Source organism: Diadema antillarum, unplaced genomic scaffold, assembly GCF_040938485.1.
Source record: "Diadema antillarum isolate AM-2024a unplaced genomic scaffold, OU_Dant_1.0 scf00000211, whole genome shotgun sequence".
In the NCBI taxonomy this organism is placed as follows: Eukaryota; Metazoa; Echinodermata; class Echinoidea; order Diadematoida; family Diadematidae; genus Diadema; species Diadema antillarum.
In genome coordinates, this window is record NW_027271100.1 from 2,448,069 (window position 1) to 2,520,157 (window position 72,089).

At 38.0% G+C, this 72,089-nt stretch overlaps 2 protein-coding genes across 2 annotated transcripts in view; both read right to left on the reverse strand.

Moving 5' to 3' along the window:
• Positions 1–9,502: 9,502 nt before the first annotated feature.
• Positions 9,503–44,737, reverse strand: LOC139724369 (potassium channel subfamily K member 18-like). The gene is made up of 3 exons (XM_071635520.1): positions 44,563–44,737; positions 36,857–37,512; positions 9,503–10,332 (listed from the first exon to the last, which is right to left on the reverse strand). The coding sequence occupies exons 1-3, from the start codon at positions 44,568–44,570 to the stop codon at positions 9,503–9,505; spliced, it is 1,494 nt and encodes a 497-aa protein (XP_071491621.1). The 5' UTR covers positions 44,571–44,737.
• A 24,545-nt stretch (positions 44,738–69,282) lies between these two features.
• LOC139724370 (uncharacterized) overlaps positions 69,283–72,089 on the reverse strand; it is a 12,195-nt gene continuing 9,388 nt past the window's right edge. The window contains exons 9-10 of the mRNA XM_071635521.1: positions 71,760–72,089; positions 69,283–70,939 (exon numbers count right to left, since the gene is read on the reverse strand). The exon at positions 71,760–72,089 is cut by the window's right edge and continues 38 nt beyond it. Coding sequence (XP_071491622.1) covers positions 70,795–70,939; positions 71,760–72,089 — 475 coding nt within the window. The 3' untranslated portion in view covers positions 69,283–70,794. The remainder of the gene's footprint in view (positions 70,940–71,759) is intronic.

The following is a 72,089-nucleotide window of genomic DNA, read 5'->3' on the forward strand; positions in this document are numbered from 1 at the left end:
AATTCATCCGAAGTGCTTTCAATACCGCAGACATCGAATGAATATTATTTTCCTTGCAATTGTGGCATTCCCCGTCGTGGAATGAGCAGAAATCTTACATTATGTCATTTCCAAGATTCTAGCTCGAGCACAGCATGTAATTTGTGCTAATATGTAAATTTTCTTTGAATGTCCACTTTAAGATCTCGATCTGTTCCAATGTGACCGTGGCTATAAGAATGCGGTAATCAATCGAGTACAACATATAGGCTATCTAAGTACACATATGCGTGAGGTCACAGGCAATATCTTTTTTACCTTGTCTCCTATGTCTGCAACAAAACCCCACAATTTGAGCGATGGCCGGACATAACACACGCAGTACATACTAAGTTATATGTATAGTATGTACATGATATCTGATTCCGTTACGGCACACTAGAAATCAAGAATTATCAAAAATTCTTTGGCACGTACAAATCATATTAATTTCCATCAGAAAACATATGAATTTACCACACAGACACTGCGATTACTTCCAGAAGCATCAAGTAAAAAAAAAAAAAATCATAAGTTTATTTTGGTGAACTAACCACTAAAGACTATTCACGTATAATGTGAGCGTATAAGTTACATTTATTACGATGGTTGTAATGAGCAAATATCTAAAATTGGGTCTAAGTTGTTGATCGATAACCCTAGCGCATGACGCTGTTCTAAATTTGGTCCAAACAGACAAACAGCAAACTTTGGCTGTCCTCGAGATTCTACTGGAAGCATTTCTCACTAAACGATTGTTGTGCATAGTTTTTGATTCAAGAATTTTTCGTGAGACGCAATTTCTTTAGGTACAAAGTGACTGGGTATCGTAACACAAGGCTCATGGACAACTGGCCAAAAAATGTATTGAAAACCAATGACCAGAAATAAAATGGCATGGTATTGTACTCCTTGTCGACCAACAAACGTCACAAGAGGCCTCGGAAGGTTTAGCGGAGTGACACAGTATTAAGCCACGTGGTATTGCACGATTGAATGACCATTATCTGTTGTTTAATCGTTTCTGCTCTGGAAGGGAGAGAGAGAGAGACAGGGAGAGAGATAGTCCGTCAGACAGTTTGTCGTCGGTCCCAGTTTCATTGGTTCACTAGTCCCAAGCATTTCTAACAATCGACTGCAAACGTAAAACTCTGAAACGTTTCAATTATAAATGTAATGGCTGAGTGTACTTTCTACATTTTTTTGGAATGGAATCTGCATAATGTGAAAACAAGATCGGAAGGCTTTGTGACAGTACCACTCCGGTGATGTCTTCAAAACGTCAGAAAGAAACAAACATTGGTTACAGAGGGATAACAACACCTTCATTTGGTTCTTGTTATTGAATTATGTTGAGGACATACAACCAGGGCTAAACCAGGTGTACATGAGACAGGTGAATATCTGTGACTTGACTTTGGTCATTCAACATAATTTAGTGAGTCAAGTATCTTATAGTTTCATTACAACTGGACATAAATCAGGGAAGTATGTTTTTAACGGACATTCGTCGACTAAGTGCAAGTTAAATAAGAGAGAGAGGGGGGTCATAAACTCACACTTCTTCCTCATTGTGTTGAAATAAATCAAAATAGAGGATTCATATCTTTTACTTACATAGTTCGTAGACGTGCAACTATTTGGCAATTATTATCTTTTAAAAGGGAGGACGGTTAGCGTGGTGTTGATGAACATTTTGATGTTTGTGTATATGCACATGGGACAGTTGTGAGGCCAAGTTATAACTTGAAACTTGCAATTATTGTTCAACTTCTTTGAAACTGTATACAACAGATTTTGGTCAAGTGTCACACTCTGTATCTCGTAAATAAGATCGCCACTGTGATTGCGACCTGCGCAGTACAGTTGCGATTTTGTTCACTAGAAATACATAGGATGACACTTGACAAATCCGTTACTGCACATCTTCTCCCTTCTACAATAACCCTCTTTCTCTCATTCATTGAAACTGACCTATCACTCTTTGTCGACGTTACCCTCTAACAAAAATCATTTTGAAAACAGAGGGGAGTTTCCCCTTACTTGCTCATTACTTTCAGAAATAATTTCATGTAATCTGCAGAAATCAGAAAGGACTTTACTCCGCGAAGAACCTCAACACAACCCTTAGCATTTTTTTTTGCTATAATGTAATGACATTTAGCAAAAGTATATCCATAATTAATATGGAAAAATAGTGGGGTATCTGCATACTATACAACTGTATTAAAGCTTTGGATATCAGTCTTGTACATACGTCTAGACAGTTAACTATTAACAAAATAACAAAAACAAAATAAAAGAGGTAAACCGTCATCGATTTTCTATACATTCAGAAAGTTTGAACGGTGTGACAGGGTGATAATGGTTTTAAAACATCTTTAGGAGTAGCATTAATTTGCATCTTTAGAATCTTTAGAAATTACTTATTAAGCAAAAATATGGAAGAAAGTCCAAAATCGCGATGTATCGCAGTCACAATTTTTAAACTGTTCCTATGCGGTCCTTGATATGATGTCATTTGTTATTAATCCATTTCTTATACTTAAAAACATTGTCACTACTAGGTCTGACAGAGACCTTTTATCCATACTGTCAGTAAGTCAAATTTGAAAGTAAAAGATCTTCCTCTTCTTTTCAGAAATAGCAACGAGAGAGGGCGCTGTTTACAGATAAACCGCAGTACCGCAGTGCCGTCTCTGCGTAATGTTCTAGTTCTGATCTGGTGAACCATTATGACAAGAACTAAGACGTGCACTCCCCAACTCACTTTCTCACGTTATCTTGATCAAAGTTATCACATAGCAAACATATAAAAACATTAGAAGATGTTACTTTTTTTATAAACCGGCAAGTATGAAAATAGCAACAACAACAACACACAAACACACACACACACACACACACACACACACGTACAAGTGTATGTAATAACAAATTATATTTATATAAATACTAATAATGCCTCTTTTGAGTTATTATAAACCTCTTGATTCTTCGATGACATACTTTGTCTTAAAGACAATCATCAAAACATTTGGATATATTTGTGTATTCGGCTCAAGATATTATGGAAATATGATGGAAAATCTACCTTTATACAAAAACAGTATAAGAGTCGTAGTAGCATATCATCATGCTTCCGTAATATCGTGTAAGTATCTTACATATCTTACAAAGGTGCATTGCGTTGTGCACATTCTAAATCATTGGAAAATATAAGTACATTATTTACACTCAGAGACATAAAGATCTTCTGCTCTAACATTTTTTTTTTTTGGTCTCAGTACAAAGACCGGGAAGTGTTAGTAATCGAAAGTGTCTTTAGATTTTATTGTGTAATGTGGGAAGTACACATTCTTTTATTCAAATTCATGAATCATTCTTCCGTCGAGATGTTTTCATTGCAACTGATTGGCAAACTGTCCTATATCGATGTAAATAAGCACTAAATTGATCAGTGTTCTAGTAGTAGCCATGATAAAAGAAATTATGGGCGTGCACACCCGAGCAGGATTCGAACATACGACGTCCAGGGGGGCGTTTCATCAACGAGTTCGTCGGAGTTTTCACCGACGAATTTGCTATCAGCCAATCAGACCAAGGATTTCATTAGCTTTTAACAGTTGTCAGTGTAAATCCTTGCGTCTGATTGGCTGATAGCAAATTCGTCGGTGAAAACCCCCGACGAACTCGTTGATGAAACGCCCCCCTGATCTCCACTAGACCACCGAGCTTCCGCACGACAGCAAGTGGAAAAATGTAAGCACATAATCATTTACACTTAGAGACACAGTCTTTGATTTAAACATTCATTCACAGATTGCTGTTGATGAATTGATTTTCGGTCTTTTCAACATCACTGGTCGAATAAAGAGTACCACATACATGGCAGTAACAGCAATGAAATAGTACACACATGAAAATCCTACTTACATTGCTAAAGTTGATAGTGACAATGAGATGAGTATGAAAATGATCGTAATACTACTTTGCAGTCAGAATAGTAATGACAAGTAATGATAGCTATGACAGAAATTTAGTTGGCATTAAAATAATATAGTAATGACAAGTAATGATAGCTATGACAGAAATTTAGTTGGCATTAAAATGATAATATTATTGTAAATGAGAAGCATTGAAATACATGATTTAAGTGAAGTCCGTCAAATTCCAAGATTTGTAGATCAATGATTGTTGCTCTCATTATCGTGTTAGAATAATAAGACTTTTATGCACTGCAAATTCTGTGCACTGGAGTATTCAATCCAATTGCTTCCAATTCTGTCATCATCTTTACAAGAATGGAACTCTTATCAGACCAAAGTGAACTTTATTTAAGTCTTTCACTGTAATGCAATTATTGTGTAAGCGGAGAAGTTACACACCATCATTACTAGGGAGCTTTAGATTTTGGCGATAGGGACGGCCAGAGGGGAAAAAACTGTTCTGAGCATGCGCAAAATCGTTTATCAAACTCGATTTATTTGTTGCTAACGTTGTCTGAGTTTTCACTACGCGTCTGTTCTGGGCTATTTTTTATGTCCGCTCAATTCACAACGCAGAGAGCTGCTTGATGCACCGATCATATGGGGGCGCAATTTCAGTTTTTACAGGTTGCGTCTCCGGGTATAGTCCAGTCAAAATATGAAATGACCCACAACTAATTGCAACAGAAACGATTCCACTTGCATTTGACCCGGAAGAGCTATCAAAATAACATATTAAAAGTTCCCTAAAATTCGAGTGGTGGATCAGTGTCTAATTTGCATAAATTCAAAATGGCCGCCATACAACCTATTTATGCCTATATCTGGGGATATATAACCCACAGAAAGTAAATTCCGGTGTCTAATCCTATGTTTTTTAGGTCAAGGAATACAATTATGTTATGTATAGCAACTTTCAAACATCCTTTTATATAGTTTTTGCATATATTTGCATATAATTACATGCAAAATGGCCGCCATATCGCCTGTGCAAGCCCGTATCTTCGTATATCATTAATGTAGTACACTCATCAGGAATAAGTCGCTATATATCTGGACATAAAACCCGCAGAAAATAGATTCTGGTGTCTAAACCTATAGATGTTTTTAGGTCAGGGAATACAATTATGATATAAGCAGTAACTTTCAAACTTCCCTTTATACAGTTTTTGCATATATTTGCATTCAATTAAATGCAAAATGACCGCCGTAGTGCCACTACAGGCTTATATTTCTATCTGTAAAAGGTACCTAGTGATGGTGTCTGTGGTCTTAATTTTACTGCTGAGAATCACTGATGTAGAATACGTTCCACTCAGGAATAGTTACCTATATTTCACTAAAAATTTGCATATATTTATACATAAATCTATTCAAATTACTACCGTGAATATGATTTCAGATATACGAATACAAGCTGCAGAACGTTATTTGTACTGTAATGTCTCATCCAAGATATCAAGGGAAATTTGTTATAATACCATTTAAAACCTTGATGATTATCCTACTCCTAGTGTGTATATTCTTGCATTTATCAAAAGTATTTTATTACATTGTACTCACATTTTCTTGAGATACAGCCTCAAAACAGAAAACAACTGTAAGTAGCATCGAATAGAACATACCTTTATTTAACTGTAAATTTAACTTATCTTCCAAAGTGTGCTCAATAGGTACACAAATATTAAATTCTGAAATTATGTAGTAGGAATCGTTAAAATATTTCATGATTGCATGATATTTAATGTATTATGTTTTGTAATTTGCCCTCATGTTTACTGCTTATTACTTGTGTCTATGTTGCAATTCTTTATTTCTTCTCTCTTTTTTTTTTTGCCAAAGGGGGGAGGGGGGCATATCATCAAGTTCATGATTATCCATAAGCTACTCTACAAAAGTTTCATGAGTTTGGACATATCTCATATAGCTTTCAAAGTGTGCTTACGGTACACAAAAATTGGTCTTAAATCATTCAGCAGGGTTTTTTTTTTCAAACATCTTTTTTCTTACCTGCGATGATTTACATCCATGTTTAGTTGATACTTGTGTCCTTTGTTGCAAAACTTTTGGTAAAGGCATGTTTATCAATGAGCAACATATGACCGTGATAATTTGTATGGAAGTGGATTTTGTCATATTTTTGCACGGTTTCACCCAGTGACTCACTGAAAATGTAAAACGTTGTGATTTACAGCCAGATACAAAGAAAAAGAAAAAAAAAGGAAATGCCTTAACATTTCTATTACTAGTACTCTGGATTCATCAGTCGATCAATACAAACAGCATCCTTCTCATTGGCTTCAAGCTCATACAACACATATAAATTCTTATAAGTCTTACTTTTACAATTTTTCGTGTTGTATCTGCAGCTTTATTAAAAGAAATGTTTCCTATTGCATCGAGGCTTCGCACTAATAACATTTTCACCAACACACAGTTGTTGTTTTTTAGAAATGCGAGCAGCATGAAGGCTGAATTCAATTTTGCTGGCGAAAAAGCAGTCTTAAGTCAGATAAAAAAGAAAATACATAACATCATTTTCTGTTCCTAACCCTTCCAAAAGGTCCCTTCCCTCCACCTCGGTAGCAGCTTTTCTTCAAGTTAAACAGTGGAAGGGAAATGACATACAATCATTGGAATTGGGACGATTTGAGGAAGATGTTTTAATCAAAAAATCAAATATGTTCTGATCACTACAGACAAAGCTGCAGCTATTAAGGAACTCCTGAAGAAAGTCTGATGCAACTGCAAGACAGGATGTTAGCAACTGGCAATGTATAGTTGCAGGGCAAGCAGATTTGACTGCACACAACCCATACCAGTGTCAGATGCGGGCCATTATATATCAGACACTTGCAATGTTGTATTTCTAAAATATGTGAGGAGTGAGATTATGCTGTTCTAATTGGTGACTAGGAATAAGAAACGTGAGACTTACCACGCTTCAGTATGAAATGGAGCCGAGATCCTGTTTGCTTTAAATTAATCAACTGCAATTTCACACCATCCTAGTCCAGAATTTGTGGTAAACACATAAAACACTGTGAGTGTAAGCTATAGTTTTGTATACTCGTTTTTCACTTTTATCATTGATCTCTATTTTGAGAGATCACATTACATACCTTAGTATCTGTATTATCACAAGCTAGAAAATGAAAATAATGTACAGGAAACGAAAGAAAGTTTTCTTGAAATCAAGTGACTTTGATCCATTAGATTTTAAACTCATCTTAGCCAAAGGTTCAAGACAGCAAAAAAGGTTCAAGCTAATATTGCAAATAGCCCTCATTTATATTCTACTGTCCGGTCGTCGGTCATGCATACATTTTCAAAAACCATTTCCAGGTTCTCTTTAAAAAACCCATGTAATGACAGATTTTCAACAAACTAGGCAAGTAGCATCCCAAGGATGATAGACTTTCAAGGTGCTCAAATAGACACCATGTCCAAAAGGTCCCAGAACCCCGAAATTAAGGAATCTATTACAAAAAAACTCCCCTCACACACACACACACACCCTCACACACACACACGCACACACACACACAAAAGTAGAACCAAGTGTAACAGAGCTAGGTATAATGTACAAAGTTGAATATCTTGGAGATTGCATATAGATTTAAGTTTACTTTCGCAGTTTAACTTGTTTTCGAAATATTACACATTGTACATATATATATATATATATATATATATATATATATATATGATACTTGTAATCCATGTGTTGGCACCAGTACAGAAAAGATGACGAATTAGGGTGGTAATGCATTTCAGTCCAACAGTGCTATTTAGTCAGACCAAATTTTCGACGGAAACATTCGTCTTTCTTCACGATTGTCATTGTCGATCCTGAGGAAGACGAATGTATCCGTCGAAAATTTGGTCTGAATAAATAGCACTGTTGAACTGAAATGCATTACCACCATACTTCGTCATCTATTATATATATATATATATATACCCCAACCCTCCACCCCAGGCCACAGGATGCCCAAAGGCACCTTAAATATTACCTATAGGTGCGGACGCCTTGGGGCTGGGACCAAATTATTGGGGGCCACTTTTGATTTTTGATCCTCTTTTTGAAAACATATGGTCAAATTGTCAACAAACTTAGTACTGTAGGTGCATTTATTGCTAGTGTCATGAATATATGAACATCATGCCTCCCTGGACCATGGAGGTCCCTAAAGGCTTGTAGATATGGCCCTAGAGGTTCCCAAAGTCTTCCAATTTCCTCTCTCCCAAGTAATAGTCTGTAAGAACGGATGGAAGGTGAACTTGAGATACTCAGTGAGGGCTGGACCCCTGGGTCTTTTATTCAGAAAGTGAGTGAGTGACATGGTACCCTGATATGACAAGAACATTCTCTAAACAAATGTCCAAACTCATGAAACTTTTGTAGAGTAGCTTATGGATATAAGCTACTCTTAATTTGAATAGATTTATTTATAGATATATGCAAATTTTTAGTGAAATATAGGTGATTATTCCTGATTGGAACGTTTTCTACAACAGTGACTTTCAGCAGTAAAATTAAGACCATAGACACCACCACTGGGTACCTTTTACAGATAGAGATATAAGCCTGTAGAGGAATTATGGCGGCAATTTTGCATCTATTAAATGCAAATATATGCAAAAAATGTATAAAGGGAAGCTTGAAAGTTACTGCTAATATCATAATTGTATTCCCTGACCTAAAAAAAACATAGGTTTAGACACCAGAATATATTTTTTTGTGGGTTTTATGTCCAGATATATAGCGACTTATTCCTGAGTGTACTTCATTAATGGTATACGAAGATACGGGCTTGCACAGGCAATATGGCGGCCATTTTGCATATAATTATATGCAAATATATGCAAAAACTATATAAAGGGATGCTTGAAAGTTGCTACAGATAACATAATTGTATTCCTTGACCTAAAAAACATAGGTTTAGAAACCGGAATTTACTTTCTATTGGTTACGTATCCCGAGATATAGGCATAAACAGGTTGTATGGCGGCCATTTTGAATTTATGCAAATTAGACACTGATCCACTACTCGAATTTTAGGGAACTTTTAATACGTTATTTTAATAGCTCTTCCGGGTCAAATGCAAGTGGAATCGTTTCTGTTGCAATTAGTTGTGGGTTAACCCACTTTTTGTCGTATTTTGACTGGACTAGTAATCTAAAGCTACTTGTCAGCACGACGCAGGGAGAAAGGAAAACGTCCGGTGCACTCGTCGTCTCAAACGTCCGCGCCGCAAATGTAAAAGTTCCCTATTATCTGACAGCCCCTACAGACCTTGGTACATTTCATCTGGTCAAACCTTGGACCATGCAATGCATTTGCTGCCTCTTATCTTTGGATGTCAGTGCGCATGCGTGAAGGTCGCAGTGTCGTCTGCAAAGCTCTGAGTCTGGGGTTATTACAGGATCTCTCCAACCTGTCAGAGATCCATGGTACTGTGATAACACGAAGAGCAAAAGTTATGGCAATCTATGTTCCAATTTTACGCTTGATTTCTCGAAATGTGCGAAGGATTTTCTCTTGCACCAACGCAATGCACATGGACATAATAGCGAGCCCGAATAAGGTGAGGAAGATACAAGGTATGAAGGAATCTCTGGCGTAGTGATTGGTAGGCACCAGGTCACCGAACCCAATGGTGGTCAGTGTGATGAAGGAAAAGTAAAGGCCTTCACCAAAAGTCCAGTCTTCCGACGACGACATCAAAGCTGCATGCGCACACATGTAGACGACGAGGATGACGACTACGATGAAGAGCGGCACTTCTTCGAGGATGTCCGGCTCTGCTTGATTCGGGCACTGACACTCGCACTCACAGGCACATGACTTCGGATGGTCGGCGCCCTCTTGGGTTTCTGGTTTCGTTATGCCCTTTGGATGAAAAGTTGGTCTTTCTGTTGCTATGGATACTGATCGCGTGCATGGTTGGTCGGGTCGAAGCTCGCTGAAATCTCTCGTCGCTGGGACTGACTGCTTCACAACCTCGTCTGTAGGCGAATAATCAGGAGGACTTTCGAAGGTGTTCAGACCTATTTCGACATCGCTACCTACAATTTGTTTCTTCGACGAAGTTTTCTCCACGACCTTTGACCTCCTTCTCGCAGACTTACAGCTGCAAGAATTGAGTCGATGACGAATGACCAAAATCCTGTGTCCTAATCTGCAAAGCTTGAGTACGAGTCTGGCCATGAGATTTCCTATGTTGGCGAGGCATATGAGAGACAGCGGGATGCCAATGATGGAGTACACCACACAAAAAGCACGCCCCCACGTGGTCAAAGGCACGATATCTCCATAACCTGAAAGACAAGAGCATAGTGTTACAGGGTTTAGCACACTATTCAATATAAGCACACATAGATTTCACATTTGAAATACTTACTGAGCAAGTTCACAACATGCCTAAATACAAAACCATGCAATACTACATGAGTGCAGTTTGATAAGTAACAACAGTGCTATTTGGTTAGGCTCGTGTAGTTGTTCCGATATTGTAGTTCACCCAATGTTGAGCCGAACAGCTTTCAGTAAACGTTACTGCATCTACATTTATACCCTGTCAAAAGAAAAGTACAAGGTATTCTTTACAACGAAGGTTACGCCCTATTATATCGTCCATCAATACACATTGTTTACCTATCGCTACTCCACACGAGGACACGTAAAATCTAAAGACATGACGAAGATACTAATAAGAAGAAATTATATGAGTATTTCAATGGAATAATATACGCAAATGAAGGCTGGTCAGGGACTTTTATTGTGACACAGCTACTTAGCTTTACGCGCTTATGCTCCTTGCTTTGAAAGGCTTGTCAAGCGTTTCCATCAGCATTCTGTAATTTATCCAAACCTCATCAAGTTGACAGTGAACAAGGCCATTCACGCACACGCAAAAAAAAAGGAATATGGATGATTAGGTAATTCCTAACAGTTTCCAAACATGTGTACCAGAGTGACCGAAGCACGGTAAGGGTTAACAAAGATTTGAAGTTTGCCATGAGCGTTTAGCTTTATAGGCACATCTTAGCTTGTTCACTATTACGCTCGGAAAGCTTACAGGACAAAATTACTATTAAGAAGAAACCCGTTCAAACTTTAATCAATGATCAGCGCAGTATTGTGTTTTAAGAATTTATGGCATTACGATAGTGGGTAATTGATAATGACGTCAGGATAGATTGTTTGAACAAGTCTGAGCACATGAGGATAATGGAAGACTCATGTGTAAGACTTTACACCCTATCGGTGGGAAGTGCTTTAGGAATCAATAGAGATTTGCGTATAATAATATTATCGGCAACAAATTGCTATGCGCAATAGTTACACACGAAAAAAAAAAAATCTCATACTCTATTTCATCAAAACAGTAATTGTTCGATAAACAAGTCTTTGTTACGGAATTGTTTGTCACACACTACATCAAATACTGATATTGGAATTTAGTTCTACTTTTCAATGATAAGCTTTTCGTAATTAGTCAGTGTTCCGGTGTTTGTTATTGCAATTTACAACTTAAGACAATTTCACTCCTGTTTATTTCTCCATCACTTCACTTGGGTAAAGAGGGAGTTACCCAATTCAGTAGAAATCATACTGTAGGGCGAGCTTAAAAGAAAACTAATTGATTCCTTTAGACAGGTTAGCATGTCAAATTTCGAATTCCTTTACTAATTGAAGACATATTGCTTTTACTGCAAGCATCCTCTCATTTGCTCATGAATGTTGCTTGATATTCTATTGTTTATTGATTGTCCTTTGCTTCTCAAAGAGGAAGTTCTTTCTCAAATTACTTCAAAGTCTTCAGATGTGCACGTTGGATGTAAATATGAAAGAATACAAGGACACATGGATCTAACACTACAATCGAATCATGACATAACGATGGGTCACAGTATCTCCTTCTGATTTCCTCAGGTTTGGAACTAAATTGTGTTAGGAGAGATACACTCCTACTCCTGATTGTTTCCGGAATCCTTGACGCAAATGATCATAAAAGCTAAATAAACTATCTTATCTAAATTCAGGAACAAAGAGAGAGAGAGAGAGAGAGAGAGAGAGAGAGAGAGAGAGAAAGAGAGGGAGAGAGAGAGAGACGGGGGGGGGGGGGGGGAGAAGAAAGATTGACCTATTATTAAGTTAATGTTACCAAGGTGAAAGAGATGACATCTTCGTTGATATTTACATCCATCAGTAAGAGGGGAATTCCCTCAATGGCGATTTTTTTTTCCGCGGTAATACAGCTTTAATTGGCCTTCGCTTAGAAATCTGAGCACAAGGCCTAAACATGCTAAGCCCGATGTCTCTCATCACAAAGCAAGCAATTGAGTCCACAGCGATAGTCATTATGTCAGCCTCATGATTTGATTTTGTCGCAATTATGGGGAGGGTTAGGGGATCTATTCAATCACTACGCTTTTCAAATTAACAAATGAAGCTTCAGAAGTTTTCTGTCCGACATAATCGTCAGAACAAAACGCGTCATTATTGCTTCATCCAAGACATCAGAGCAGAGTAGAGCATCGCTCATCGTGTTTTCACCATTGAAATACTACTTTACTATTCAATGTTCTCATACGACTCATTGATATCATGATTGTTTTACATTTAGTCATGCTAACTAGCTATTTCCTTCCTGAGGCCCTTTGACTCAATCGTTTATTTGAGAATATAACCTCACGTGATACCTAGTGCATTGTTTCACTTTTATCCATCAGCCGTGAATATTTCGGAAATGAAACTGCGTTTTATGAGAAAGTGTATGACCTTGCACAATCTGAGTGTTTGAAGGCGCTATCAATCCACATTGGCATGCATAGATTTATTTATGGATTACAGCCACTTGAAACACACTTAAATACAAATATTAATTGACACATTCAAGAAGTTGCTGTTATGACTATACCCAACTAGAGCATTAACATGAAAAAGCTTGTCTAAGATGCAGTGAAATATGATCCCTTCCAAATATCATTTCGTTAGCTTGTCCCTGCAACGAATTAATTAACTCTTGCGTTAATTTAGAGAATGATGTAAAATGTTGTACGCCACCAGCAATGGCATCTAACACTGACATTTACATCAAGCCTTATATATTTTCTACCAGCATCGCTATACCTAGGTAAAGTCATTCAGTAATTTGTCTTCATCACACAGTGATATGAATAAATAACACGTTAAGCTTCACAGAAGCTGAACGTGGCAGAAACGTCTCTGTTGTGATAATATTTCATTATGTCAGACGGCCTTCTGCAATGTAAATGAATAGAATTAATGAATTGACAAGGGCGGGAATCGATCATTAGATAGGCTTGGAGAACCTACAGACAGATGACTTGTAGCTTACACACTGACAAAGAAACCTGCATCTAAAAACCCACTTCGGGTGGCAAGAAGATCGATTCATATTCAGAATTTCTGTCAGTAATTAATTACAAACCCTCATACTGCACCGCAAATTGATTACCAAACACTGAAGGCGTATTTCAGTAGCATTCAAGGAAAGCCTTGGTGCCGATGCACTTACTGATCGACGTCCCGCTGTATAACCTCACATAATACACACAACATTCAAGCGATGAGATGAATTCCTCCAGTGAACACTATTGTTCATGAATGCCCCTTGCCCTCTGGTTTGGGGGATATGTTTATATGCCCGTTTGAATCTTTATCATGAAGGTCAGAGAGAATTGATATCAATATAAATCCGGGGTACATGGGTAAGAAAGAGAGCTGACGAGAGAGGGTGGAAGGTGGAGGGAAGAGAGAATCGAAATAAACTGCTAAGCAAATTAAAGGCAGGTTGTTAACGGTCCTGTTTACCTTTGGGAGTAGTGATTTAAAAAAAAAAAAGATGTTCAAGATATCACAATCGATGCAAATGTGTAGGTCTGTTGTATCACTAAACACCCTACCATATAAATTTTTCTCAAGAAAGCCTAAAATATAAGGAGATATCAGTATTTTTCTCAATAAACCATAACTGTAGACAGTTTAGTCTGGAAACATTATTATCACTACATTGTATTGTACACATTTTGTGTATTCCAATATATTTAACATCGATTATATGGATCCCAGTTTTTACAGTGATTGTGTCTATCCGTAACTCACATTTTAAAACTGTTTTGAAGCACTAACGCTGAGTTTTTGTTTCACCTGCAAATGGTAAATTATGCCTTTAAGCTCTACATGCAACAGAAGATAAATGATAATTTTATATGAGCAGAAATACTCCAGCATTTGGTGCATGCATAATTGCCAAGATAAAGAGATAGAAGACCTGCCATCCAAAGCCACTGTACATACCATGGACCACACATGATGCTTAGCATTCTGAGTATCCATTTAATGCTATTATCACTGAACCGTTTCATGAAGGCTCTTTCTCATTACATTCTTTTTACTTCGCTCATAAAACATGTGACACGTTCTGTTTGTCCTTGTTGTGTTAAGTTGTTAGGAGATGTCGGCTCTCTAAAATAAACGTGATGTGAAGAGGGGGAAGCAATATATACACACAAACCCAACATATAGCTACACACACACGCACACACACACACACACACAATCATAAACCGCACGCACACATACATCTACTCCGGTTTCCAAAGCGGAGGCTTACTTCGGGGATTAAAATCCTTGAAAAAGAAAGAATCTCACAGGCAGAGAATCGTAATCAAAGATTGACACCATTATTAGGTAAAACGAGAGAGAGAGAGAGAGAGAGAAAGAGGGGGGGGGAGAGTGAGTGCGTGCGTGTGTGTGTGTGTGTGTGTGGTGTGTGTGTGAAAGACGTTGGCAATGAGATGCTATGTTTACTTTCATGTGGTGTTTCTCTACGGGGCCCTAAGGGAACATAATATGGCACGGGCCCCAATATGATAATTCGGAGCCCCAAAGGTATGATAAAGTCGGGGCCCCAAGATATAAAGTCAGGCCCAGAGATATTAAATCGGGGCCCCGAGATAATAAGACAGGGCACTGGGATGATAAGTCTGGGCTCCGAGATGAAAAGAAAAAAAAAACGTGTCATTTTATGCCCCTTAGGGCTTCGTTTATCTCTACTTATGCGCTAGTACTATTTTTGCGGTTATATTCTGAGGATTATAGAGCCATCAGCACTACTGAGAAAGGAGGGGCGAAGGGTGGAGGGTAGAAAAAGCCCCACAAGGAAACAGTTAACTGTCTTGAAGAAGGAATGAAAATGGCAATGATTACCAAGACTCGGATAACAGATCGAGACAGTGGCGAGAGTACTTCACATATGCAAATAGTATGGGCGAAGCATATGTAATAATAATAAAAAAAAAAAAAAACAATCGTGACATGAAAATTCTTCTCGTAGCCTCTTGGCTTCCTCAGTGTGAATACCCACATCTATCAAGATTGACAATGGTAATACGATTTGCTCCGAGTAAAGAGCAGCTGTTAGCCTTCGCCGTTATTTGAGAGCTGAGCGCAGCAAGGATAACAAACAAGACGAACCATATACATCAGCATTAGATATGAAAGAAGGACAAGGCACCACATCGTTCACTGTGCTGTCATATTCAAATGTCCCGTCCCTCGGGCTAGAGTCGCCTTACACTGGGTCTTCTCCAGACGTCTTCCTCACAGACAGCCATTTGATTCTATCTTTGTCTATATGAATGTGTGAATTAGGTCCCGCGGAACATTCGCTGAATTAATGGGGGGGGGGGGTCCGTCTTATACTTCTCTCCTTAAATATGCGTTTCATTCTTATAAGAAAGTCACAAATTACTTGACTGATTGAATTACCATGATTCTGACTTAAGCTTACAATAACAGGAATTGGCAGCATCAACATTGCTTCACATAATATACACGTATATAGGCCGTCCGCCTCAAGTCTAATTTCTTTCACACTATATATAATATATATGTATCTATTTCTCTCAATATATATATGTATATATATATACAATATATATATATATATATATATATATATACAATATATATATATACATATATATATATATATATATATATATATATATGTAAAGAGAGGGAGAGAGAGAGAGAGAGAGAGAGAGAGAGAGAAAGCATAGACGTAAATCATGAGGTGCCGTACATAAAAGGAGATATTTTATGCCCTTCTGATCGCTCTACTTCAGTTTTATCCTTAGCTTGAAAAATGATGAAACTGCTCTAGTTTTTCTTAAATGATTCCTTGTTACATCCGATCATAATTATTTTCATTTCCCTTACAAAGACATTCAAATGTCGGTGTTTGGAAGCTAGGACTTTAAAATTGTCGTGTGTCAGAACGTCAAGCTGCAATGGCTTCATTCCCGTTAAGACTAAGATGTCAGGAACATACTTTGGACAGTCGAACACACATAGGTACAGATAGGTGATAATCATCATTTGATGCAGGCAACCTCAGCGTCAATGGTGCGTTACTCGTGATAAATAATGGATACGCCATATATATATATATATATATATATATATATATATACTAATGGATATATATCGTAACACCAAAAGAAAAATAGTTACAGTTTTTGTTTCTCTCAATTCAAGTAGGTCAATTGGAATAGCTGCTGGTTGGGGTTTATCGCTACGCTTCTTGTGAAGGCTCTGAAAGCTAAAGTGTTAGTTGTGGTTGTTTCCTTTTTTTGTACTTTTTTTCCTACGGTCGCGTCAAATAGAAGGTAATCAATGTGGATCACCCCTCTCTAACCATGCTTGGTATGCGTGCTGGTCCTCGTTCAACCTGAACGTTCCACGTATGAGTGCATGCCCTGTACTATCCTCACTTATAGACGGGCCTTGTCCACAGTTATCTATCGTGCATTGGAACGTCTCCCAGCTAAAGCTCTGCGATGAACATCTGTCATCATGAGAAGGTCAGAGTTTCTTGGAATGAAATCCTTAGAGGTGCTTGTCTAGTGACCACGTCTTGTCTCCTCAGCTCACCGGAGAGGAACCGTGAAGTCCGCCATGAAATGACACCCAGTAGGGGTAGTTACAGAGCAGTCTACCGCAGGAATGAAAACAGTCCAATTACAAGCACCTTCCTACACACACACACACACACACACACACACACGATCTCCCCTCCCTCTCTCTCCCCTGAATGTTCCACGGCTGCCAAATTAACTCATGTGTTACCTCATGACTCATGAATTCAATGCAATCCAAGGTGAACAAGCCTGGCACCAGTTAAACATAATGGTGCCATGCAGGATCTTTTTTTTTTTTTTTTAAATCGAGGTGTACACTCCCCAAGGGCAAATTCAAACAACGTGTAAATCTTCACTGATACAAAGTGTAGTGCAATTATTCTCTGGTAATACGAAGATGAAGAAGAATGTGCACTTAAGAGCATGGATGGTTGTTAACTCGGGTAAATCTAATCCAAATGTATCAGGATAGATGTAGAAGTGATTAGTGATTGATTACTCTGAAGAAATTCATTCTACAATTTACAGCCAGTGTCACTCGTTTCAAATGTTTGATGTTCCCAAAACTATGATGATATTCTTGCTCAGAGCATTGTCATTGCAATTTTGTTCAGCAGTCACACTTCATAAGCAAGGTGGTCTAGCCTTACCCGCCTGCAACAATATTTTCAAAGCTTGCTTTATGTGTTTATGATGAGAAGAAAGAAGATTGAATAGAAAATTATTTGCAAGTTGGGTCTCAAAGTTTCTGACCACTTTAATGTTTTGTCTAAATCAAATACATAAATCATTTACATAATACACACAATAAGGATATATCACATCCGTTTAGATCAATTATGATTTCGTCATAGGTTAACATATATATATTTGTTTCATTCCATTACAGTCAATTAAAATTAAAGTGGCAATTTTTTTTTTTTTAAGTGCAATTAGTTTTCGACTGGAAGCATATAATATGTAAGCTACATTTTGTCATTCCTGATAAGATGAGAAGTAAAACTGCATTGTCATGAAAAAGTCTCACTAACACACAGTCTTGATTCAGCAATGACGACCTACTAATGAAACAATGTCTACATGAAAGTTAAGTTAACAAAAATGTCAGGGAAATCAGCACCGTGCAATCTTGATCATTGCAAGACATAGTCGTTGGCTATCTACAAATCTCGCTAGTTACCGAACGAACAACTCTCTTCAAAGGGAGTTTCGTCAAATGTATGCGTCGCTCCTTCAAATGAAAAATGGACATACGGCATTATCAAAATAACAGCTTCCACACCTGTCAGCCCACCAAATCAACTCGAAATCCCGGCTTTGAAAGGAGGAAATCTAAAAACGCATGCAGTTTGAGCTCAACAAATGCAAAAGGAGTCAATTTAATTAATTCCAGTGCAAACAAAAGTGTTGAACTAGGACAAGCACATCGATGAAAATGTGACACGTAGTTTACTGATGATCTTTCCGATTATTCTCCTTTCCTCTCAGCCGAGATCAGCCTCCTCTTAAAGGGCTTGAAATAATTCCAACTCAACCAAACCTTGAAACTCGAAATCTGCGTGATCTTATGCAATTTGACAGTAGAACTTGCTAAAAAATCCGTTTTGCAACATATGATAGTCTCTCGCAGCTGGAGCATCTGATTTAACCCTTATCAGGCATGCTAAGAGGCAATGCGAACAACACCAGCGCAACACACAAACACGAAACGCTTACTAAAACTGAAAAGCCGCCAGCCAAATGTGCCAGCAGTAGCAGGATTACATTAAACATTCAACAATAAAATAAGTAACCGACTTGAAATGAAAAAGAGCAAAGAAAACATGGACTCATGGACCATGTAACACACACACACACACACATACAGAATCAAACATGGAGTACAACCAATTAATTAGATCTCGCCACTCTTTTCAGAAAAAAAAAATGGTCTGCCAATATACAAACCCATGCAAACACCCAAACGTACCCCTATTCATCATGTGTGCACCAACTCCCAACGCATCGCTCGTATCCATCCAGCATGCGTCATTTTTTAATTCATGTTTAAAAACCTCATTGTTCTCTTTACTTGGTTTTGGTCCCTGCTGACCCTAAACCTCATCCAGACTGATAGTCGTCCCCTAAACGGGCCTCAACTTATTTGACTTGGTTCTGCTTAAACGGAGATTTCTCCTTCTCCCTAATATCTTTCAGGTTTCATGAAGTTTATCATCTTTCTAGTGAGCCCCCACAGGTATTGGACACAGCTTAGGCGAACTGTTGCGATGGCAAAGAAACAGAAAAGTAGATCGACAATATTTCCTTCACAATGCAGATCGAAAACAGGTTAATCTTTGTGTGTGTGCGTGCGTGAGTGTGTGTTTGTCCAACCACAAAAGCTTTTGATTTTTTCCCCGTCTTGTTTCAACATTTTTTTTTTTTTTTTGGGGGGGGGGGATGCAAGTGGGGTATATGCAGCACTTTTATACAAAAATCTGATACGAAAGTTCTAGAAGCCCCTTTCCGCGACCACTCATCTCCCTCCCCATCCTTTGGTGCCACGCAAGTCGAATGCGAATTTGCAATACCCCCTTATCGGTTAATATAAAAGACCAACCCCCCGAATCCATCCTATCGAAAACAAAAACAAAACAAAAAACAAAACTAGGCTTCTTCAAATTTTCTTCGACTAGACGTATCTGGCACAAGTGTGTCGCGGGGATTTATTGGCATAAATACAAGCTCCGTAAGGAATCAATAGTTGCCAAGAACCTGCCACATTAACTTTAAAAATGCAGGGGTACTCTACCTCATAGCCTGCAGAAAATCCATTTGGAATGACAATGTTGAAGAACATACTTCGCCCCCTTCTTGCATATGAGAAACAACGTATTCGTGTCGCATATACTAAGGTGCATAATACTTCGCTTAACTTCGCAGTCGACATTCTGACATATATCGTGGCCTCCTTCGTGTCTCCAATCATACATCTTTTTTCTTTCATCTTCTTTGTTTTTTTAACATTACACTTAGGCATGTTAGGTATCCACAAATAAAAGCCAATAAACGACCCATAGAACGCACGGGACAATTGACAAACTAATCACACTACTACATCACCATAGGAATATGATATGCATACAGGACAGAAAAGGAAAACACTATGTGTATTCACACCTACTCATTATAACATCGCCAATTTGTTATCATTTGTCATGTTATTCCCTGCAATCGTATATCAGTTGCAATCAGAACAACCTTGTATATCAATTCCATATAAACTGAAGCCTGTTAACACTATGTTCGGGTGTACCCATATCACCTCATGTTATACATCAGTTATTGGTTTTTTTTTCTAGTTTCGTGTTACCATGTAAACAAGAAAAAGATAAATGAATAGATAGTTGAATTACTAAAAAAATAGATAAGTAAATAAACAAATGAAAATAACTAATTGGTATATGCCACACTGTCGACTGATTTCAGTACATTCTCAAATTTTAATGATTATATAAAGCCTTTTCTGTGTGCACGGGAATTTCGATCTTATGTTATTATTATTTAACTGTAGAAGTATGTCACGAATGTAATCTGCAGTAAACTTGTGAATATATATATATATATATATATATATATATATATATATATATATATATATACATAATACGTATATCAAAAGCGTTCTAAGGAAGTTTAGAGCCTGATAAGTGATGAGGATTGGGAAGCTTAAGTTAAGCCGTTTAGTGAGGATGGCTTACTTAACACGTCTCCAATAACCGATGGGGAAAGGAGAGAAGCTTACATGAGCCGCTGTCACACAGGCAGAACTTCGAGAACTTAAATTTCACGAAGTTTTACCAGTGTGACAGCGGCTATAGTTGCCTCCGAATTTGATTACTTGACATTTTAAAGGGTATGTACAGTTCTGGTTGAGGTGAGGACTTAGCTTTTAACGTTTTGCGAGATATTCAGAAACCACTCTGAGCTGTCAAAGAGCATGCAATTCAAATGGGTATCAAAAGTTTATTTGATGAAAATCGGTTTTGAAATGGCTGAGATATCCAAAAACAAGGTGACACAAAGAGATCCTAATAAAAGGCGTGGCCTGTCGCCTTTTATTATCATCACTTTTTGGGATATCTCAGCCATTTGAAAACCAATTTTCATCAAATAAACGTTGAATCCTTCTTAGAATTACATGCTCTTTCATATTTCATAAGAGGTTTCTCATCATCTCACTTAGGAATGTTATAAACCTGAATCCCCACCTCAACCAGTACTGTACAGTCCCTTTAACAATGTCCAGTCTGACATATTCGTATGCTCCCGGCCTAAGACGGGCCAATTAATTTGTCAAAGGCAATCGTTAGCCTGAATGTTAGAAAAGTTGACGGTATCTCCTAAAGCACTATGTGACTTGCATAATTCTTCACCTTCAATTATTATGGTACAACAAAGGTCCTTTCTTACCGAAGCTAGTAAGTGCAGTTACCAGACTTCTCACGCAAATTATTATAATGATAATGAAAGTGATAGTGATACAACGTTTGGAAACTAATAGGTGTGGTTAAGGTTAGAATAAGTTTCCGTGGACTCGTACTGTCTCTACCTGGTATTTTGTATAATATTCTGCAATGCCTCTTAGAGATGACATCTTATAGAGCTTTATATCCAGCAAAACAAGGCGCTATAAAAACATCAACTGTTATTATTAGATACCCTTTTCGTTGTATAATTTGCAAGAAAACGAAATAGAACAAAGCCTCAGCTAAAGGCAATTCTCAGGGAGAGTACCATCAATGATCATGTCTGATATTTGTTTTTCTGTCCACTAAAGTTTGTTTTCACATTTCGATAAAAACAGTGAAAGTTACAACCAATCAAATGAGCTCTGGTGGCAGAAGCTCATGCATTTATACATTCATGACATTTCAGGAGAATCTAGTGCTGCCATTGGTCAATGAGATGAAAGTATCCGTTACTGGCGTCAAAAAGATAGGAGTAAGACTTTGTCATGAGGGACTTTTGTAGATTTTCAAATGATATACCAAACTTTAATAAAATTCGTCAAGACACTGACAGTACTGACAGCTATTGTCATGATGCAGATGATGTAGAAGGAAACAGCTGAATGGGGGGGGGGGCACATTATTTTTTAAAAACCAGTACAATTATTCAGTCGTTGTATCGGACGAGTAATGCCTTCTTGCACGAATAATCATGAATCACGAATAATAGTCTTACTCGCGTATTATCGCAAAAGGGCTCGGCTGTCGGCTTCAGCTCCGTTCCCCCACGACTGTCAGGCAAACATCTTAAAGGTCTTCGACTAAGACTAAGGACGCAAGAGTGCTCGTATGGAATATCATATCTGTAGAAAGTGATTGATGTTATTATCGAGAGTATTTTAATGACATGACAATGATATAGAATCATCACTTGTAACTGTCTGTCAAGATATCTCAAGTGTAGCGTAACGGAACGTGATAGACTTTTTGTAAAAGTGGATGTTTTCGCGTGACTGATTTTTCGCGCTCGGCTGGATAAGATAAGGTTCGCTTGTTTTTAATTCCGCGGAATCAAGACATGAACTACATGAAACATATATAGCAAGCGAAACTATTGGCGTGCTTTAATTTTCACTAGTTTCTGGTTGCGCAAAATGTGCGAGAATTTCCACTTTTCATCTTAAACGCCATCAAGAGGATCGGTGTAATATTTAATAAGAAATTCGGCATCTTTCTAAAGAGATTAATAACCATATGGCAGAAAGGCATCAAAAACTGTAACAAGAGACTAAAATAGCAGCATTGCTCGTTGCTGAGACAGAATGTAGTTTATAGTATTTGGAGGATGATACTTCTAATCAAATTTCATATTAGCCTGGATAAGATATGTCATCTTAGAATAAAAATCTATCTCTGATATATCTTTTCCTTTTCTACCGATTAAAATCTATCGAGTTGTAAGCATGCACGAAAGTCCAAGTTTTAGTAGTTTATACGTATGATCATTTAGCGTACGATGTGTTTGAATTATCCCATCAAATCCAATGGTTCGAATTTCTCAACGTCTAGTAAATAATTATCTCACATAATGTGCCCTTTGTAATTTACACGTTTGGCTGGTTCAATTGCAATATTTCCAATTTCTTCCATATTTTCCCCAGAATCACTGAATTCATAACTATGATATTCTAAATTTACTATAGACTGAATAAGAAGATGATAGTTTTGTTTGTGTCTCATTCTTATCTAATCTTTATCGACAATTGAGAAACGAGTTAAACATGTCCATTGTAACTGAAATTCACATTCCAGTGCACCAACGTCTGACGGTCTCCGCCTTGTTTAGCCGACCATCACGTGAAATAAATATGAAACAATAGAACAAATGATTATTGGAAAGAACAACAGCGGCCTGCAATGTGAGCCATCCTTGCTCGATTTGGAAGTCCGGGGGATTTCATTGCCTTTGTCCGCTCCCTCCGTGACGGAATGGTGGGTAGGTCATGCAATCAAAATGCCCTCACAGACCCGTTACACATGACTGGAACTCTCAAGCAAGGACGTGTCCTGCTTCTCGCTATAGGGGCCTACATGGCTGCCATGCATGTCGAATCCCACATCCCACCAGACTCGTCTTCCATCAACATGCCCTATCATCTGGATGGCGGACTCTTCAAACTCTCACGTCTCCGTGCAAAGACAAGGACGTCCACAATCTATGACATGCAGTATGCTGATCACAACGTCACCCCATGTCGGACTGCAGATGACCTATACCGGGTGTCCCAAATAAAGCGGAACGGTGGATTTTCAGTACCTTGCGTTCTAAAAGTTATATATTTTTTGACATCATTAGAAAGAGCATCTTCCGCAAAAGGCCATGATACCAAAATCACTAAATTTAGTTCTGTACTTTTTATTCTACGCCAATTTCTGTAAATGAGTCATTTTCAATTTTGTGCGACTTATTAGATAATAATTTGGGTGCGACACGCGTTCCATACGGTTAATTGTGTAAGCTCGTTGATCCATGTCAGCAAAAGATAACGCTTTCATATTGGCGGCACACACACACACACACACACACACACACACACACACACTGTTTTTTTTTTCCTGGCCCGTGCCCAATGTGAAAGCTGTATCTTTTGTAGACATGGATCACCGAGCATACACAATATTCACCGTATGGATCGCGTGTCGCACTCAAATTATTATCTCACAAGTCGCAAAAATCCGGCGAAATTTGGCAATGACTGCATTTTCAGAAATTGGCGTAGAATAAAAAATACTGAACCAAATTTAATGACTTTTGTATCATTGTTTTTTTTTGCGGAAGATGTTCTTTCCAATGATGTCAACAGATATATAACTTTTAGACAGCAAGGTACTGAAAATCCACCGTTCCGCTTTTTTGGGGACACCCGGTATACAGAGGAGCACTGAACTGTACGACGCGGCTTACGAACGCTTTGGGATGCAGGTGCGTGAACACATTAAAGACGAAAGACCGTGATCCAACCTGCATAAGGCCAGAACGACTGTCCACCCACAAACATCAGCATCAACGACCAAGCCCTAGAAGATGTTGAACATTTCTCATATCTTGGGGGCATCCTTTCAAAAACCGCAACATGTGAAAAGGACGTGAGAACCAGATCGAGGCAGCACACTCTAAAGTCACATTCGACATGAACAGCAGCCGGGAGACAGGATAGAAACAGACGAACCCCAATACGAGCTGGAGCCGGTGACGACTAATCTTACCACATTAGAACTAGAAGACCAATATTGAATAGAACTAGAAGGACCAATACTGAATGAAATGAATGTTCTTCTCTCTTTGGGTTTACGACACCATTATATCATATCTGTCAAATTTAGCTGATTTTTGCAGAACACCCCTCCCCGGTATTGAAAAGCGATCCCTCTTCAAAGCACTTGGGAACTTCAGAGCAAGTATACTTTTTTGTGGTAAAAATGAATATCGCCATCACTAGTGCCTCTCCTAGGAAATAGGGACAAAAACAGGTGAACTTCGTTTCCATTGTTAGACGACAGACATAGAGTACTGTGTATTACGTTAATATGCTGTGGACTTTGACTATCTGACATTATAGGAGACAATTTTAACTGCTTTCATGACTCATGAAAATTTAAACCTTGTATGGTTACAGAGCATACTGGGGCTTTGATGATATCAAACACGAGAGGGGTTCGGGTTTGGTAGAATTTCCGCTCTTAACGGAAATCGCTTCCTATACACAAAGGTATCTGCATCGGATGTTGTATAATGTCTAGATTGTAGCATTTAAGGCCCCACTTTTTGGGTGCATGTAAAGAAATCAGATCTATATCCTTCTACTCGCATGCGTGCAATTTTGCCTTCAAATTTTGAGCAGATTTTGACTTGAGCGATTAACATAGCCTCACGATGACAAATACGTAGATCAAAACATTCGAAATAAGCGGTAACTGTACACCATACACCAGCATGCTGACCAATAATTGTGCCATATTATTGGTTTTTACGATTAGCAGTACACAGTGAAGGCCAACATTAATCAAGACATTCCTTTAACGATACTTCCCTCTGACTTTTCAAAGAGTAATGAACTAGCTTTTTGCACTTTCATTTAAAAACTAAACATCACAAAAAAGCAATGTCAGTCCATTCAGGAAACCGGCCGAAAGTGACTATTAAATGGTTATCCTGAAAAGGTTGATAACTTTTTAGAAATTTTATCAAAAACAAAGGGGGGGGGGGGAGGGCCAGGGTCACTAGGCGAATATTGATATGTTAATTTGGAGATTAGATATAACTTCTTTTTCGTTGTTTTGATTTACAGCCTTCCAGAGTTCCTCAAGTCACATTCTCACCACATGTTTAAGCTTCCGTAGAAACATGAGGCATGTGAGGAGGGACAAAAAATGGCCTTCCTAGTATCAATTGCTCTCAATAGCTACATGTTTGAATTTAGAAGATCAACGTCTTGACTATATGTATGTTCACACATGGTGATTAACTTAGCCGAATCTTCCGAAGGCGCAAAAATAACATATATATCTCTTCCTGAGACATGAGAGTCTAAAAAAATTCAATTTGCCAGGAGGGTACAAAACAGCTTTCCTTGTAAAGGTGAGTGCCCTATGTTCAGGGAAAGAGCTACGAATGTGGCAGTGGTACTTGTTAGGAAGCCGCAGCTGTGTTCGAGATAAATGATGAAGGAGACATTATTCCGGGAACCAGAGGGGCGGGAAGCATGGAAGACAGTTAACACACAGCCTTAGGAAGATTCAAGCAAAGTCTCCACGAATGAAATGCATTTCACTGTTTTCAGCAGCTATCAAACAAATTGATACAGAGTGATTGCCCAATAGTGATGTAGTCGACAGTTTATAGTGCATTGCTTAAAAAAAGGAGGTGAAGAAATATTACATAAATCTCCTGCCTTATTTATGAGTAACGATATATATACATATATTCGTATCTTTATAACCCTTTTTCTATATCATAGCAAGTAGGGCAAAATGACAGGAATGATAATCGTTGGCGCCTTAATAACATTGCTTCAGACAATATGATCATTATTGCATGGTGTATTATTGTTATCATCATAACACTTGGAATCATCTGATGTAGAAATAACAAGAAAAGTTCAAATAACCGTCTAAGGTTGCAAACACATAGTTATTGCAATCATTCTTCACGAAAACTGCAAATATGCTAATACCATTTATCTAATTCAATTCCTTGACCCATACACGTAATTCTTCAGCAAAGTATCATCTAAAGTGAAGCAGCAAACTCAGACAAGGAGAAGCACCATCCCACATGCCTAACCCTCTGTATGCCACATGAATCTCCTGTGCACATGTTTGTGCCTGAAATTTGTGCACGTTTGACTCGTTGGAACGGAAGGGGTTAAGGAAGAACCCAATCGAAGGGAAAGCCATTTTCTCAAACCATGTCAGCATACCGAAAGTATTTTGAGCGGAAACTGGACGGGCAATCCATCACAGAGCTTGGTGGGTGGTGTAAGAGTGAGCACCAACAGTCGAAAAGGATCATTCGGGGCCATCTGGACTGATGCGACAGAGCATTTCAGATACCGACACAGTTGTTTACTTTCCGTCAGTGATCATTTTCGAGAAAGGAAGACGGACAAACGTTTTCAAGAGAGGAATGAGAGTGGGTGTAAATGACTGCCTGGTTTACTAATACGTTATCTCTCCCTGCTTAATACAAAACAAGGACCATTAGCGCAGAATACCGGAGTAGTTACCTTGGTCAAAGTCATCAGTGCAAGGCTCGCAAAGTCCTCACAAGATTCGTCCAACTCCTTCTAACATCATTTTCATTTTGTCAGAAAACAGGCGCTGTGGCATAGTGGATAAGACTCCCGACTCCCAATCGGAGGACTCGAGTTCGAGTCCCGCCTAGTGCTTACGTCCTTGGACAAGATGTTTTTACCCACCATGTCCCTCTCGACCCAGGTGTATAAATGGGTACCTGGCAAAGCTGGGGTAATAATAATGGCAGGGCCCTCTGGTAGAGCAGTGGCAACACTGAAGGGGCTATCCTGGATAAATAAGACCTCATTATCATTATCATCATTATTATATTATTATTACCTTATTTTCCTTTCCCTGTTTTGCTAGGCAAATTAGCGACAAAATTTAATGAAAACAAATTAGATCAAGGTAACGCTGTATCAAATAAAAGTATATGGTCAACAAGTTTATTGATGGCCAATGGGAACCCAAAAGAGCAAGGATCCTGCTGAAAAATGAACTCAGTGAATCACAAGTATATGAAAAGAAATAACAAACAAACAAACAAACAAACAAACAAACAAACAAACGCCCAAGGAAGTAATTTTGCACATTTTGCTATCACATCCGCACACAAAATCATGCAAATAACATGAAATTTAAAATCAAATATGTTTCATTATTTTTGAAGAATCTTTACATCTTTTCCATGGTAACCTGATCATAAATAGGCAATGATGAATGCATTGTGCTCTGATTGTGGTAACGCCACCTTGTCAGTTAGATTATCAATAATGTGCGACAAAAATAAGAAAGTTAACCTTTTTCGTGTGAGTCGGGACACTTTATAGACTCAATCTTAGTCTATACAGGGATCCAATCGTGATCACGCGCGAAATGCAACACATAATAGTTTGATGAGCTACTTCGTGTTGTCGATTTACCTCAGTGAAATGTAACAGATTGTACACTGCGTAGTGCATTTGCAGGTACTGTATATAAAAAAAGAAGATTAAGAAATTGAATCACATGGGTTTCAAGTATACCAGCATACATTGATGCCTGAAGCATGAGAGCACCTTTTAGTCATTAGTTCCCATGTTGCGAGGCTCCCTATGATGCAAGTTTAAAGACTCAGTGCATGTTTAAATGCTCTGCGTTATTGAACTGATAAATATGTTGACAGAATGATATCACTGTCTTAACTTAACTGTATACTCAAAATTGTTTCTCATGCCATCTTGGGAATCTTGGAAGTACATCGTGAAATGTGGTCTTTACAAGAAAAGACAGAAGGGGCAAGAAAAGGATAGGAATGAAGAGGATATTTTTGGCATAAAAGACATTTATCATCTCCAAATCATCAGATCCCAACAAAGTCTTGAAGCGCGTCATAATTTAAAGCCAAGAGACATGACAACATCGTGAAAACAAGAGACGGCTGACGGCCGGGGATGGGAGGACTCGATGTAAACATTGGACTTGATGACATATGACCATTTTGACTGTTCACCATTTGCTCAATCAAAGAGACTCACATAAATAATATGCTGTTGGCAACGTCATGTAGCCTGGGCCCTACGAAGAGCTCTATTTCATCAACAATCGCCTTCAGAGGCAGCTCTACATTTTAATCTTCAATGGTATGCCCCCTCATTCAAGGACTTCATTCTACTAATTCCAAAGTAAGAATGCCTTTACTTTGCCTAGCATTCCTAGATAACAATATTTATGAACCCAGGGTCATCAGATTAATGTTACTGTCATTGTGCTACAATATTAAGATGTATCATGTGTATATATATATATATATATATATATATATATATAAGTATATGTATATAATAAATTTGATAGTCAATGACCAACAAACACATAGTCATCTCATGACAACTATACAATATTCAAACAATATCACACGCTTATCAACGTAAAAATTTTCATATGCTTTCGTTTTCAAACCGTAGATGAGTTTTTTTCTACGTCCATGTTATACCACCATCAAAGTGATATCTTAATTTTCTTTACCCCGGAAGCCAGTCAGATTTACACTCATTTTCCTGTAATGCTATGCAAGCTGCTGAAGAGAATAACGAGTGGCATTGTTGAAAGGCTTGACAAATACGCCGAAATTAACCCATGCAGTTTTTAAAAACTATTCGTGTTTAGAATGAACCGCAGGGTAACGCAGCCTCGTGGTTCAATGACTTTTACATTAGTAGACAAGGATACGGCCTCCCGTCTGCAATGATGCAATGTGATCTATAGCATCATAAATCAAGCATTTGCCCAGTGCGGCTGAAGGTAATACCATTAATGCATCAGAAGCAAATCAACAGTCTGTCAGAATGATTGAGTCAAGCTTATTTTATTAGGTGTGCAACATTCGAATGAAGTAAAACTCGTCATATCCAGTATCCACAGTCAGGGATAAAGACCAAAAATTCGGAAGGGATGTACGTCAGGCAAATTCAATTCAATTAACGAACGAGCTGAAGTGGAATGAACCGCTGGTTTTACAGCATAAATCTGTCCCTATGTCAGAGGTTTAATGATTTTGTTCCTTACAAGACTGATTCTGGTACGGTATGAAAATTTGTCGCATGGAAGGACGCGCAGCCTTAAATGAGAAAATATTTTGTTAATCTATTCTGGATGGAAATCCAAAATCAATATATTTACAAGACTGTGATATATACACTCCACAATTACCAACTTTGCAACTGAAGGATTAAAATAAGTGAAATTTATACTGAGGTGCATTAAATAAATATGTTCGTGTGATAAGCAAAGTATATGATAAGAGTTTGTTCAGACGTTAAACAATCTGGTCTACAGTTTTCTTGTCTATTAATCATTAAAGTGTATATTTATAGAGGTATTTTTAGTTTTTCTTAAAGATTTCGGGATTGACCTGTCTATTTGCAAACAAAAACAAACAAACAAACAAACAAGCAAGCAAACAAACAAACATCCCCTCTCCCTCCCCCCCCCCCAAAAAAAATCAGACAGTAGGAAAAGAATAAAAAATAAAAAATATAAAAGTCCAGCAGTCGTCTACTCTAAGCGGTATTTCTTCGATGAATTTTTAGTTCTATTGAATTCCATTGATTTAACAGCTGTTGATGAAATGCAGCATATTGTTCTTTGGTGACATTGCATGCGTCTACCACAACTGTCGCACAAAATATAGATTTCACGACTCGCAAAATTTCATGTTTTTAACAGGTGGTGGTCGAGGTCATTTTTACCACTATGACACACTCATCCAATACAACAGGCAGTGGATTTCTTCAAAATAATGCTTTGAAGGCGTTAATCAACAGCGCATGTGCAGAAAGTTGTTGTTTTCACACTCATGTGTCTGTTTGTCATGCCGAACAGGTAGGACGTGATATCATTTCAGCTTCTTTGCCATTGCTTGGGACTTTGTTTTAAGTTTGTTCTATAAACACTTCGGATATTTGCTCAAATGAAAGATTATCACAATTTATTTCATTTACTAGAAAATATCCCGTCTGTCGCTTGCTCCCTTTTGCTAGGATGGGGCAATGCAGGTAAAACCAGTTGCTGAAGCATACAGTGTAATGGACGTTTCTTCGATAAAAACTCATATTTTCTTGGAACTTGCAATTTCCACTTCGCTTTTCGTAGGTTTCCTTAATGCCTCCCTACAAACGGCTTTGTTCTTTTACATCCAATATCTGTGCATGACCGTGTTTACGACATTAATTGCACATTGTTTGAGTGAGATTTGACGTTTTACGCCTTTTGTGTGTGTTATGTAAGTCCTTTTTTGTTCTACCAGCATGTATAATTGTCATTACAGAGAAATATGAAAATAAACTAAACTGAAAGTGGCCGTTAAACTACGTAGTAGACATTAGTGAATCTATCACTGTTTGTGAGTATGTGTGTGTGTGTTGGGGGGGGGGGGGGGAGGGGGGCGTCACTGCATCGCTGCGACGTACAAGCCTAATCTACAATGTTGTGTTGTAATTAATGTTTGTTAATTATGGTTGACCCTGACCACAGCCGCTCCTTTCAGTTAAGTAGATGGTTATAACGCAAAAAAAAAAAAAATAACGTCACGACACTGTAATATTTATCCCATTACCCTTCAGAGGAGGTTTCGTTTCACCTCCTGAAAGAGGTAAATTGCATCCTATACGCGCAGAACAGTGCAGGCACGTCCAGTCAACTTACGATTTCTATGATCCCTAACCATTATGGTACAGACACGACTGTTGTGTTCTGAGATCATATCTATGATGTATGCTAACTCTACTCTTTCTCCCTTTTACATTGGAAGCTTGTCAAGGCTATGCTCTATAGTTACGGATTTTCGCAAACACTAATGGGCACTCAAACACGTCACACGTTCGTTGTGTGTGTGTGTGTGTGTGTGTGTGTGTGTGTGGTGTGTGGTTTTTTCCTTTTAAAAGAAACAGAAATTACGTGAAGGGATACTGACAAAGTCCGATAAAACTGCCTCATGTTAGACCACAATGTTGGTTAGCAGGTTGAACTAAAAGCAGCAAACCGTGATGTCGAACAAACACTGGAGTGAATGCAACGAAAGGATTCTTGTTTTTATTGAATCCACATCCCTGACCTTCGCTATGGAGAGACGTTAAAAGAAGTGGAGAGCTAGGCCTTTAATCCTACTGACAGAAGAAACCTTGCCTCTTTAGATTCCACTCTGTTGCTTGGCTAATATTTGCTGTAGTTATTTTCATTAGTAATTATGTTTATTGTTATTAATATGATTATTTCTACAATCTGCCTGCTCTATAAAGTAATCCTGCCACGTTGAAAAAGGCCGATGAGATGACAGAATTATAATTGCGCGAGACTCGTGTAGGTACGAAACAAAGGATCGCTGCATGCGATCATCACAAAGACCTTGTGCGCTGAGCTTTCATTGTGCGAGTCGCAGTAACGCCTCAAGGTAAGAGCTACGATTATATAATTCATTGCATTCATTTGCTAGCATGGCGCAGATGCGTTATGCTATTATGGGAGTTAAACATCGACGACTTTCATAATCACAAGTCTTAAGGCAAGAAAACGCGAGGTCTTAGCTAGGAGGCAGGGATGTTACACAACAGAAGGTCATTAGACAGCACTCCGTTCAACGACTATACATACACGTGGTTGTTTTATTACCGCAAACATCTCTTCCTCATTAACATCATCATGCAAACTTTGAAGAAGCACAGAGTTACTTGAGTCAAAAAATCTTTCTGTTAACATATGGTTGGCGTTAAAAAATCTTTAGTTAACATGTTTTAAGCAATGCTTACCAGAATAATAGTCAATAGCAAGTAAGAACACGTGTTTACTAACCAAGATTTGTAACACAGAAGCTAAGATTCCATATTATTATCATGTTCAATATGTTTCTCTCAATACATTCTTCATAATCCGTTGAAGAAATCTGGGCTTTGAGGTTGTGTGTCTTCACATAATAAGGCAAGTTCGACTCGCACTATCTTTATTCACCTTTTTGGGTATGATAGATGGAAAACGATTTAAAGGCTGATCGACTTGCGCTCCGACATACATTTTGGTTCTGCGATCGTCGTCACATTTTGTCCGTTTGATACCCTGCACACTCTGCAGATCTGAGGGAGCTGCCAGGACCAGGGTTTTCCTAAAACCATTGTAACGCATTTTTTTGTAACATTTTCATTTCTTTTTCTGAGTAACGAATCCGCATCGCACATTGGACTTGATTTTTTTTTGTGTGTGTATGTCTCCTTCCATTCGCCAGAATGTTAGAGTGAAGTAAAGTTGATACTGATATAACAAATTCTTATATGTACAGACTAACTTTAAGTCATACATTGGTTAAAATACGTTCTCATAAGCTCTCAAGGAATGAATATTGTACGTACATGTATATTTCTCTCTCCAAATTCTTTTTTTTTCACAAAACTTCACAGGACTCATTTTGTATTTAGCTGATGATAAGTCTGTATTTTACGATAGCTCTGTTGCTCAGCTGAATTATTCTTTTGATTACATTGTCTTAATTGATAACTTGTCCTAAATAGATACGTAATTTCATTTCTGTACATTTATTATGAATGCATACATGATCTTAATGTATTTTTAATGTTATTTCCACTCAGAGTAGGAGGTTTACTGTAGATTTTATAGGGTTTGATTAAAGCAGTTCGTTGTGTTTTTAATTTTACTCTATTTAGGTTTATTTGAAAGACTTATATTACTGTATGACGAAATCAAATTTACCGCAAGATATAATTCATTCCATTCCATATTTGTGTTCGTGTTATATAATGATTTGTAAATTTTCGAACTTTGAGCCTATACGTCTATTTTCTATGTATCGTCGTATCTATTGTTGTATATGACATAGATTTTGTTTGTATATTAGCTTTATACATTCCCTCTTTCTCACTGTCATTTATTTATGTGGACCCAGAAAATAGGTTGTTTCATCCCATGATGAAGATGTATATCAAAAAAATGAAATAAATTGAGTCATACGTGACCGATCATGCGAAGCCCGATTATGTGAGAGTGAATCGGGTCATTTAACAGATAATCATCCAGGCCTATCCCTGAACACATTCACTGACGATTTGGTTTGATGCAATATCAATATTTTCCCCATTATTCTATAAACGTAGGATGGCATATTTATATGGAAATTAATGCCGAGTGGGTATGAAAGACGTGACAGACAAAACGGATTGCTGCACAGTATGAGCGCCACGAAGTGTTTACTGTTCATTAATGTGGGCCATTTCGCATAAATTTCCCATAAAATGGGGGTGAAGAAACTTCCAACGGAAAAAAAAAAATCAGAAGTCAGTCCAACATATACGTAGTGGTAAAAAGATAGTGTGGATATGTTACAAAAACATTACCAATGAAAAAAGAAGAGTTTTACTCGAAAGGTCTGTTGTAAAGAAACAGTATCCCCTATTTCCTTTTTGCATTTAATTGTATGCTTTCTCTGTCCTCACTTCGCATAAGCATTCTTTCTAATGATCTGTTTCAAAGTGTGTTAGTGTGTATGTGAGAGACGGGGGGGGGGATTAGTATTTCTGGCTACAATAACTTGAGTTAAGGTTTCTGTACAGTAGCAAACGTCAATGTGTTTCGCAACCATTGTGATACAACCGTTTCATTTCTTTGTAACTTACCTGATTACAAAATGCTAGGGTTTGTGTTAATGAGTGTTTTTGCTACATTGGAATGATACTTGATTGTAAGACCAGCGATTCATCCAAGATTACATCATCATTCTATGAACTTATAACAGCATGCTTGTGTATAATAAAAACAGCTTTGGGCGACGTGTTAGTTTTATCATTCTACCACAGTATATTCAACGGATATCTCGATAGTTTAAGTTCAGTTTTTTTTTTTAGGACCTGGAGTTCAAGTTTGTGTTTGATTTTTTTCCGTCTTTCCATTTTTTTTTTTTGTGGTCTTTGTTCTTCCTCACTTTCTTCTCTTTTTTTTGGGGGGGGGGGGAGTTAGAAAGGAATCTTAACTCGAGAGGTCAGCCAGATATCTATGTTGCTGCGTTTAGAGGAAGTTTGCTATTGATGAAGAGAAGTGTTTGTTATTGAAGGACAGCTATATCCTTCTACAAACGCTTTCTCATTTTACTAGCGTGTGGGGGTGAATTGAATAATGTTTGTATTGTGTACTATAAAAGACGCTGTCCTTGAAAGTGTCTCACAGGGTATAAAAAAAGCCTGCTGTGGCCCAAAACGCACCATATCATTCATTTAGTCAATCTGATCACCTACTGCTTGCTGATTTAATTTTTATAGTTGTTCTTTCTCCTGCATCCTAGTCCCGCGTTTTATGCAAGGACTTTTCACCAAGCGAGTCCTCAAATAAAAAAGACAACAACTGTAATAGAACATGATTGCAGTAATATGAAAGAAGTATTTCGAATTGGCACGTAGACGCACATAAATCATACGATAACACATCACTGCAAGATTAAGATATTAGACACGTTAACCATAACCAAAACCTGCTTTGTGTTTTTATTCAACTTTAACCTAAAAACGAAATTCTTTGATTGGGGGATTATTTTGCTATACTGTTCTGCACATTTCTCTATCTTTTCCTGTTTGTGATATCTTCCGTAATTCAGTGTAATTTGTGCGCTTGGTAGGTATGCATGTTAACATGATATGAATATTGTGTTTCTTAAACCATAAGGTGGTATAGCCACATGAGAATTGACTGCAAAGACATGTTCCCAGTTGTAGTTTAATGATAATGATCATACAGCTCAAATGGAGAAAGTAAAAAAGTTTTAGTATTCTTTTACTTTTTTATCACTTGCAGTCAGTCTGTTTGGGAGTTATCAAAACGAATATAATGAATGTGATTCCAGGAAAAAAGCCAGTGTTTGTTATCTCTAACAGTCGCATTCCAATAAAGTAATAAACACAAACAGTTAACAAAGAATCAAACAATAAACTAGAGTCGGTGAATATCATGGCTATGGTGATCCAAGCAAACAGCTTACTGACCAATTAGGTTTGGTACTTGTATAATTAAGAGTTTGATCGCAGGACAACTTCACTCCATTTTTGTTAATTTGAGATATTTGCGTATACAGCTGCCAAGACAACAACAACAACAACAAGAAAATGTGGAATATCTTTAATTATAAATTCAAGAATATCACTTGGCATGCCTTGGTGTGTAGCAAGCGAGGTATTGCCGAAAAGGAATCATCTAATGATGGGTATATGTGCTTACTTTAAAATGTTTAAAAATAGCGCTTAGCCCATTTTGGTATCAAACTGTTCATACTGCTCCGGATCATGATATGGCGTAATTAAAAGTCGCTTCATATAAATTTTCAATCATTGTGATTGATTTCACATCGAGCAAGAAAAGGTACCTATGGATATAAGATATTCTTATGTTTCTCAAGCGATACCAGCAATTAGAAGCTGTTTAAAATAGATTATACACGCACAATTAGTGACAATGTTCATGTGAGCGTATAGACACGCACACGTAAACACACCATATTCACATGCTGTATTACCATTCAAGGAAGGAAGAAAGAGTATGATTGTAACTTAGTTCTTCTCTCTTTCTCTCTCTCCCTCTCTTTCTCTTTTGTTTCCGTTATTTCAGGTCTACATGTTGCATTCTCAGCTACAATAAGTTAACAATGACTAATAAGAATAACCTTGTAGGTTAGAACCATGATTAAAAAAGCAATAAAACAACTCAACTTGAAGATATTAACATTCATTGAGTACCTCTTCTCAAATGATATAATCATGCACTACACATTTCTTTGTGTTCATCTTTGCATTTTGTCCCCCCCCCCCCCAAAAAAAAAAAAACAAACAAAAAAAAACGTTTCACTTCTATCTCTTGGATAATTAAAGATAAACATTAAAAACGTTTGTTTCAATATCCAGTCATTATGAGCAATATATTCTCCCACTTGTCAAACGTGAATGAACGTCCTCCTGCGGGATTTCTCGATTGTTTATAATTTTGTAAACAAGTCATATGTAACAAAATGTGCCTAAGTGAGCGTGGGCTGCTACGAACAAGGAAGTCTAAAGTCTAAGCGGAAGAAGGACTGAACTCACCTATTGTGGTAATGGTTGTCATGCAGAATAGCATGGCGCTGGGAAAGGACCAGGCTCGACCCGCCTGTACGGCCTCCATTCGACCAGCTTTCCAATCTCGACCATTCATCTTCTCGATCATTTCATCAATTTTGCGATCCACCTCCCCTTTTCTGATATAGTGATGATCGTCCCGATATGTAGAAGTCATGGGTTCATTTTGTCCTCTCTCTGTGGGCTCTTCATCAGACTTACGAATGATTTCACTTGATGTAGTATTGCTCGGTGATACACCAGTGGTCATTGCGGTAGGATCAATAGCCGAGCTGTTGGTCATCATATCGTAAAGTTCTGTTTTGATTTGAACAACATCATTTTGAAACCGCGTGGCTTCGTTGTTCGTGTTCTCCAAGTATCTGAAGACAGCGGCCCCAATCATGAGGTAAACGAAAAAGACTATGAGTAGAATGACGGCCGGCAAGACATGGCGGAAGAATCTCCAGACGGGACCTCGATGGAGGTCCTCCTTCTCATCGGAGACGGAATCGTCGCGGCGTCGTATGCTGATCCCTCGCCGACTTCCGTTCCCCATGTCGGACATTTCTGGATGTGGTTGCAACATGGTGGCCTGGTGAGCTTTGCGCCCTGCACAGCTGTGGCCAGGTTTCGTCTTTCCCCTGCACAATAGATAGATCAATGAAAGCTGAGCGTCATTCAATTCTTTACCATTTTTATCACACTGACACCTGCTGTGGAATGCTATATTGGTAACACAGATGTACAACTTGTCCCATGCCTCCTAAACATTGAATGGTGATCAAATCCATGCACACACAGTCATATTATACGCATCCCTGGGTCACATGTTTACAGGCATTATACAAGTAGTGGCAAGGGTTGTGAATTGGTGTATACATTGTCAACAAAATACTGGTAGACTGTTTAATAGCTTAAAGCAGATAACTAATCCTCTGAATCTACGGTAATACTTCGTATGTTCGCATATTGAACGTCCATAAAATACAAGCAGTACAATGCATTAAAGATAAACAAAATGCTCCATGCACAAATATACTAAAAACAGCAGCGTCATGTAATATGAACACTCTACTATTTTATCATTTCTATATTGCCACTAGCTGCTGTCTACAGTACTAAAGCACTGCTATGCATCACAAATTTGAGTCAGCTATAATCAGGGCATGCTATACGATAGATATGATAGGTTTATTGATCGACAAGAAAAAGGTCACATGCTCATTTATCGTATATTGCTCACTCAGCAACAGGCCAGGCAGACGGTAGTACCACGGCAAAACTCTCTAAAATTAACGCTGCCGCCGTATGCCGTTGATATGCATGCACTTCTTAGGTTGCCAATATTTCAGGATTGGTGTGCAGAACGCAGTAACGGCGATGATACTGTAGCCTTCACAAAGTGGTTAACTGTTATGCACGGTGTGTCCGTGCGGCAAACCGTTCTAGCACTGTTAGTCAAACGTCAAGCGATGATCAGTTCATTAAAAGCAGCCTGTCAACACAAAGACAAAATAGGTATCAATGCCAAACCTTGTAATGCAACAAACTAGAAACATTCAGCAATATTGATCATTCTGGACAATAAAAAATGACACGCTTTCAGTTCGATTCTTGCATACATCATTCATTGAAAATCAAAATGAATAAATAAAAGGACTAATGAAAGGCCCTATCACCGTGATCACGCAGAATTCTTCTGACTAAGATTTCAATGAATTGCGTGGGAATGATAGAACAAGAGCCCCACCCCTCCCCCCCCCCCCCGAAAAATGGAAATTGCACGCTATAACTGAGCAAGCATTCAGACATGTATCTCACAATAGTAATCTTGTTGAAGTGGATGTCACTTGGGTAGAAATGTAATCATCTTCATTCGAGAAAAGTCATAATGTGACTTTGCTTTTACTAATCTGAAGGTGTCAGCAGCAATCCTACCCCCTACCCCTCAGTGTAAGCCTTACCTTGATTGACGTGTGGCAACATAATTACCCTAGATGCATTACTGAGACAACTTCTGCGCTATTCACACAGTCCATGATGTGGCTACTATTCAATAAATATAAAACATTATTACCTATACGAGGGAGTTTTGCGAGGCAATTCCAGTTGTTATTTTGCAGGGTTAAAGGTCAGGAGTTGTTATTTTGCAGGGTTAGAGGTCAGCAGTCAATATGCTTTTCGCCACGTCGCTGCGTGTCGGTTACACACACCGCACCGTACACAAAACAATGTGTGCAAACAGTGCAGTCTTCCGGTTTAGGGAGGTTGGAAGAGAGAGAGAGTGGAATCTCTCTCCCCATCTCAATACTTTAAGGCCCCCTCACACCTGAGCGAATTGCCTGAAATATGACTTGCGATGACTGGCGAAAGGCATTTTTGGAAAAATCGTTTTCAATGGTAATTGATAGTACATCATATTTACCCTTCGTGTTTGGGTTCGTACACCTTCTGAACTAACAGTTGCGATTATTCAAATTCGCACGGGATTTTTGAACATGTTTAAAATTTCCCGACGAATTGAAAAATCGTCTGTCATTTGCATCTCTTATTTAGTCTGCAGTAATCGTTCGTTTATCGTTCGTGTGCTATTATCACGCATAGTCCCTCATCGCGCTTTTGCCAAGGTGGACCGATCTCGAAAGGACCCTAAACGAAGCAACCCGATGACTAAATATGACTTGCGCATAGAAACGAAGATACTATGACAAACGTATTTTCGCTTGCCATCTTCTATGCGAAGGGAAACCAAGATTGACTTTTACTAAATTTGAATAGCGATGCATACACGAAGGCAAGTCTAAGAGATACTACGACAAACTATGGATTGCGATGTGATACGAATACGAGCGAATGACCTGACGAAAAAATTGGCGAATGCTGAGCTGCTCTCTGTGACCAGCCACTCACCACGCTACTCATATATAAACATTCCACCCGAAAGTTTCAAAGTTTCTTCAGAAAAATGGAAGATGCAGCCCGCCTCATTTTATGTTTCTGTGAATGTATACTGCTCAATGCAATTACTCATGTGTATCTATGTGTGTTCTAATATAGTTTTATTTCAGTGCACTTGTTATTCTTTGTCTTTGTACTTTTAAAATTTGTATTCAATTTGTATTAGATTGAATGCGGAAATAAATCAAATTGAATCAAATCAAATTGAATCAAATCAAATCAAATCAAATCAATATAAATGAAACTTGTTTATTTTTGCAAGTTTTACTTTTGTGCTTTGGAAGAGAGAAAAAAAGTGTTCACTCATGCGTACAATTTCCCTTTGTATTAATCCACCAATCAAATAACCTTGAATATGGTATCTAAAACACCAGTACTGTATTAGCCAAATAATCCATGAGAAATATGAGCTTGAACAAGTGTTTACCTTCTTTTTTTGCTGAGTGTATATATACACTCAGCCCCCCAAAAAAGAAAGGAAACACTTATTCGAGTTCATACTTTTCATAGAAGATTTTGATGAAAATCAATGTATATTACATAATACCAAATTGAGGTAATTCAATTGGCTATCAAACTAGTAGGTCAATATAAAGGGAAACGTTATGCATGAGGAAACGCATTTGTTTTTGTCCTCCAAGGTACGAAAGCAAAAATTGCAAAAATTGACATGTTGTCTTTCATTTGGAAATGCCCTTCAAGATAACAATGATAACAAAAGACCAGTTTAACAGAGTGGGAGACATAAATGAAATAAGAAAAATAAGTTTTGGTTCTCTTTATGTCTCTATACTATAACCTCAAACAAAATCAAAGTTAAAAAACTAAAGTGGGAAATAAGACTTTTCTGTCAATTCAAACTTCAAATGACATAGGAAGTAAGGGCACAATGATGATTAAATGAACAGAATATCTTCATTTATTTCTTTTAATGTCGTAATTTAAGAATCCATGAGACAAATTCAACAAAAACATATGATTTATGATTTTCCTAATTTGAGAAATTTTTATTTATATTGCTTCTCCTCTCATTTCATTTCAATTTGGATATGACAGAAAATTCTTCAGTTTCCTTTAAAAGGTAATCACCTTTCTCTGGCTGCACTGAAATCTGGACGGACGGACACAGGGCCCCATTTCATAAAGAGTTGATTTGATGACAACTCTTTGCTGGAATGACAATTGTCATGGTAACGACAAGAATACAGCTTCCTGATTGGCTGTTTGCTGTGGGAAGTTGTCATTCCAGCAAGAGTTGTCATCCTAACATCTTTTATGAAATGGGGCCCTGGTCGCTTTTATACTCCTCGAGGAGCGCACACACACGTACGAGAACGCCTGATCTATTCTTTCGTCTTCGTTTCCAATCGCACGCCATATCAAACCATTGGTCATTGTTCGTTCGTCTTATCGGGTCATATCCACCCTTCGCTCGCCTTCGGCCGCAATTTACTCAAAAAAGTGAACCAAAAAATCGTTATCCTTCGCTGACCGTTCGTTAATCATATTTGACTTTAGTTTATAATCGGATGATTTGAAGGCAATTTTATTTGAAATCGTTGAATTCGCGCGCATTTCGTGCGTTTTTCCCATTCGTCCCCCTTCGTCCCCCTACATTCGCTCAGGTGTGAGGGGGCTTTTAAACGTAAACATTCCGATCGACCACGAAAAGAAAAGTTTCCACGACGTCCAGGGTGTCAGTTACACGCACCGCAGAAGAACGCTGATAAATCAGCTCATACAAGGTCGACCACTTACAGCAGCACTAGGCAATGACTAGTCCATTTGTGCTCAGTAATTGCACAGTGACCATCAGTTTTACAGTAAAAATAAAGTGTAAGAGCGTTCAGAACTTTGAAGTTTGCCTGTTACAACTTCATATGTATCTTTGAAGTTGGAGTTGAGTGATATACATTGATGAACAATTTTGTAATTATTCAACATGTTGATGGTCTACAGGTAGTCAAATGTGGCTTCATCTGAATCAGTGTATAGCCGTATTCACATATTTTCTTAATTTACCTAAGGGATAGGTAATAATTATGATATTGACTGGCCTTTCTTTCGGGAGGTACCAGATAAATATTGCCCGCACTGAAAACATATTGCCCTCGTCTTCGACTCGGGCAATATGCTTTCAGTTTGGGCAATATTTTCTGGTACCTCCCTCAGGGCCAGTCAATATTATATAATTGCTTGTGCCACAGAAGTCTGTTTCCTCATTCACGAGTCAACAAAACAACCGGAGTGGGAACATTGAATATCGTGAGTTACGAGTCACATAAGAATGGGCTTTGTAATATAAAGGTGTCAAAAATTTGGCTCTCAGTTTTGTTCAGTGGAAATTTTCCATGACATAATCGTCCCTCCTGCCCTCCTATGTGGCGGAAGTGAGTTTCCAAAAAATCTGTTATCCTCTTGATTCGTTTCCCAGCAGTGTTTGCAGACACAACAGGAAACTTTACAACAAGGTTGTTAGCCCTGCCTTATTATTTTTAGTACAGAAGCAACGATATTATCGCGAAATATCGAGGGACTAGCGCGAAAAACTATTACACTGCACAACGTGACAATGAGTCATTTTGTATGTAAATGTGTATGAGTGTGTAGGCGTTATAAGCAGATATTTTCAGCAATAAAGAGTAATTTGAATTCTCTTGTTATACAGATACTTAGGCCTACTTCAAATTTCTTCCTTTTTTTTTGCTTTTTCTTTGCAGAAAAATTTAATGAATTGATAAACCACCAGCCTTCATAATTTATTTCATTGTTGTTCTAGAATTCGACAGAAAATATGAATGGAAAGCCGAATGTCAACTATGATTACGGATGAATGTTATGTGGCAAGATTTTACTTCAATTTCAGTTTTTATTTCAATTTATTTCATTTTCTTCTTCCATAGAACATAATGAATGAAATCATGAATAATTTTGAGTACAAACGAGTTGACGTTATCAAAACTAGTGACACTTTGTAATTAAGAAATAAAAGCATATATACATAGTCACAAATTAATGCTGTTACATACTACATTATCCATGCTCTGACGAAAGAAATAAAATAGTCTCAATTTCAAATTCAAATTTGTTCAAAACTTCAAATGTGTTCTAAAGATCATCACTGAAATATATCGATATTAAATATCGCTGCAGAGATAACACACAAGTGCTACTTTATTGCTTCAATGTATGATTCATCAATCTAAATTTCTATTGAACGAGGATATCAAACGGAATGTATTCTAAATGCAAGAAGTATAAAAAGAATGAATCTTAAATGGCTGCAAACCTTGGAAGCTTGAGACAACTTCATACGCAGAATTTTAATAGACGTTGTAATTACTGACAACATGTCCACAATACCGTATGTCCCAAAAAGATTACAACGGGACCCTCCACAATGATAACTTTGAAAATAGTGAATCAATCCAAATGCAATTTCACGGTATAAAACTGTAACTTGATACCCACATCTTACAGAAAACCCCATTTAATTTGCTTCAATGGTCGAAGAGAAATGAGGAGTTTTGTAGAGCATGTCAGGAATCCCTTCCCTTCAAGTTCTGTCCATTGTGTTCAAACATGAATATGCAGTTCCAGGATCATCCAAGTGCTAAACTTGGAAAATTAGACTCATGACATGCTTTACAACGATCTGCTTTTCTCTGTGACCACTTAACCAAATTGAGTGGGGTTTCTGCAAAATATAGCTAAGATGTTATATCTGAAGAGCCTGAAGTAGCATTTAGACAGTTTCATCATATCGGAAGTTATCAACGCAAAAATCTGATTGTATTTTTTTTTTTCGGTGTGGGGGGGGGGGGGGGGGGCGACATACTGTATAATATATCACTTATATGTATACCTGATATACCATACGTTTCATGCTGAGTATGAATCTAAACAAAGCTACATTCCGAACGCTCTAATACTCAAGTGGTATGAGTTTGACTGTAGACTGTAGAGCAATAAAAGAGTACCCCTTGTAAGGTGGTATGAAAGTTATGTAATCACTATGCATTTACTGTGGTCTGTCATTACTGGGGAAAAGCTTGCAGTTTTATAGGAAATTTAATCAAGAATTTATTTCTAATTTGATGAAATTATATGTATTTCAACAAAATGGCACCTAACGCAAGAAATCAATTACTTTGAATCATACATTCATAGAATCTTATCCTAAAAAAGAGACAAAATAACAAGATGCCATTGAATGGTGTTCATAAAAGTGACTGCCGACATCTTAGAGGCTTTGTTGATACAAGTGTATGTGTTATATTCTTTCATAACTTCAGAATGATTGGTGTATCATTCATGTGAAATCATATGTTAGGCTGAATAAAATTCCCTAATCCACCATCGTATAGCCATAAGCTTGAATTCATGGCGGTCGGGGGATACAGTGTATGCGGACTGCTTGCCGATCCCTAGAATGACAGTAAGGAATATTTTAGTAGGATACAAAGAGATTAGAAAAGGTAAACCTTCACCTTTTTATCGGAGCTTCCCTACTCAGCACTATGCTTTTTTTTTTGTCTATAACAGTTTTTCTAAGATACTTAGTTATTTAGTAGTAAAGACCATAGGCCATAGCCTTGCATAGCATTAGAGCTGTATGTTCTTGCCATTAATCATATCGAACGCCTTCATTTTCATATATTCGCAAAAAATGAGAAGAAAACCTCTCTAAAGCATATTATACCGGTTTAAGATAAAGAGAAATATTTTCTTACCATGCCATGATGAATTAGTGATGGTCCAATCCAAACAGTTTTCTCACACCATGCACAGAAACTCAGCCCTATAAAATATTCCTTCGTTCCAATTCCAAAGGAGTGGAGCTCTAGTGCCCATCCATCCAGTAATCACGTGACCTGTAGTGTGGAAGAGCACACAAAATAACGACCGTTAATTTTGTGAAGCTTAGGGTGTCGTCTTCTCGCGGGAAAACCCCTTTGAAACGGAGGGCATGTGATGCAAATTATGACGACCTTATATGCCAGAAGTGTGGGACATAATGAAAGCCAGCTCACAAAATGCCAACGATTATTCTGGCCGCTGAAGTTATACTCAACACGCTTGCAACCTGGAAGTTGGTCGCGGGCGTGTTGCGCACGATTTCCGGTAGTCCTTTGTCGGGTCGTTACTTCTCTCTGTAGTCAAGCGGAAGACTTGTAAACACTGGCAGACCAATACCGTAGCTAGGAAGGTGAAATGTCCTTATTAGTGTCACGTCCAGGATGGTACAGTCTGGTAGAAATAAAGTTCAGCTGCCACGTCGATAAGTCGATGGAAATCAAGCATTAAACTTTTGATGGAATACGTGCAATATTGATCCCTGGGAAATTAGCAGGTGTCCAATGATACTATCACACATATTCAACCATGTTTGAGACTTTTATTCATTTTCCCCCAAGAAATTAAAGCATGAGATACTGAATGGTTGTGTTTGTGCAATTAGTAAATAGTTTTCCAATCGCACGTTTGACACGTCTACAAAGATAACGTCAATATTTGAAAAGGAGCTCAGACACAAACACACACATACAAACACATACACACAAACATGTTTTATATAATAAACAGATATACCTATTATGTATAATGATGCCTGCTTGTATATAATATATAACGTTATGCATGCAATTTTGCATGTATGATTACCGTTCACCAAATTATAGCCTGATAAACTTGCAAAGTTGACTGCAAGTAGACCGAAGGGAAAAGCTGCACAATGAGTGATTTGGTCAAGAAATCGTGACTTTTCTTTCTTAATTGCCATCTGTTTTCTTTTCAAAGTTTAAGAATGTTTTTAAAATCTCATTTTGGGTAGAGGGGGTACTGTAGTACAATAACTATTTTTACCATGGCGTTTTGAAAAAGATTCGTCCATTGTGTTTAAGTTCATGTTTGTGTGTTGTTTTTTCTGTTTAACATTCTTTACCATATAAATAAACAATGTAACATGAAAGGCCTAGGTTGCCTCCTGGATGAAACAGGAGACACAAGGCAAAGACAAAGGGCAATACAGAATAACATTAATTGTAAATACATCTTACATAATAAAAGACACACTCAACAATTACAGTAATAATCACGAACACCTACGCAACTGACCGGCTGAGTACACCCATATGTTAGCTGAGGGAGGCCGTCACGTGGCCTTTGAATGCTCAGTACGGCTAAAGACTTGGGCAGGATAATTGTTCCTTACAACATTCAGTTACAGTGATCAATTGTTTCCTTTTCCGAATTCTATTTTTTGCTGTTTCCATGAATTGGTTGCGACGTGATTTTCTGGTGCATGGTAACATTCGTGGGACTCATATCGATGCCAAACACATCTGGATGGACTAAAGCACGTCCTAATTTAAGAGCAAACATGATATTCGACATGGATCGGATGATTCCAAATAATGTTCGGATAGTCACGTAATGAATGAAAACGTGACAGATGTCAACTTTTGAAAATTAGATTTATTTACGTCTTTATAGTCACTATAATGATTAATTCTCCCTCGGTGGTGAAAGCGTAGACGGATCGCACTTTTTTGTTTTTATTGCTTTCATGAAGTTGGATGAATTTTAGGCATCATATTATGGAAAGGCTTGTCCCGAGTTGGTCAATTATGATATTTGAATTAATCTGGATGAAATTTCCGCCGTGCACATTATTTATCATCGGAGAACACATGAAATATAATCTCTTTTACGTGTACATACACTCTATACCTTTTTTTATCTTGTGAAAGAATATTATTTAGTCAAAGCAGGGAGGAAAATCGGTATTTTTTTTTTATATGCAGACATCACTGCTTGCTTGTTTCTTTGTTTGATTTTTATGATAGTGGTCGTCAAGAATTAGGAATGTTCATTATTTCGATCTACTAGTACATGATGCTGTCCTGATTCAGCACGCTATGGTTTATTTCATATTAAAACAATCTTTACTTCTTTAGTATATAGGTAATGAACATTTACACGGCAATTCAAGTCATATCATCCACAACTCTCCGAGATACAAAACAGTTCTCTCTTGACTCATACGAAAGAAACAAAAATCGTTTCGACCTCAATGTATGTGTACTTGGATGTATTTTTGTAGCTAAACACAAATAGACTGACGTTCACGCACTTGCTCACCCTCTTGCTTCGAGTATGGATTGTTCAGCAACCATCATCGCACAAAACGAGTCTGACATTTTCCCCAACTGATGCCTATTTCCGGTAATACCAATCACATCACCACCGGGTAGATGTGAACACCATTCGCTAATTGATCACCACTGGCTGTCAAACTCAAATCAGCGAGGCTCACACATTATCCTTCACCCTGCTTCTCTTCCAAATTGAGATCAGTCCACAAATTGCTCGCTAAATCGTTGAAAGGGGAGTTCCCGTAGTAATATAAGAATAGCATTTCGTTGTAACGAAATTGCTTGCTGAGTACACTCTTTGTTTTTTGTCTCTTTGTTTTTTATTTCAGTTTCGTAAGTCATATTGGCAAGTTTATGTGTGGTTTTAGGGTTATTAAGTGTCGTAATCTAAGCAATAAAATTGCAATAAAGCTCAGTTACATGTCATTATAAAGCAAAAAGGCATGATATGATTTACAGATAAACAAAATACTGAGATGTTATTTTCAATCTTAATGAGTTGAGGAGGACATAAGAAGTGCTGAAATATGATAGTTTTCTATCATCATTCATGACATCTGGCACCACACCGTTCAGCAGGATACCTAAAGTACATCTTTTTATGAAACGTAATTGACAAACAATATTTCATAATCATTTTCAGAGCCCTTATTGAATTGAACTTTATCTTCTTGTCAAGAGACACGGTTTTATGATGAAATACGCGTACAATGAAATAAAAGTATGATGAAATAGATGTAGCGACATTGCTCCTTTGGGACTGCTCCAAAGACGACGTCTAGGCCTATATCCAGAACATACAGATACCATAAAGGATGAATGTTATAATCTCATATTTTTGCTACATTGTTTATCATAATATGTTATGGGTAAAGGTTACAATCTGCAGTTGATCATATAGAATTAAGCAATTAATGTAGTACCCATCCTACACTTTGGAATCAATGTACATATAACCTTGCGGAGTTAAAGGTACACCCTAATATCTGAAGCGTGGGTTTAAATCGTCGCCGCTCTTATCCCTTCATTCTACATGCTCAAAGTATTTGTTTTCCTCTCTTTCTGTCTTTTTTTTTTTGGTAGCCCAGGATAATGTGTAGCCTTTGTCCAAGACCCTGTGATCGTTTTAGTAATTAGAATAGAGGAAAGGAGAGAGTTTTCACAAGAGATAGAGAGAAGCCAAGATACCAAAATGGAGCAAGACCCAGCTTTTCATTGGCGATAGAAGCCAGTTTGTATAGTTCAGTTTCCGGATGAGAAGAAAAAAAGGAAGAAGAAAGTGGCACCTGTGTTCATTCTTTGTTTGAAGCTGAATTTCATAAATTGTGGCGTCGGGCAAGCTTACTAAATGCATTATGCTGCAGCTCTGATGTGCCTAGTCAGTTAAGAATCAACGAGATGTAATTTGTACATGAGTGCACATGAGCTATGGAGCGAACTGGCCCTGGCAGAGAGTTACAGTCTTTTAACAAGGCTACGTATTACCGAGTGGCGTGGAAGACACCATGGATTTACGGATTTGTCTGGCGTTACAAGCTAGCAAAGCTGAGAAGAACGCCAAGAAAACCTGAATGTCTCATCTTAGTTCTAGTATTCAGTCCTGACTGTATTTGGAAGCAGTAAATATCTTTGGATGAAACTTGGATGAAACGCAAATGTTTGTAGCAATCATATCCCACTTTCTTTGGTGAGCAAAGATATTATTATACACATTGAATCATTATTCAAGGGGGAGGAGTCATGCATGATAGGCTATCCTGGTAAATTCGGATTATGAGTAAACCTAGCTTACCTAAGTGTTTACATTATTTTAAGTTACAAAGGATTTTTTATTTTATCATATCCTTAGTGACACAGAAGGATTCAATGTAGGAGTTAGAAACGAGCTGTAGAGTATAGGTGTTTGTATAAACTTGAAGATTAGGACTAGCGACACCGAATCTCAGTCCTCCAAGGCATTTCCCTAAAGTAAATGAAACCCAATTATTAGCAGAACACAGCAGTTTAAGTTTGAAATAAAAATCAGACAATCCATTCAAAAGATATGGATTCTGTATGAGTGCAGCCAACACTGGATAAGAAGACTATAGTATTCTACAGTTGATTACGTCATGTGTGTACAACGATACAAAAAACAAAAAAAAATATGAAGAGAATTTTGAAATTGTTATGTTTTCACAAAAAGTGTACATTTCCTCGGCATATTACTAACATATGAGGGTAATACTATTCCCACTGCTTTCTGAAAAAGGTAAATAAAGTGCTCTTTCCATTATTCTAGAAATGTGAAAGTATGCTTAATTGTATTTACATGTTCTTTATAAGTTGCACATACTGCCACATAACGTCATAGTTCAGTGGTCTTCTTACGAAGCGATGGCGGCACCGAAACTGTAGAAATCTTAACTTTCGAACGGATGTTAATAATTAATTTCGTCAAACTTCACTGATTTACGTGTTCTAATAATATTGTTGTATTCCTTAATCCACATGTTTGCTTGGATCCCATTCTTCTTTATATAAGGAGTCACCAGATTAAGCATTTATGACGTTGTAGCTGAATCGTTCCTCTAGTACCGTTCTTGCATTCATAACAGCTGATATTCAGGGCTGACTAATACATCCATGAAAAGGAAAATTCTCACACCTCTCATACACTCAGCGCTATACACGATTGTGTATTTGGCCTTGAATTACACCCTTCTTTCTTTATAAGGGACACTGTACTAGCCTGTTCAATTCGTTGTGAAGGTACCGTAACAGGGCGGTGTTTTCATTGCGTTTTGGCCATAACTGTGACTGCCCATTCCCAGAGCGATGTAAGTGAAATTGACGTCGAATTTTTAAAACTGAGTTGACGAACAGACATTGAGAAGGTGACGTTGCGAAAATACAAACATAAAAGTTGTAGAACAATACACCCCAAAAGTATACGAGAAAACTTAAAGAGGCAAGGTGATAAATATCATTTGTCAAATAGTGTCTTGACATTCGATACGCAGCTTTCAGAATAACATTCAACACATTTGGCAGTCACTTTACAAATAACAGCTTGATGTTCTTTCAAGATATGAACTGTTTTAAATGATGACAAATGAAGTAAAATAATAAAAAAGAGCCCCAGAATAGAATATGACATATAGCATACAGCTTCAATATGAACCGTGTATCATGAGGACGAGTTTACTATCGATGAAGTTAACTATCAATAAAACTTTAGTTTGGTGTTTTTCCTTTTTAGGCTATACATGCGCGACAATATTATCAAAGGATTTAGTCGTTCAGGATTAGAAGATTAGAAAATCGTGGCTTAGCGTGAAGTAGGCCTATGTCATTTCTATCCACTGGTGTCCCCTCACTGTGTAACTATTTTGAGGAGCTGGGATGTTGCAATACATTATTCACTGACGAATTGATTAACGGAAGGAAATGGATAGGTGACAAAAACCAATATAACGTCCTTAATAATAAAATCGTGGTTTTGGTCTGAATAATGATTAACATTTATAGGATCAGGATATGAACATCTCGGTCAAGATATACCACACACGAGACGAAATAGGACGAGACCGTGTTAGTTAGATCGAGTTATATGACGAGAACACATCGTGGTAAGACAGAAAGCTCGGGAATTTAATAGGTCTTATTAATCTTGATAAGAATAGTATACGCAGACAACTTTAGAAAGAGAAAAAATACTACAATGATAGAAATTTTGCGCTCTGAAATGATGCATTATTTTGATACATACAGTAAAAGGGGAAAAAAGGCGCCTTACCTGTAGGTTCACAAGTCCGCACTTGACGAACTTCGCTGGGCAAAATGTCTCTCCGATGGTGGATATTTCAGTTTGTTTCTGACTGGTTGTGTAGTCCTCAACAATAGCAACAACAATAACAAAGGCACCTTGAAAGGCGAACGTACTTCAGGGGAGATCCTCTGTTATGTACTTTTCCATGGTATAATAATTGCGACATTGCGAAACAGAATGTGAAGGCGATTTCCTGTGATGTCCTATAAACTTTGATGTACGACTTCCCCGCATGCGCCGAGCTTTCAAGCTTCCTCGCAAGTGTGGACGAGACAACACTCCAGTATTCTCATAATGGATACCCGCGGGCAATTTACTGGCAGTGGCAGACCTGACATTTTTCGGAATGCTCTAGGTGAGGAGACAAATTTCTCGAGAGCTTGCATCCGTCAGCGCACTACGCCAGTCGCTTCGATGCACTCTATTACAGCTATGGTACCTGATAGCTTGATATGAACTTGCCGCTGGACAAAGTGATATTTAGGCAGATAGGCATTGTAGGGTTACAGTGCAGGTGAGATCAGTTACAGCAAAGGGATGATCACTTAGATCTGGCAGAAGGGGGAGAGATGGAAGACGGTGAAGGAAGAACATAAGAAGAAGAAAACATCTCTATATTGATGTCAGTAATACTATAACATTTGACAAACGATGACTGTATTGTCTTTTTCTGGTTCGTCAATAAGAGTGTGCATGTGTGTATGTGTATGTGTGTGTGTGTGTGTGTGCGTGTGTGTGTTTGTGTTGGGGTTTAAAACATAGGTCTATTCTTTATCAAAATGAACCTATGCCTCCCTGCAAAGTATGATCATTATGTTGAACTGCTTAATATGTTGAAATGGAGATAAACATGGCCTACAGAGAAAGGCAGATATAGTGGGGGATAGGATGGGGTGGGGTAAACATCTGAACAAATATCGGTGGTAGTGTGTATTACCCCCCCCCCCCATACACAAACACACACACACCACAATAACATTGTATGAAATGTAAACATGCTTTAAACAAACTTTCGGGATAAAATCATATTTATTTCATTGTTCCCATAAATTACGGAATTGCCTATACGTTTGAAAACCACAAAACCTGCATCTGGTTTGCACACATCGAATTAAACACAATCGCTAACAACTGACAGACACATAATTCACTCACTCGCACTCTATCTACTTTCTCTCATCCCTTTTCTCTTGCTCTCCTCTTATTTCCTGAATACAAATGAAGATACAGAAAGAGAGGCTCTTTTTTTTTTCAAATGTGGCTTTTAGCCCAGTCAGGCATGTCAAATGGGGCAAAAAAAAAGTGGGAAATGCCCAAGTGGATAGACCCTCAAGTGAGAGGTCAAATGCTATATTAAGAAAACGTGCCCATAATAGTTGAAGGATTTCTTCACTTTGTGTCTTCGTTGTACGAAGTCCGTCGGGGGAAAATACTAAAACTTTAGAGTCAGTTTCAGGTGAAAACAAGACGATTGTATCGACAAAATGCCCTTACACTCGGTATGATAAAGATAAAAAACAACAAACAAACAAACAATCAAGACAGAAAAGGTTAATGGAATGAGTTCTTGTAGCTGCTCTTCTTGAGAATACAGTACTGTTTGCATAGAGGTTTATGAAAGCAAGTAATAACCGAAGACTAAATATCTGCAAACATCTCTCTCCTTGCGGGTTGGCCATGCAGCTTATTTTCCAAAGCACACAACAACTGCACAATGTATTGTGCCATACTGACTTTCATCGCACTTTATCAGACTTACACAAAAAGGAAATTCTTAATATAGACCAGCTCATCTCGGAGACAAAGACATTATTATTTTGGTGTTGCTGGAATATCTAGCACAAAACTAAGTTTTGTCATCTTTTCTTATCTTGCCGGCCCTGCATGTGGATTGTATTACAACAGTAATTCATTTTTTTTTTTAATCAAATGCAAACGCCTCATTTTCCCGTGTCCAATAAAATACAAACAAAATAAGGATGCTTGGCTGTGAAAATGAGTTCATACACAGGTAAGAAAATATTCTTGTTGTAATGATTTCTTAATCGGTCTAGAATCCATCCCTATAAATCCTTATTCACGTTTATGTGAAAGTTACCACTGTATGCAGATTGGCCGCATTAAAAACGAAGAGTTATTTCTGTCACTTCTGTTGAATTGTATGTTAGTAATCGACAACATCTTCATTAGCAGTTATTATTGTTGAAATTAGTCTGGCTGTCTGTACAACAGGGGCTAGAAAAGCAAGGTCATAATCATGCAAATGCTTAGGCATTGTTTAACCAAGAAAGTACTTTTACTGAGAAAGAAAGCTCCTATATGGAAAGTGTCATTTCCGAATAGTATACGATCACGCAAGGTTTATAACAGAGCTTAATCATCTAAATGTTTGTCCTGAAAACATGCAAAAGGAAAGTGTATTTCTCTATAGCAAAATTGCAAAATGCTTTTTTTAAGTGAAACAGAAAGTACAAGAAAATAAAAAGCATTCAATTCAAATAACCAAAGCTAAGGCAACAATCATGGTGAAGTTGTGAAGAGAGTGATGGATAGCAAATTGAAAACGTGCGCTAGCTTTAAAACAGTCATCGTTCTAAACAAAAGTGTGTCGTCTAGATTTATCAAAAGCTATCACGTACGTGAGGGAAGGATTGCTCATATAGCAGGCAGCTGTTGTCATTGAAACGATAAGAATGTGACATGAACGTGACCTTAAAGTGCTTCAGATGAAGAATCCATCTTTATTGAAATGGCTACATATCTATAAAACTGAATTAACACTGGATAGGCTGTTTATTTACAAAGGGTCGGCATATTTCTCATATGCTCTCACTGTATCACTGTTGTCATAGCAACAACAATATCGCTGTAATATTCATGATGATCTTCGCTCTTAATTGACTTGGACGTGACTGAAAACAGCAGAAATTCACGTAATACAGCCAGCTATAATGTATATGGAAACACTCATAGATCAATTTGATAACCAACACATTGCATTTTCAGTTATGTCGTGAGTTGTTGTGCATTGATCCAGTGTTACGTTGTCATAGTAACAGGGCCGAGCTGAGAATAGAATGTCATGGAATGTCATAGAAAGCTAATTTCTTTAATATCATCACTTAATCCCTTTTTTTTCTTTGAGTAACAGCTCATCTTTACCGTGCCTGTTACTAACACGTCCTATGTGGACGAATTATCTGTAGGCATTGTACAAAAAAGTATTGTCTATACATGGAATGCAAGAACTACTACTACTACATGCAATTGTTGCTATGGCAGCTTTTTGAAGATCTTACGATTTTCATACAAGTCATTGTCATCACACCAGGACGATTTAACAGGATGGAACATTCAACTGACATGCAATCATTCATCTCAATCTGTCTACAATGTATTATCTATTTACATTTCCAGCTACTTATGTTTCTCTGCAACCTTTGTAAGAGACGCATTGGTGTTCCATGTACGCAAGATCGCCGTGAGCGAGGATTGTGATAGCTGTTCACTGATATCAGCAGAGCGCTTCCGATAAATGAACGACAAGCAGAAGAAAGGGAGAGCTTTTGATTTCGCTCTTCTAGAAGCAGCAGGCGATAAAAAAAAACCCCGACAAAACTAATCCTGTTTCCCAGTAAGAGTCGCATACTTGACTGACCATGGATAGCGTGTTAAGTGGAAATGGTGTTCGGAGAAAGGTATTGAGCACTATGTAGGAAGCAAATAATATTTGATATGAAGTTAGCTTCATCTTGTGTCCACTCACAGCAGTAACTGAAAATTGGCTGTTGATTACATTCGATGAATGCTTAAAATGCTCTTCCGAAGATCGGGTGATTGAAAGAGTTACATTTTCCATAGATGACCATTCCCTTCACCAAAAACTACTACAAAGGAAAAAAGTACCGATGAAGAATGTTTGCTTGAATGTGACAAATTATGTAAATTCACTGGAATCATTTTGTAAAGGCAAATAAAGACGTATAATTATAGTATCATAATACATCTCCCTGCAATTGAAACACAGCACATTTTTGCCAAATTTATGCTCGTAACCCACCTCCCAATTGATTTTGATATCGTTCGATGGTGTCGGTGCGATTCTGTAAAATTTGTCAAAAACCGAAGGCATATTTGATGATCGACTACAAATGCAGACGATGTGAGTGACCTCTTCAAAAGTAAGTTTTTCTCATGAAAGAAACCAGAAGTCATAAACCAATATGGCATTGTTACGTCAATTGGGGTAGAGAGGTGATAGTTTTACCATTATACCTCACACTCTCTATCGCTTCTCTTTCTGTTAGCATTAAAAGGGGCCGATATAAACATATCATTGGCCTTTAGGTAAATGCGTTTTTGTGAGGCTATAGCAATGTAAGCCACTGTAACAGTGTATAGACTAAACTATGAAACTGCATGTATTACTTAGGTCTTAATGCGAATGGCCAACGTATAAGCAAGCTACAACAAAATCATTTTCTTTTCACTTTCACAATACGTAGGCATACACTTGTATTGAGGGATAGAACTCTATTTTCATTGACGCCATGCACGCTTTGCTGCCTGCGGGTTCCCATGAGCACAACGATTCTGTAAAAATTGTTTTTAGCGACGTAAATGACAATAGATGAATGAGGACATTGCATTTCGTGATTTTCTGACAAAGGATTATAGAAAGGAACACCTTCTCCGGATACAGTCTTTGAATCAATAATGATGATGACAATGTTGATGATGATATTACAACTACCACTACATGTACTATACTACTACTACGACGACGACGACTACTACTACTACTACTGCTACTACTACTACTACTTCTACTACTGCTACTACTACTATTATTACTACTACTACTACTACTACTACTACTACTACTACTACTACCACTACTACTATCACTACTATTATAACTATTAGTACATGTAATACTGATACTACTTCTACTTCTACTGATGATGATGATGAAGTAATGATATACGCATATCAAAGGAAGATAAAGAAGAAGAGGAAGGAGAAATGGAGAAAGAAATCAATACTCGTGATATGCAGAATGGATCACCTTTATGCCTCGCCTGGAAACTTTTAAGTTCATGTAATGAACGTTTTTAAACTTTCAATATGTTAACGTCCAGTTTTAGTATCAGCATGTTGATTCTATGATCAACATAAACCCCTGTATAACCGAGTGTTTGTGATATATTTTATCACACTAACAAAGTTAGAGAGAAATAGGGTTAGATTAAGAACTATCGGAATGTTTTGCGCAGGGCATTTAGATTTTCTGTTACGCTTAGTCGCCAAGGTACAGAAAACACACTTTCATATACTAAAGGCACTGCGAAAGGGGCAAATGAAAAACGCACTTGACACGAACGAACGTGAGCAGCTGTTGAATAATTTGGTGAGCGTCATATGGAACATAGAGCACGACAGGTATGCTGCATTTCACGATCAATATTCGTCAGAAGAAAATAACATCAACATGAGGTGCTCCAACATAGCTCACAATTATTAAGGTGTTGACTGCGCAGACACGTCACAGCTGCTGATGGACGTAGTATTCTATACACTATGATGTATTTATATTTTTATTCATAATGAATTTATCAAACGTATGTCTTGCAACGGAGGATGTACAGGTCATTCAATTCAATGTGTCAGCAATCAATTACTGTCACCCTGCATGCTGTACATACCTATATGTAAAGCTTAACAACTCATACATATTCATGGCAAAAACAGATAATAATTACAATAAACGAACTAGCAAATTTATTTCCCCTGAAACATAGAATGGAAAAGAGAATTTTGGTATCATGATCAACAAGGTGCTGTATTGTACATGTTATTTCATTTATCTTACTTTCCTTTTAGCCTCGAACCTCGTGCCTCATATTTCTCGGAACCCGGAAGCATGGAGGCTAAAAACAAAACAAAACAAAAACGAACAAACAAACAAACATACAAACCAACCAATCAACCAACCAACCAACCTACATCCAAAGCCGATTTTTGACCGACGCGTTCCTTTTTTTTTCAATAGAACGAAATGGAAATCAAATCAAAAAGGATTAGATAACAATCTATACCAGCAACGCCGTATGAAATTATTGGTTCTCAATATAATTTTGTTGGATTTTATTACCATCATAATCGTTCGATTGTGCGGATACAGTAATGTTCCCGTTGCTCAGCGGTCCCTTTCGTGCTCTCCTTTTATTTCATGTCAAGTCATAACGTTGATCGACTAGTCATGTTCTTCGTAATGCAGCTACATGTATTAGTTAAAGGGGCAAGGTATGGAGGAAGCGGATTCATGCTATGCCTTCATCATGGCTTCTGCTTACAGTAGTTTGCCTCCCACAATAGTATAGGTAGCAGTGCAGGCCAGAAAAGTGATATCACGCTGGTAACATTGGATGAAACCATCCGTCGTCACCATTCCATTTTTGACATGAAGATGGCAGCTTACAAACATTGCACAGTCAACAGTTACGATCTACAGTTGCATCTTATATGTACGGATTCGTGCATTGCATCAACTATGACATGATAACCAAGAGAATTATATCTGAAATACGATCATAATTTGAAACGACTTAATAGTGAAAATCAAGCAGAGCATGGTGTGAATCCTGATATGATTTTCCCCACTAAAACCTAAGCTGACTTTCAAGGAGTTCTTACATGGGTCATTGTTCAGGTTATACGAATAGCAGCAAAGACGTAATACTTCATTTATTCAATACATGTATCAGCGAAGGTAAATTTGATACTACAGCGTACTGCTATTACTATTATTATCATTATTATTATTGCTATTGTTATTATTATTACTGCTACAACTAAATTACTGTTACTACAGTGTACTACTACTACTACTACTTCTATTACTACTACTACTACTATTGCTACTACTACTACTATTACTATTACTACTACTACTACTATAACTACTACTACTATCATAACTACTACTACTACTATTACTACTACTACTACTATGTACTACTATTATTACTACTACTACTACTACTACTACTACTATTACTACTACTACTACTATTACTACTACTACTACTATTATTACTACTACTACTACTACTACTATTATTATTATTATTACTACTACTACTACTATTATTATTACTACTATTATTACTACTACTATTACTACTACTATACTAGTACTAAAACAACAACAACAACTACTACTACTACTACTACTATTACTACTTCTTCTACTACTATCACACACACACACACAAACACACACACACACACACACACACACACACACACACACACACACACACACACACACACACACACACACACACACACGAACACACTCATTCTCTGGGCTGCCAATCAACTATCACCCAATTTTAACTGTCTCTCTCTGACAAACGAATTATTGTGCTGACCCCCAACCCCCACCCCCCCCCAAAAAAAAAAGTAGAAAAAGGTCTCCAAATCCCTGATACTAACATTTGTCAAAGCCCAACGTTTCGAGACTTTTCCGCATATGTGTTGAAATCACAAAGCTTTCTACCTTGAAATGTTCAAAGTACGAAGATGTGTGTCTATAAATGAACTTGAAATACAACTAGGCATATATTTGGGACTTCACGTCGTCATAATATATCACAAACAAATTTCTTTCTAAATTGAATGAAAACAAAATCTAAAATGTTCAAAAATTGAAAATGAACCATGTCACCAGAGTTTGCAAAAACCGTTCGAACTTTGATCGCTTATTCATGAATTCTCATGCAATTCTAATGAAAATGAGAGAGGAAAACCTATACTTGTACAGATATCATACAAAATGAAAAATTGGAAGAAATGTTACAAAACAGCGCAACAACAAAAAATGTCATAAGAACAGAAGCGGCGACATGTTGATATCATGCTGGCATATATACATATCAAAAAAAAAACGTTACACTTTTGAAAAAATTGTCTAAATTACATTTCAATATATTTGGAAGATATTTACATATTTATGGATGCCCAATAGTCTCATCTATCAAGTGCAATCAACAAAACAAATTTTTGTTCACGCTTGGCTGAACACTGACGCTCTTTGACCAGAGTGTGAAAAATGACTTGCACCAAATTGAAAGAAGATGGAAAATTCAGCCAGCAGTCCAAATAAGTGCTCCCATTCAAACAAATTGCTCTTTTGCTTAAAGCTTTGATTATGTTGTGATAGTCTGAGATTTTTTTGTCAGCTTTATCGTAATTCTAATGATTTCATTTCTAAATTAATTGGTGAGAATTAGAGTTTGTAATTACTTGAAGATCTTTAAAGCACAGTTTTCACAATACACGGACACATTAATTGATTGATTCAATGAATGATTGATTGCCTGCTTGCTTGCTTGATTTATTGATTGATTGATTAATTGAATGAATGAATGAATGATTGATTGATTGATTGATTGATTGATTGGATTGATTGGATTGATTGTATTGATTGAATGATCTGAGGATGCATTAATTTTGTACTTTTCTTGACTGAGTAACTGGCATGTGGGTTCGATATGTCTGTGCATGATTTGTGATACCTGTGCTTAAAAGATCTTAAAGTTGTTAATCAACCTTCCATAACACAATGGAATCATTTAAAACGTTACAAAAAATCGTCAGAAAATTCCTAAACTATCATAACATAATCAAAACTGTGAGCAAAAGAGCAATTTGTTTGAATGAGAACACTTATTTGGACTGCTGGCTGAATTTTCCATCTTCTTTCAATTTGGCGCAAGTCATTTTTCACACTCTGGACAAAGAGCGTCAGTGTTCAGCCAAGCGTGAACAAAAAATTATTTTATTGATTGCACTTAATAGATGAGACTATTGGGCATCCATAAATATGAAAAAATTTTCCAAATATTTTGAAATGTAATTTAGACAATTTTTTTTTATTTGATACGCCCTGTATATATATATATATATATATATATATATATATATAAACATTACGAGCTACTGTTCATTTTTTTTTTTTTTTTGGTCGTAGTGTCAGACTCAGTTTTGTTTTGTTTTGGGGCGCCTTTTTTTTTTTTTTGGGGGGGGGGGGACTTTCGAAGCCTACTAAAAGTCTTGCCTTTAATACAGGATGTTGCCGGTAGCAGAACATCCAATCTACATGTGTTATTAACGCAAGAACAGGTTGATCCTCTACACTAAACAACAGATGCATCCGAGTCTCTTGTACATGTACTGAGCAACTTGGTAGACCACTCCATTTATTTACATGGACACTAATGGACCAATAAACAGCTTAAAGTAATTTGCTGATGCAGGAACACCTGGGGTGTTTCATAAAGCTGTTCTTAAAGTTACGAACGACTTACGAACGACTGGTGATCAGTTCTGATGTGCTATACAAGAACTGATCACCAGTCGTTCTTAAGTCGTTCGTAACTTCAAGAAACAGCTTTATGAAACACCCCCTGATCAACTATCGCATGTTGTAAACATCACATTAAATGCCAATTCCTTTTTTTTTTCTTGGTCACCGCCATGTAGACATGCAAAATGATAAACAGAACAAAAAATACCCGGACCTCGACTGTTACTCATAGTCGACTGCAATCATGCAATCTGCCTTTTTAAGTTTCTCCTTTCTATTTTGATGAAGTTAACTGATCTTGACCACAAACCGGGGATTTACTATTAAAGGGAAGGTAGAGTGTTTAATGAGGTAAGAATTTAGCTTTTCACTTTTTGCAAGATACAGGATACTTATAACCCACTTTATGAAATATGTTAAAAAGTATACGATTCTAACAGGAATTCAAAGTTTATTTGATGAAAATTGGTTTAGAAATGGTTGAGATATCCAAAAACAAAATAAAAGGATTGCTTTGTCGGAGATATCTTATCCGTTTCAAAACCAATTTTCATCAAATGAACTTAGAATTCCTTTTAGAATTATAGGTACCATATGCTCTTTCATATTTCATAAGAGGTTTCTAATTGCCTAAAAAAATCTTCATCAAAAGAAGTTGGAAACCTCAAGCCCCATCTCAACCAAAACTGTACCATCCCTTTAATCCTATCTGCACAAAGGAGGTATGTAATATTTCCAACAATTTCCAAGTGATATCTGGACCTAGGCGTGTGTGCATATATATGTATATATATATATATATATATATATATATATATACATATATATATATATATATATATATACATATTGAGTAAGTTATCCACATGTTGTTGTGATGTTATCAAAAACAAAACTGAAACAAAGTTCATGCTTTGTTTGAAGGTTTGCATGGTGAAGTAAATGAGGGAGAAAGGTTTGCGGTAACACCACATGTCACCGCAAACCTTTCTCCCTCAAAGTTTATGCTGTATTCACCCACAGTTTATTTCGGTACACAAATTTTCGAGCTCTTTCTTTCGTTCTTTCTCAAGTGTTGATACTGAGAGAACAATAACAACACCTGAGAAAGAGCGAATCGCAGGAAAATTGGTGTGCCGAGATAAACTGTTGGTAAATGCAGAATGAACTTTGAGGGAGAACCGCAAACCTTTCTCCCTCATTTACTTCACCATGCAAACCTTCAAACAAAGCATGAACTTTGTTTCAGTTTTGTTTTTGATAACGTTATCACAACAACATGTGGATAACTTACTCATATATATATATATATATATATATATATATATATATATATACAATGTATCTATATCTATATCTATCTATATATACAATGTATATACAAGTATATATGTACATATCATATATATATATATATATATATATATATATATATATATATATATATACACTCAGCAAAAAAGAAAGTAAACACTTTTTCGAGTTTACAATTTTCATAGATTTTGATGAAAATCCATGTATTATATATTATAATAAAGGTAATGTAATTGGCTACCAACCTAGTAGTTTAAGAGCAAAAATTTACGCAGGAGTGAACACATTTGTTTGAGTCCTCCAAGGCACAAAAGTAAAAATTGCAAAAAATTGACATATAACTGTATGGTCTTTCTTTGCAAATGACCTTTAAGATAAAAATGGTTTAAAAAAAAAATAGCTTAACACAAAGAGAGATATGAATGACATGGCAAGAATAAGTTTTCGTTCTCTTTATCTCTTTACAAGCTCAAACAAAACCAAAGTGGGAAATTTAAGGTGGGGATAAGAATTTTCTGTCAACCCAAACTTCAGATGACATAGGGAGTAAGGGCACAAACATGATTAACCCGTTCCATACGGGAACCTGGTGGTCTGTGCATTAAGTCAATGGAAATGTCTAAATTCAGTATTAAAGGAACGGGTTAAATAAACAAATAATCTTCATTTAATACATTCAATTCAGTAATTTCATTGAATTTATGAGACAAATTCAAGATCCAAATATAATTTACAATTTTTCTAATTTGAGAAATCAATTCAAAATCCTAGCATTTTTGTTAGATATAGCTTCTTCTCTCATGTCACTTGAATTTGGATTTGACAAAAAATCCTTCATTTTCCTCCATTGATTTTCGCCTTTATTGATCTTTTGGGCTTCACATATATTATAATAATCATAGGTATATTTTTGCAACTATTTCATGTTACATATTGTGTTAAATTTGTCTTTTGTTCTCATTGTTACATAGAAGAGCATTGACATATGAATGACAACTTGTTCATTTTTGCAATTTTTACTTTTGTGCCTTGGAAGAGAAAAACGAAGGTGTTCACTCATGCCTAAAGTTTCCCTCTTTATTGACTTACCAAGTTGATAGCCAATTAAATTACCTTTCATATGGTATATAATAGATTAACATCTAGCCAAAAATTCTGTGAAAAATATAAACTTGAAAAAGTGTTTACTTTGTTTGTTTGCTGAGCGTATATACACACATACAGTGTACATACAGGGCTCAACATCAGTGGTGGCATGATGGCCCAGGGCTGCTAAAAATTGATGTCAGTCCATCAAATTTGGTGGCCTGATCGAGCAACTCGGATTTAAAGTGGATTGTGATGTTTCTTTTTATTCTGGGCCACCACAGGAAAAAGTTAGTGTCGAGCCCTGATATACATACATGTATCAATAAATGGGAACAGACATGTTTTGAGTTCTATTTGACCTTTGACTACCGGCCTTACATTTTTCAAATTTCAAGTCTATTTCATCACACAAGCAGGTCACATCTACTTCATGAAACATTTTATTACCTTTCTGTATAAAATGTGATATGTATGCACTGTAAATATTACAAAATGCAATAATATGCACATTTTCATGAATTACATTGACATATTAATGTGAGAGTGAAGAAGTAGAACAATCTGGGAGACTTCAGATTGACCACTTTCTCAACTGACAAGTACTGGGTACAAGTGTTTGTCTGTAATACTGCGTCCCTGTAATAAGTACATTGTAATTATTGCTGACATCTTGAGTAATTGCCTTACGATACATTTCACAACTTACTGCTTGCAAAATCTTGTTTACAATTGTGTTATTTTTTTCACTATAGCATGGTACAGTAGTACGTGAAGTTGCGGTTTAGTCAATGAAAAAATCTAGATCAAGTTGCCCATGATCACTACATCTCAATATCTTTATTATTCTGTCCTTTCTTTTTATGCAAATTTCTCTTTCAGAAATAAACTTACAATCGCTCAAATCTGAAAATTCTTACGTCAAAATTCTACCATTAACAAACATATATTCACATTTCCTCACTTTTTATCTCCTCAAGATTGAACATATGACCCAGTACAAACTAATTAATGCTATGTTTCAACACACCAAGCATCAAGCACATTGTACTCAACTGGCATTTCACTCTCCTGGCTATTGAATTCAGAGAAATATGAAACTGCTGCTACTGAATTGTACACAACAATCTTACATACTGCAATGTTTCAAGCCCATTAGTTAACAAAGATAAAAGAATGAAATACAGCTGCAGTAATTTCAAAGTCACATGAAAGTCTATAATTTGCATCAAGGTATTGGTAGTGGCCCCACATATTGCAAAATCATCACCTTTCACTGGAACGTTGGCAAGAGTCTCGTGCACTGTACATATATATACCTTGTATACTAACAATGTTAATTCTGGCAAGCATGATGGGTCAGGCCCTTTAACTTAAAGCAATACACTACTCTGTGTATACTCACACGTGCTGACAACATCAAGATTAAGGGAGTTGCATTGCTTAAAAGGTTTGTTCAACTTATCCTAGTCCCATGATTTCTTGGCCCTTAGGGCAAAAAAAAAAAAACTCATGGAGAGTCATTCTATGCTTACATCCAATTGATATGCTGCAAAACACTGCTTCATTCATGGAATTTCACACTTGGATACGTTTCTTTGCAGGTGTAGCTGAGTGTGCAGGTACCAGCAACTTAGTGACAGTGATTACATAACAAAGTGTCATTTTCAGTTGTCAAGGATTAAGAACAGACTGTATCCTCATTACATCATTTATCTGACCATTCCTTAGTAGAGTCTACTCGGATAATGGGCTCTAACAAATGACTCTTCTGCTCCCCTCCCCTCCCCCCCCCCCCCATTTCTATACCACCTGCTGCACAATTAGCCTTGACAGTAACATAACCCAATCACTACAGACAACTCAAACACAGGACCTTTACATTCCATCATCACTGAAGATATGTAGCTTTATTGAATTGCACTTGTTGCAGAGATGTACAGGTCCAAGAGCAGTCTTTAGCTGTTTTCACATCAGCCCGATGTTTTGAAATAGCGCGCTATTTTTCTGACTTGGGACATTAAAAAATATCTCGAGCTTGGGTTTTTATCGGGCTGATGTGAAAACGCCTTTTGTGAATGCTTGCTGAGATAAAAACAGTCAAGTTGAACAAAAAGTCCACCCCGGATGGATACAAACATGTTAGTTCTATTGGTGATGAAGTCACAAAAGCCAAATGATTTTTGCCAGTCCCTACAGATTTGACTCGACTCTTTATGTCCAATGTTCGCACCCCCGATTCAGTCAACGGCGTGCCAAGTTCGCATATTTTGCTTAAACGCACAGATTCACCCAAATCGATCAAATAAATTGCCAAATGATACAGCACAATGAAAGTGTTGCCCTCAATCACATTCCTGTCACATGTAACTTTCATAATTAATGTTGTGATTAAACATCAAGCGGTGTTACCTATTGAGTATGCATGCAAAAGTCATGCCTGGACAACAATGTAGGCCTAGCTACTTATCATTAGAATGAAAAATAATCATAGATTTGTGACAAAAATTTACGTCATAGCAAAGCGTCACATTTTCTCCAAGGTTTTGCTCATTGCATGTCCCGTGTAACAAAAATTTTTAAAAAACTTACATAAATCTGTAAACACGGAATGCTGACCTAAATCATGCCTACACGGTCTCAGAATAATGTGGCACACAGGGGGTTTACAACATGGCACATAAAGAGTCAAGCAAGGATGACTGTAGTTATATCTTTGAAAATGAAAGTATTAAACATGAGGGAGTAGATGTCTACACAACAACTTCTAATCATCAAGACACAGATATAGATGCTACACACAATGATATATATATATATATATATATACTAGTATATGTATTGTAGTGATATCGATCAATTCCACTATATGGCTTTTGTACAGTAAGCCGGGATCGATTATTCATTATCGATCAAATTAAAGTATGATCAATTGTTGTTGGTAGATATGTTGTTATAGCAATGTCCAAAATCATGGTTTGGGTCAGTTTTTTGGACATTATGCAAGATAGGGGCATTGAGGGGGTAAGTTGGCTACAGATTCGGATAGAGGTAATAGATACCAGTATTTGGATACCATATTTGTAGGGTTTCGGCCAGAATTATTCCAAAAAATTGTGTTTTAGTAGTGGAAGGTATGATTTGTATAATTACGGTAACAATTATGGAGAAGAATATAAATTGGCAATTGTGATATGGTTTCGTAGTCGAGTTGGGACAGATACGGTAGGCACGTCTAGTTACGTGTTGATTGAGTCAAGCTTCCGAGTTCGAGCCTTGTACAGGCAGGTCTAGAGGAGGGACTGTTCAGTACAGAATAGCCTAGTTCTGACTGCAGCCAGATCTGTGTAGTGTACGCAGGCCGGGACGGGACTTGCAAGAGATATGGGACCGGGCTAACGCGGTGATAGAAGTGAACTATGTACATACGTTCTAGGAATGAGCTGGACTTTTGTTGTGAACTATTTCGCAAATAAAATACTACAAATTAACTGTTGAAGTTATACCAAGGACTGGAAGAGTGGTCTTTTCTACTAACAAGTTCTGTGCAGGTGCAGGTGAGCGTGACCTGGTGGTGACTGGTAGTGGTGACTGGTAGTAAAGATATTTGGTAGAAGTAATAAAAAGAATGATGTGCGAAGCTGGTATGATGGACTGATGATGGAGATGATGGTAGTTTGGAACTGGTAGACATAAACTGGTAGACAAGAATTGGTAGACATGAAATGGTAGACAAGAACTGGTAGACATGAACTGGTAGACAAGAATTGGTAGACATGAATTAACTGGTATCCTTGGTCGTATACTGCGGCCAAACGATTCCACGCCTAGCTCGGTCATCCTGATCAAGTTTCGTTGTAGGGCCTCACCTTATACCAATCTATCAGCACAGATCTACGACAACAAGTTTTATTTGCTTCACGTGGTGTCAGGACTGGGGACTTCGGGGACCACCCAACCAACTTTGTTACAATTGGTGTCAGAAGTGGGATTTCTACGACAATCTTCAACTTTGTTACAAATGGTGTCAGGAGTGGGATAAGGAACCAGCGGAATTTGGAACCAGAAGGGGAGTTGGGACCAGCCATGGCGAAGCAGCTGTCACCGGCGCAGTTATGGAGGAAACTGCAGTCTGAGATGGCAGAGGTGGAGCGGATGATGGATGAACTTCGTCTGAAACGGGTATGAGGCGGTCACCACTACCAGCAACGGGAAGGACTGGTGGATTGGAGCCAACAGACGAGACCAGAAGCAGGGGTGGTATTTCACCACCACAATATGGCGTTCCGGGGGCTACAACCAGTACAACAGCAGCGGGAGGACGACTGGTGCTATAGCAGGGAGCTGGACTGACAGTACCAGGGCAGATGTGACGGTAGAGGACGAAATTAGAGCCAGGGTAGAGACCACCTGAAGGAGGGTAACACCAAATCGACTGGAGAGGAGGAACAGCGGGAGCATTGAATTGCCAACTCAATGGAACCCAGATTACCCACCTCCAGCTGACAGAAGGGCAGAGACCAGACAATGGCAGACTGAACCAAATTCGGCTAGGGGGGCAGCAGCATTCAACCCACTACCGGAAAGAGAGCTCCCAAGAATCAGTACCCCATGGCACCGCTCGTAGCTTTGGGATGAGGGGCAATTCAAGCATCGTGAAAGGGGTCGAGATACAAAAGTGAGGATGACGCCAGATCGCTAGGACGGCAGGGGGCCAATTCTGGACCACCTGACCCACTTTGAGGCTTGTGCTGGGGTCAATAGGTGGTTGAAAGAGGAGGCTCTTCAGTACTTGGCAGCTTGCATGAGGGGACCTGCGGTCAAGAAGCTGGTACAACAGACGGGAAGAAAGCTAACCTACCAGGAGTTAGTGGATAGACTGAAACACAGATTTGGTCCTGCAGGAAGGGTGGAGATGATCCTGGCAGAGCTGCGAACAAGGTGTCGCAAGCCCAAAGAGTCACTACAAGAGTTGGGGTGGAGCATCCGAGAGCTAACGGCTCTTACATACCAAGAATTCGACAAGGCTGGGCAGGACCGCTTGGCTAGGGGGCATTTTATGGATGCAGTGGTGAGACCAGAAATACGAGAGGAAATGTTCCGTGCGCAACCTCGCACGTTGGATGAGGCAATAGAGGCAGCGCTAAGCACAGAAGCATTCCTAACGATGGAGTTCAGAGAGGTGCGATGGAAGGGCACCATGATACAGTAGGGCTCTGACAAACACCGGGGGAAAACAGAAGGGGGAAACCACCAAGGAGGTAGAGGGAGTGGTCGGCAAGATGACAAAGGCAGTAGAGAGTCTCATTTCACGGACCGAGTCTACCAACCCAAGAGTAGTTAACACAGGAAAGATACCTGCTCCTCTGGCAGGACTACACCAGAATGAGAGATGTTTCAATTGTAGCCAAATGGGGCACTGGAAGAAGGATTGCCCCTTTCCACAAATACGGCCAGTTTCCAATACACCCATCATGGACCAAAGGATATGCTACAATTGTAATCAGGTGGGCCATGGATGGAGATTTTGTCCGTATGGGCAAATGGAAAGACAACCACCTGTAAGCAGCAACCAGGGGACGAGATACCAGTATTTGGACTTACAGAGGGAAGGCAATACTACTAAGTCTCTGTTGACTGGTAGCTGGGGGTTGAGCAACGAGGAAATTCTACCAGACATCATCGCTCTACGCGGACGAGCTGGGAGTGATAGACCACTTTGCTCAGTGTCATGGTGCGTCTTCTGCAAAAATAATGGAGAAAGATAGTGGGTCTATGAAAGCCATGAGCTCAAGTCAAAAGACAGAAAAACTACCTGCCCCGTACTTCAGGCCTACAGATGCCTGATATGTGGCGCCATCGGGGATAAGGCTCACACCAGTAAGTACTGTCCGTTGTCAAAGAAAAAGCTGCTTGGGTCAGCGGGGCCTGGATCTACCAGTGGCGTCGGCACAGCGGGGTTGTATTTCAAAACCCAGCGGAATGCTGCCGGACGGCTGAGGAATTCTTCCCTTACAAGTATTATTAATTAACTGTTGTACCAGGTAGCAGCGTTGCCAGTGTTCAGCAACTGACAACAGAAGGGGAGAAGCAGCGGAGAATGTGGACTATGACAGTTACCAGTTTCACATGAATTAATTATAAGATGTACTGTATATGTACGACTGTGAGGGATTTGATTGAAGTCGCGAATAACATTCGATTAATATCATTTGTTGAACAGAACGATGTCTACCTCCAGCAAATCCAAGTCCTGTTCAGATAAGGGGGAAGTCTACCGTTGTAAGGTGTGCCGCCGGTCCTTTTCCAGTAGAAGCCCAATGCAACGACACAAATTCGATGTGCACACCCCCAAATTCAAGTGTGACTGTTGTGCTTTCCAAACGCTGCACAAGTGAGAATTGGAACGCCACTACGGAACTCACGCCACCGATGTAGCTCCAGAGCAGGTACATCTGAAAACCCCAGTTGATGCGCCAGTTAAGATTAGGAAGCCGCCATCGACGGAAAGCAGACCTAGAAGTAGATCCCCCCCTGCGCCCCTCTACTTCAACCCCTTCCCGACGCACCCTGGAGAGGAGTGTCAGCCCGGAGAGGAGTGTCACCTCGGAGAGAAGCAGTACCCCGGTGCTGGACGAGGAGGACAGCTATGGCAGCGGGCTCCTCGACCTGTCCGGTGGGAGGAGGCGAGTGGTGATAGAGGACGTGATACCTGCAGTAAAAGCCCCAGTAACCAGTGAAATCGGAGTCCAGGTCTCACCATCCGATATAGAAGGGGAGATCATCCGAGAGAGGCTGGGCCAGTTACGTCGCAGAGGATGAACCAGTTTCAGCGCTACCAAGACGCTGGTATTGCGGCCAGGCCGAACGTGGACCCGGGAGACTGAGAGGTACATAACGACCAGTGGCGAGTTCTTGGACGTGGTGACGGATACCATGGAGGAGAAATAGTGGAGGCGAGAATTGGTAGAGATGGGCAGATATGGATGTTAATTATAATTTGCCCAATTAAATATGGACATTAAGTTGTTATAATGGGACGTTTCCCGAGGACTGATGAACATTACCAATTTAATTGTTCTCGAAGATAACGGTGGTATATGGTATTGAGTTGGGACCAATGAAACATATGTATTGGAGTATATGTACGGAGAGGTGGTGGTTCCAAGAAGTGGTGAAGTAAAGTGATTGAAGCGGTACCAGGTATTGGAACAATACACATTTGTTAGAAAGAGTTGGTAGAATTATAGTGGTATCAATATTCCGATTGGTATATCACCCTGAGGGCTGGTCTTTGGGTTGGTCGTATATATGCTGGATGCACAGGCATTAGACGAGTTTCCGGAGGTAGTGTTAAGATGTACATAGAGTTAATGGTCACAAAGGAGAGAATGGTGTTGTTATAAACTCATAAGAGAGTGATGACATTTTAAAAGGATTTGGTGGTAAACACCAGTAGAAGGATTTTGCTGGTAGACACCAGTTGGAGATGTAATGCTTGTCGAGTTGCGTTTAAAGTATTTGACTTTTAAAACCCCCATATGTCGCTTCCCTCTTCAATTCTCCTCTTTCTAGGCTCTTCTGCCAAACAACGATCCGGTTAAGGACTACATACACATGGTGTCACTGCAAATCTTTCTCCCTCATTTACTTCACCATGCAAACCTTCAAACAACACATGACTGGTAGACATGAACTGGTAGACGAGAATTGGTAGACATGAATTAACTGGTATCCTTGGTCGTATACTGCGGCCAAACGATTCCACGCCTAGCTCAGTCATCCTGATCAAAGTTTCGTTGTAGGGCCTCACCTGATACCAATCTATCAGCACAGATCTTCGACAACAAGTTTTATTTGCTACATGTGGTGTCAGGACCGGGGACTTCTGCGACCAAACGACCAACTTTGTTACAATTGGTGTCAAGAGTGGGATTTCTACGACAATTTTCAACTTTGTTACAGTATAATTATACAATATATACCGGTATATTTAATATCTGTTTTGGACTACAGCATCAAAAGAAAAGAATTTGTGAAGACTTGGTTTATATTTGTAACATAATATGACAGCATAATGTATCAGTTCATTGGAAGGCACAGAAAATGTGCAGCATGATTATAAGGGTTACTGTATGATTAGACATTTACAATACTACATGTGCCACATAACCACATATTTTGTAGAGCAGTTCTTTGATGCTCAAAAACAAAGGTTCTTTCATCAAAATATTTCATCCAAGAAAGACAGATCTTGAACATAGTGCTTCCCTGCTAACTTAGTTCTGAGTGGAGGTGTGGACATCATCTGGCTGGGTTTATCCTCCTCAGGCGTGCACAATGTAGGAGACTCCATCCTGAATGGGCATCTGATGAGAAACAAAACAACAATTCTACAAATTAATTACTCTTGCATCATTTTTTTTTTTTTATTGTAGCTCGGAGCTTAACATATGTCAATGAAGGGTCATTTGTCAATCAGTTGCAATGAAAAACAAACAAACTCGTACTGCACTAATCTATTCCATGAGAGTGAAACTGAGCTAATCTGCCTATGCAGAACACACATGTGAGGACATTTGCTTCAAATGAAGGTAGCATTTGTATACCTAAAGTAACCACTCTTTAGCAAGGTCAACTTTGAGTGTGCTATCTTGAGTGCCAACTCTACTTCCATTAGTATTGAGCTCACACGAATGAAGAATGAAAATTATGCACATTGTGTTTATACCAGTGAAAATGACCAGAGCAAACCCGAGTATGTATGCCTATGATTTTTTTTTTTTTATCATGGCCACTACAGTGCATTCCCGTTATAATAAACACTGCTATAATTAAATTCTCATGACAACAAAATCAAAGTTCTGGTCCCAAAATTATCATTTTTAATAATATCTTTATACACTATACTGTTTGGCTTGAACAAAATTTTGATATAATGAAAAAAAGCTGCTGGTCCTGAGGACTTTGTTGCACTGAACTCAAACACTGTATAGTCAGTGCTTTATATTCACGTTGATGAAAGGCAATTTGTTTAATCAGTTGCAATACAAACAAAAGCTTGCAGCAAGAATTTATCAATTTGAATAAACATGCATACGTCAGGTTTATGTTTAATTCATTACAGCTTGATATTGTTCAGTTTGAGTAGGACGACAAGGCCTCTCCGCCATGAAATATTGCTCTTACACTGTGTTCTTTTTGGGGGGCGGTTTCCTTAGTTTGCTCTCCACAGGGATAAAGTCTGTGATGATTCCAGCAATGCCATCATCCTCTTTCTCAGCAACTCTCTTCAGTGTTCCCTTGGTTACATCCTCTTTACTCTGTTCTCCAGAAGACACTGGAAGTTCATCCACTATCTCTTCACTAGTATCATTCCCTTCTTTCTCATCAGACAGAGCTCCTGGTTCAATCAGTTTACAGGGATATCTGTGAAGTTTTTCCCACCTTTGGCTCACAACCACTGTCGTCTCATCTTGGATAGGGATACTCCTGGGCAAACCAACCTTGGATTGTTCA

Bases quoted from the DNA above. Each gene is read 5' to 3' on its own strand.
- LOC139724369 (XM_071635520.1), bottom strand. The intron at 10,333-36,856 runs GTGAGTTCAGTC...CTTGTCTTTCAG, and splicing joins GACAACCATTACCACAATAG to GTTATGGAGATATCGTGCCT.